The sequence below is a fragment of the Phasianus colchicus genome, chromosome Z (assembly GCF_987193195.1).
Source record: "Phasianus colchicus chromosome Z, bPhaCol1.hap1.1, whole genome shotgun sequence".
NCBI classification, from domain to species: Eukaryota; Metazoa; Chordata; class Aves; order Galliformes; family Phasianidae; genus Phasianus; species Phasianus colchicus.
The window spans coordinates 12,245,401-12,316,016 of record NC_143476.1 but is presented as its reverse complement, the minus strand read 5'-3'; the positions used below and the strand labels follow the sequence as shown (position 1 = coordinate 12,316,016).

Sequence of the window (70,616 nt, the reverse complement as noted above, 5' to 3'; positions counted from 1 at the left end):
GCAACCTCTGGCAGACATGGCAAGGGTGAGTGGGATGTTGTTTCAATTAGTGCTGATGTCAGGAGGACTGTAAGGATGGAAAGGCTGGTGTTTGCCATGGGCAGGGAAACACATCTGGTTTTCATTTTCTCTTTCTCTTTGAGTGCCAGATAAAGAGCAGAGTGTGCCCTCACCTTGGACCCCTCCTGCCCACTTCTGCTGAGATGGAGAAATGTTCCAGCTTGTAGAAGGACATCAGGACAAAGATATGTAATGAAAATAAGTCCAGGCTGGCTGTGCTTGTGGGCATCAGCTGCTGGCATCTGCATATCTGCTGCCATGAGCATGGCACAGCAGGTAAAAGATTGCTTTTCCTTGTGTGACACAGGAGCTCTTGACTTGAAAGCTAGAGGGATGCAATAGAAAGAGCTGCAACCTCTGCCAGACATGGCAAAAGTGAGTGGGATGTTGTTTCCATTGCTGCTGATGTCAGGAAGGACTGTAAGGATGGAAAGGCTGGTGTTTGCCATGGGCTGGGAAACACATCTTGTTTTCATTTTCTCTTTCTCTTTGAGTGCCAGATAAAGAGGAGAGTGTGCCCTCACCTTGGACCCCTCCTGCCCTCTTCTGCTGAGATGGAGAAATGTTCCAGCTTGTAGAAGGACATCAGGACAAAGATAAGTAATGAAAATAAGTGCAGGCTGGCTGTCCTTGTGGGCATCAGCTGCTGGCATCTGCATGTCTGCTGCCATGAGCATGGCACAGCAGGTAAAAGATTGCTTTTCCTTGTGTGACACAGGAGCTCTTGACTTGAAAGCTAGAGGGATGCAATAGAAAGAGTTGCAACCTCTGCCAGACATGGCAAAGGTGAGTGGGATGTTGTTTCAGTTAGTGCTGATGTCAGGAGGACTGTAAGGATGGAAAGGCTGGTGTTTGCCATGGGCAGGGAAACACATCTGGTTTTCATTTTCTCTTTCTCTTTGAGTGCCAGATAAAGAGCAGAGTGTGCCCTTACCTTGGACCCCTCCTGCCCACTTCTGCTGAGATGGAGAAATGTCCAAGCTTCTAGAAGGACATCAGGACAAAGATATGTAATGAAAATAAGTCCAGGCTGTCTGTCCTTGTGGGCATCAGCTGCTGGCATCTGCATTGCTGCTGCCATGAGCATGGCAAAGCAGGTAAAAGATTGCTTTTCCTTGTGTGACACAGGAGCTCTTGACTTGAAAGCTAGAGGGATGCAATAGAAAGAGCTGCAACCTCTGCCAGACAAGGCAAAGGTGAGTGGGATGTTGTTTCCATTGCTGCTGATGTCAGGAAGGACTGTAAGGATGGAAAGGCTGGTGTTTGCCATGGGCAGGGAAACACATCTGGTTTTCATTTTCTCTTTCTCTTTGAGTGCCAGATAAAGAGCAGAGTGTGCCCTCACCTTGGACCCCTCCTGCCCACTTCTGCTGAGATGGAGAAATGTCCAAGCTTCTAGAAGGACATCAGGACAAAAATATGTAATGAAAATAAGTCCAGGCTGGCTGTCCTGGTGGGCATCAGCTGCTGGCATCTGCATTGCTGCTGCCATGAGCATGGCAAAGCAGGTAAAAGATTGCTTTTCCTTGTGTGACACAGGAGCTCTTGACTTGAAAGCTAGAGGGATGCAATAGAAAGAGCTGCAACCTCTGGCAGACATGGCAAGGGTGAGTGGGATGTTGTTTCAATTAGTGCTGATGTCAGGAGGACTGTAAGGATGGAAAGGCTGGTGTTTGCCATGGGCAGGGAAACACATCTGGTTTTCATTTTCTCTTTCTCTTTGAGTGCCAGATAAACATGGGATAGTTTGCCATCAACTTGGAACTCTCTTGCCCTCTGCTGCTGAGAGGGAGAAATGTCCAAGCTTCTAGAAGGACATCAGGACAAAGATATGTAATGAAAATAAGTCCAGGCTGGCTGTCCTTGTGGGCATCAGCTGCTGGCATCTGCATTGCTGCTGCCATGAGCATGGCAAAGCAGGTAAAAGATTGCTTTTCCTTGTGTGACACAGGAGCTCTTGACTTGAAAGCTAGAGGGATGCAATAGAAAGAGCTGCAACCTCTGCCAGACATGGCAAAGGTGAGTGGGATGTTGTTTCAATTAGTGCAGATGTCAGGAAGGACTGTAAGGATGGAAAGGCTGGTGTTTGCCATGGGCAGGGAAACACATCTGGTTTTCATTTTCTCTTTCTCTTTGAGTGCCAGTTAAAGAGCAGAGTGTGCCCTCACCTTGGACCCATCCTGCCCTCGGCTGCTCAGAGTGAGAAATGTCCCAGCTTCTAGAAGGACATCAGGACAAAGATATGTAATGAAAATAAGTCCAGGCTGGCTGTCCTTGTGGGCATCAGCTGCTGGCATCTGCATTGCTGCTGCCATGAGCATGGCACAGCAGGTAAAAGATTGCTTTTCCTTGTGTGACACAGCAGCTCTTGATTGAAAGCTAGAGGGATGCAATAGAAAGAGCTGCAACCTCTGCCAGACATGGCAAAGGTGAGTGGGAAGTTGTTTCCATTGATGATGATTGCAGGAAGGACTGTAAGGATGGAAAGGCTGGTGTTTGCCATGGGCTGGGAAACACATCTGGTTTTCATTTTCTCTTTCTCTTTGAGTGCCAGACAAAAAGCAGAGTGTGCCCTCGCCTTGGACACCTCCTGCCCTCTTCTGCTGAGATGGAGAAATGTTCCAGCTTGTAGAAGGACATCAGGACAAGGATATGTGATGAAAATAAGTCCAGGCTGGCTGTCCTTGTGGGCATCAGCTGCTGGCATCTGCATTGCTGCTGCCATGAGCATGGCACAGCAGGTAAAAGATTGCTTTTCCTTGTGTGACACAGGAGCACTTGACTTGACAGCTAGAGGGATGCAATAGAAAGAGCTGCAACCTCTGCCAGACATGGCAAAGGTGAGTGGGATGTTGTTTCAGTTGCTGCTGATGTCAGGAAGGACTGTAAGGATGGAAAGGCTGGTGTTTGCCATGGGCAGGGAAAGACATCTGGTTTTCATTTTCCCTTTGTGTGCCAGAAAAAGAGCAGAGTGTGCCCTCACCTTGGACCCCTCCTGCCCTCTGCTGCTGAGATGGAGAAATGTTCCAGCTTGTAGAAGGACATCAGGACAAGGATATGTAATGAAAATAAGTCCAGGCTGGCTGTCCTTGTGGGCATCAGCTGCTGGCATCTGCATTGCTGCTGCCATGAGCATGGCACAGCAGGTAAAAGATTGCTTTTCCTTGTGTGACACAGGAGCTCTTGACTTGACAGCTAGAGGGATGCAATAGAAAGAGCTGCAACCTCTGCCAGACATGGCAAAGGTGAGTGGGATGTTGTTTCAATTATTGCAGATGTCAGGAAGGACTGTAAGGATGGAAAGGCTGGTGTTTGCCATGGGCTGGGAAACACATCTGGTTTTCATTTTCTCTTTCTCTTTGAGTGCCAGTTAAAGAGCAGAGTGTGCCCTCACCTTGGACCCATCCTGCCCTCTGCTGCTCAGAGTGAGAAATGTCCCAGCTTCTAGAAGGACATCAGGACAAAGATATGTAATGAAAATAAGTCCAGGCTGGCTGTCCTTGTGGGCATCAGCTGCTGGCATCTGCATGTCTGCTGCCATGAGCATGGCACAGCAGGTAAAAGATTGCTTTTCCTTGTGTGACACAGCAGCTCTTGATTGAAAGCTAGAGGGATGCAATAGAAAGAGCTGCAACCTCTGCCAGACATGGCAAAGGTGAGTGGGAAGTTGTTTCCATTGCTGCTGATTGCAGGAAGGACTGTAAGGATGGAAAGGCTGGTGTTTGCCATGGGCTGGGAAACACATCTGGTTTTCATTTTCTCTTTCTCTTTGAGTGCCAGACAAAAAGCAGAGTGTGCCCTCGCCTTGGACCCCTCCTGCCCTCTTCTGCTGAGATGGAGAAATGTTCCAGCTTGTAGAAGGACATCAGGACAAAGATAAGTAATGAAAATAAGTGCAGGCTGGCTGTCCTTGTGGGCATCAGCTGCTGGCATCTGCATGTCTGCTGCCATGAGCATGGCACAGCAGGTAAAAGATTGCTTTTCCTTGTGTGACACAGGAGCTCTTGACTTGAAAGCTAGAGGGATGCAATAGAAAGAGTTGCAACCTCTGCCAGACATGGCAAAGGTGAGTGGGATGTTGTTTCAGTTAGTGCTGATGTCAGGAGGACTGTAAGGATTGAAAGGCTGGTGTTTGCCATGGGCAGGGAAACACATCTGGTTTTCATTTTCTCTTTCTCTTTGAGTGCCAGATAAAGAGCAGAGTGTGCCCTTACCTTGGACCCCTCCTGCCCACTTCTGCTGAGATGGAGAAATGTCCAAGCTTCTAGAAGGACATCAGGACAAAGATATGTAATGAAAATAAGTCCAGGCTGTCTGTCCTTGTGGGCATCAGCTGCTGGCATCTGCATTGCTGCTGCCATGAGCATGGCAAAGCAGGTAAAAGATTGCTTTTCCTTGTGTGACACAGGAGCTCTTGACTTGAAAGCTAGAGGGATGCAATAGAAAGAGCTGCAACCTCTGCCAGACAAGGCAAAGGTGAGTGGGATGTTGTTTCCATTGCTGCTGATGTCAGGAAGGACTGTAAGGATGGAAAGGCTGGTGTTTGCCATGGGCAGGGAAACACATCTGGTTTTCATTTTCTCTTTCTCTTTGAGTGCCAGATAAAGAGCAGAGTGTGCCCTCACCTTGGACCCCTCCTGCCCACTTCTGCTGAGATGGAGAAATGTCCAAGCTTCTAGAAGGACATCAGGACAAAAATATGTAATGAAAATAAGTCCAGGCTGGCTGTCCTGGTGGGCATCAGCTGCTGGCATCTGCATTGCTGCTGCCATGAGCATGGCAAAGCAGGTAAAAGATTGCTTTTCCTTGTGTGACACAGGAGCTCTTGACTTGAAAGCTAGAGGGATGCAATAGAAAGAGCTGCAACCTCAGCCAGACATGGCAAAGGTGAGTGGGATGTTGTTTCCATTGCTGCTGATGTCAGGAAGGACTGTAAGGATGGAAAGGCTGGTGTTTGCCATGGGCAGGGAAAGACATCTGGTTTTCATTTTCCCTTTGTGTGCCAGAAAAAGAGCAGAGTGTGCCCTCACCTTGGACCCCTCCTGCCCTCTTCTGCTGAGATGGAGAAATGTTCCAGCTTGTAGAAGGACATCAGGACAAGGATATGTAATGAAAATAAGTCCAGGCTGGCTGTCCTTGTGGGCATCAGCTGCTGGCATCTGCATTGCTGCTGCCATGAGCATGGCACAGCAGGTAAAAGATTGCTTTTCCTTGTGTGACACAGGAGCTCTTGACTTGACAGCTAGAGGGATGCAATAGAAAGAGCTGCAACCTCTGCCAGACATGGCAAAGGTGAGTGGGATGTTGTTTCAATTATTGCAGATGTCAGGAAGGACTGTAAGGATGGAAAGGCTGGTGTTTGCCATGGGCAGGGAAACACATCTGGTTTTCATTTTCTCTTTCTCTTTGAGTGCCAGATAAAGAGCAGAGTGTGCCCTCACCTTGGACCCATCCTGCCCTCGGCTGCTCAGAGTGAGAAATGTTCCATCTTCTGGAAGGACATCAGGACAAAGATATGTAATGAAAATAAGTCCAGGCTGGCAGTCCTTGTGGGCATCAGCTGCTGGCATCTGCATTGCTGCTGCCATGAGCATGGCAAAGCAGGTAAAAGATTGCTTTTCCTTGTGTGACACAGGAGCTCTTGACTTGAAAGCTAGAGGGATGCAATAGAAAGAGCTGCAACCTCTGGCAGACATGGCAAGGGTGAGTGGGATGTTGTTTCAATTAGTGCTGATGTCAGGAAGGACTGTAAGGATGGAAAGGCTGGTGTTTGCCATGGGCTGGGAAACACATCTTGTTTTCATTTTCTCTTTCTCTTTGAGTGCCAGATAAAGAGGAGAGTGTGCCCTCACCTTGGACCCCTCCTGCCCTCTTCTGCTGAGATGGAGAAATGTTCCAGCTTGTAGAAGGACATCAGGACAAAGATAAGTAATGAAAATAAGTGCAGGCTGGCTGTCCTTGTGGGCATCAGCTGCTGGCATCTGCATGTCTGCTGCCATGAGCATGGCACAGCAGGTAAAAGATTGCTTTTCCTTGTGTGACACAGGAGCTCTTGACTTGAAAGCTAGAGGGATGCAATAGAAAGAGTTGCAACCTCTGCCAGACATGGCAAAGGTGAGTGGGATGTTGTTTCAGTTAGTGCTGATGTCAGGAGGACTGTAAGGATGGAAAGGCTGGTGTTTGCCATGGGCAGGGAAACACATCTGGTTTTCATTTTCTCTTTCTCTTTGAGTGCCAGATAAAGAGCAGAGTGTGCCCTTACCTTGGACCCCTCCTGCCCACTTCTGCTGAGATGGAGAAATGTCCAAGCTTCTAGAAGGACATCAGGACAAAGATATGTAATGAAAATAAGTCCAGGCTGTCTGTCCTTGTGGGCATCAGCTGCTGGCATCTGCATTGCTGCTGCCATGAGCATGGCAAAGCAGGTAAAAGATTGCTTTTCCTTGTGTGACACAGGAGCTCTTGACTTGAAAGCTAGAGGGATGCAATAGAAAGAGCTGCAACCTCTGCCAGACAAGGCAAAGGTGAGTGGGATGTTGTTTCCATTGCTGCTGATGTCAGGAAGGACTGTAAGGATGGAAAGGCTGGTGTTTGCCATGGGCAGGGAAACACATCTGGTTTTCATTTTCTCTTTCTCTTTGAGTGCCAGATAAAGAGCAGAGTGTGCCCTCACCTTGGACCCCTCCTGCCCTCTTCTGTTGAGATGGAGAAATGTTCCAGCTTGTAGAAGGACATCAGGACAAATATATGTAATGAAAATAAGTCCAGGCTGGCTGTCCTTGTGGGCATCAGCTGCTGGCATCTGCATTGCTGCTGCCATGAGCATGGCACAGCAGGTAAAAGATTGCTTTTCCTTGTGTGACACAGGAGCTCTTGACTTGAAAGCTAGAGGGATGCAATAGAAAGAGCTGCAACCTCTGGCAGACATGGCAAGGGTGAGTGGGATGTTGTTTCAATTAGTGCTGATGTCAGGAGGACTGTAAGGATGGAAAGGCTGGTGTTTGCCATGGGCAGGGAAACACATCTGGTTTTCATTTTCTCTTTCTCTTTGAGTGCCAGATAAACATGGGATAGTTTGCCATCAACTTGGAACTCTCTTGCCCTCTGCTGCTGAGAGGGAGAAATGTCCAAGCTTCTAGAAGGACATCAGGACAAAGATATGTAATGAAAATAAGTCCAGGCTGGCTGTCCTTGTGGGCATCAGCTGCTGGCATCTGCATTGCTGCTGCCATGAGCATGGCAAAGCAGGTAAAAGATTGCTTTTCCTTGTGTGACACAGGAGCTCTTGACTTGAAAGCTAGAGGGATGCAATAGAAAGAGCTGCAACCTCTGCCAGACATGGCAAAGGTGAGTGGGATGTTGTTTCAATTAGTGCAGATGTCAGGAAGGACTGTAAGGATGGAAAGGCTGGTGTTTGCCATGGGCAGGGAAACACATCTGGTTTTCATTTTCTCTTTCTCTTTGAGTGCCAGTTAAAGAGCAGAGTGTGCCCTCACCTTGGACCCATCCTGCCCTCGGCTGCTCAGAGTGAGAAATGTCCCAGCTTCTAGAAGGACATCAGGACAAAGATATGTAATGAAAATAAGTCCAGGCTGGCTGTCCTTGTGGGCATCAGCTGCTGGCATCTGCATTGCTGCTGCCATGAGCATGGCACAGCAGGTAAAAGATTGCTTTTCCTTGTGTGACACAGCAGCTCTTGATTGAAAGCTAGAGGGATGCAATAGAAAGAGCTGCAACCTCTGCCAGACATGGCAAAGGTGAGTGGGAAGTTGTTTCCATTGATGATGATTGCAGGAAGGACTGTAAGGATGGAAAGGCTGGTGTTTGCCATGGGCTGGGAAACACATCTGGTTTTCATTTTCTCTTTCTCTTTGAGTGCCAGACAAAAAGCAGAGTGTGCCCTCGCCTTGGACACCTCCTGCCCTCTTCTGCTGAGATGGAGAAATGTTCCAGCTTGTAGAAGGACATCAGGACAAGGATATGTGATGAAAATAAGTCCAGGCTGGCTGTCCTTGTGGGCATCAGCTGCTGGCATCTGCATTGCTGCTGCCATGAGCATGGCACAGCAGGTAAAAGATTGCTTTTCCTTGTGTGACACAGGAGCACTTGACTTGACAGCTAGAGGGATGCAATAGAAAGAGCTGCAACCTCTGCCAGACATGGCAAAGGTGAGTGGGATGTTGTTTCAGTTGCTGCTGATGTCAGGAAGGACTGTAAGGATGGAAAGGCTGGTGTTTGCCATGGGCAGGGAAAGACATCTGGTTTTCATTTTCCCTTTGTGTGCCAGAAAAAGAGCAGAGTGTGCCCTCACCTTGGACCCCTCCTGCCCTCTGCTGCTGAGATGGAGAAATGTTCCAGCTTGTAGAAGGACATCAGGACAAGGATATGTAATGAAAATAAGTCCAGGCTGGCTGTCCTTGTGGGCATCAGCTGCTGGCATCTGCATTGCTGCTGCCATGAGCATGGCACAGCAGGTAAAAGATTGCTTTTCCTTGTGTGACACAGGAGCTCTTGACTTGACAGCTAGAGGGATGCAATAGAAAGAGCTGCAACCTCTGCCAGACATGGCAAAGGTGAGTGGGATGTTGTTTCAATTATTGCAGATGTCAGGAAGGACTGTAAGGATGGAAAGGCTGGTGTTTGCCATGGGCTGGGAAACACATCTGGTTTTCATTTTCTCTTTCTCTTTGAGTGCCAGTTAAAGAGCAGAGTGTGCCCTCACCTTGGACCCATCCTGCCCTCTGCTGCTCAGAGTGAGAAATGTCCCAGCTTCTAGAAGGACATCAGGACAAAGATATGTAATGAAAATAAGTCCAGGCTGGCTGTCCTTGTGGGCATCAGCTGCTGGCATCTGCATGTCTGCTGCCATGAGCATGGCACAGCAGGTAAAAGATTGCTTTTCCTTGTGTGACACAGCAGCTCTTGATTGAAAGCTAGAGGGATGCAATAGAAAGAGCTGCAACCTCTGCCAGACATGGCAAAGGTGAGTGGGAAGTTGTTTCCATTGCTGCTGATTGCAGGAAGGACTGTAAGGATGGAAAGGCTGGTGTTTGCCATGGGCTGGGAAACACATCTGGTTTTCATTTTCTCTTTCTCTTTGAGTGCCAGACAAAAAGCAGAGTGTGCCCTCGCCTTGGACCCCTCCTGCCCTCTTCTGCTGAGATGGAGAAATGTTCCAGCTTGCAGAAGGACATCAGGACAAGGATATGTGATGAAAATAAGTCCAGGCTGGCTGTCCTTGTGGGCATCAGCTGCTGGCATCTGCATTGCTGCTGCCATGAGCATGGCACAGCAGGTAAAAGATTGCTTTTCCTTGTGTGACACAGGAGCACTTGACTTGACAGCTAGAGGGATGCAATAGAAAGAGCTGCAACCTCTGCCAGACATGGCAAAGGTGAGTGGGATGTTGTTTCAGTTGCTGCTGATGTCAGGAAGGACTGTAAGGATGGAAAGGCTGGTGTTTGCCATGGGCAGGGAAAGACATCTGGTTTTCATTTTCCCTTTGTGTGCCAGAAAAAGAGCAGAGTGTGCCCTCACCTTGGACCCCTCCTGCCCTCTTCTGCTGAGATGGAGAAATGTTCCAGCTTGTAGAAGGACATCAGGACAAGGATATGTAATGAAAATAAGTCCAGGCTGGCTGTCCTTGTGGGCATCAGCTGCTGGCATCTGCATTGCTGCTGCCATGAGCATGGCACAGCAGGTAAAAGATTGCTTTTCCTTGTGTGACACAGGAGCTCTTGACTTGACAGCTAGAGGGATGCAATAGAAAGAGCTGCAACCTCTGCCAGACATGGCAAAGGTGAGTGGGATGTTGTTTCAATTATTGCAGATGTCAGGAAGGACTGTAAGGATGGAAAGGCTGGTGTTTGCCATGGGCAGGGAAACACATCTGGTTTTCATTTTCTCTTTCTCTTTGAGTGGCAGATAAAGAGCAGAGTGTGCCCTCACCTTGGATCCCTCCTGCCCTCTTCTACTGAGATGGAGAAATGTTCCAGCTTGTAGAAGGACATCAGGACAAGGATATGTAATGAAAATAAGTCCAGGCTGGCTGTCCTTGTGGGCATCAGCTGCTGGCATCTGCATTGCTGCTGCCATGAGCATGGCACAGCAGGTAAAAGATTGCTTTTCCTTGTGTGACACAGGAGCTCTTGACTTGACAGCTAGAGGGATGCAATAGAAAGAGCTGCAACCTCTGCCAGACATGGCAAAGGTGAGTGGGATGTTGTTTCAATTATTGCAGATGTCAGGAAGGACTGTAAGGATGGAAAGGCTGGTGTTTGCCATGGGCTGGGAAACACATCTGGTTTTCATTTTCTCTTTCTCTTTGAGTGCCAGTTAAAGAGCAGAGTGTGCCCTCACCTTGGACCCATCCTGCCCTCTGCTGCTCAGAGTGAGAAATGTCCCAGCTTCTAGAAGGACATCAGGACAAAGATATGTAATGAAAATAAGTCCAGGCTGGCTGTCCTTGTGGGCATCAGCTGCTGGCATCTGCATGTCTGCTGCCATGAGCATGGCACAGCAGGTAAAAGATTGCTTTTCCTTGTGTGACACAGCAGCTCTTGATTGAAAGCTAGAGGGATGCAATAGAAAGAGCTGCAACCTCTGCCAGACATGGCAAAGGTGAGTGGGAAGTTGTTTCCATTGCTGCTGATTGCAGGAAGGACTGTAAGGATGGAAAGGCTGGTGTTTGCCATGGGCTGGGAAACACATCTGGTTTTCATTTTCTCTTTCTCTTTGAGTGCCAGACAAAAAGCAGAGTGTGCCCTCGCCTTGGACCCCTCCTGCCCTCTTCTGCTGAGATGGAGAAATGTTCCAGCTTGCAGAAGGACATCAGGACAAGGATATGTGATGAAAATAAGTCCAGGCTGGCTGTCCTTGTGGGCATCAGCTGCTGGCATCTGCATTGCTGCTGCCATGAGCATGGCACAGCAGGTAAAAGATTGCTTTTCCTTGTGTGACACAGGAGCACTTGACTTGACAGCTAGAGGGATGCAATAGAAAGAGCTGCAACCTCTGCCAGACATGGCAAAGGTGAGTGGGATGTTGTTTCAGTTGCTGCTGATGTCAGGAAGGACTGTAAGGATGGAAAGGCTGGTGTTTGCCATGGGCAGGGAAAGACATCTGGTTTTCATTTTCCCTTTGTGTGCCAGAAAAAGAGCAGAGTGTGCCCTCACCTTGGACCCCTCCTGCCCTCTTCTGCTGAGATGGAGAAATGTTCCAGCTTGTAGAAGGACATCAGGACAAGGATATGTAATGAAAATAAGTCCAGGCTGGCTGTCCTTGTGGGCATCAGCTGCTGGCATCTGCATTGCTGCTGCCATGAGCATGGCACAGCAGGTAAAAGATTGCTTTTCCTTGTGTGACACAGGAGCTCTTGACTTGACAGCTAGAGGGATGCAATAGAAAGAGCTGCAACCTCTGCCAGACATGGCAAAGGTGAGTGGGATGTTGTTTCAATTATTGCAGATGTCAGGAAGGACTGTAAGGATGGAAAGGCTGGTGTTTGCCATGGGCAGGGAAACACATCTGGTTTTCATTTTCTCTTTCTCTTTGAGTGCCAGATAAAGAGCAGAGTGTGCCCTCACCTTGGATCCCTCCTGCCCTCTTCTACTGAGATGGAGAAATGTTCCAGCTTGTAGAAGGACATCAGGACAAAGATATGTAATGAAAATAAGTCCAGGCTGGCTGTCCTTGTGGGCATCAGCTGCTGGCATCTGCATTGCTGCTGCCATGAGCATGGCACAGCAGGTAAAAGATTGCGTTTCCTTGTGTGACACAGGAGCTCTTGACTTGAAAGCTAGAGGGATGCAATAGAAAGAGCTGCAACCTCTGCCAGACATGGCAAAGGTGAGTGGGATGTTGTTTCGATTAGTGCTGATGTCAGGAGGACTTTAAGGATGGTACGTCTGGTGTTTCCCATGGGCAGGGAAACTCATCTTGTTTTTATTTTCTCTTTGTGTGCCAGAAAAAGAGCAGAGTGTGCCCTCACCTTGGACCCCTCCTGCCCTCCTCTGCTGCTGCTGAGAAATGTTAGAGCTTCTAGAAGGACATCAGGACAAAGATATGTAATGAAAATAAGTCCAGGCTGGATGTCCTTGTGGGCATCAGCTGCTGGCATCTGGACTTCTGCTGCCATGAGCATGGCAAAGCAGGTAAAAGATGGCGTTCCCTTGTGTGACACAGGAGCTCTTGACTTGAAAGCAAGAGGGATGCAATAGAAAGAGCTGCAACCTCTGCCAGACATGGCAAAGGTGAGTCGGATGTTGCTTCCATTGCTGATGATTGCAGGAAGGACTGTAAGGATGGAAAGTCTGATGTTTGCCATGGGCAGGGAAACACAGCTGGTTTTCATTTTCTCTTTCTCTTTGAGTGCCAGATAAAGAGCAGAGTGTGCCCTCACCTTGGACCCATCCTGTCCTCTGCTGCTCAGAGGGAGAAATGTTCCAGCTTCTAGAAGGACATCAGGACAAAGATATGTAATGAAAATAAGTCCAGGCTGGCTGTCCTTGTGGGCATCAGCTGCTGGCATCTGCATTGCTGCTGCCATGAGCATGGCAAAGAAGGTAAAAGATTGCTTTTCCTTGTGTGACACAGGAGCTCTTGACTTGAAAGCTAGAGGGATGCAATAGAAAGAGCTGCAACCTCTGCCAGACATGGCAAAGGTGAGTGGGATGTTGTTTCAATTAGTGCTGATGTCAGGAGGACTTTAAGGATGGAAAGGCTGGTGTTTGCCATGGGCAGGGAAACACATCTGGTTTTCATTTTCTCTTTGTGTGCCAGAAAAAGAGCAGAGTGTGCCCTCACCTTGGACCCCTCCTGCCCTCTGCTGCTGAGATGGAAAAATGTTCCAGCTTCTAGAAGGACATCAGGACAAGGATATGTAATGAAAATAAGTCCAGGCTGGCAGTCCTTGTGGGCATCAGCTGCTGGCATCTGCATTGCTGCTGCCATGAGCATGGCACAGGACGTAAAAGATTGCTTTTCCTTGTGTGACACAGGAGCTCTTGACTTGAAAGCTAGAGGGATGCAATAGAAAGAGCTGCAACCTCTGCCAGACATGGCAAAGGTGAGTGGGATGTTGTTTCAGTTGCTGCTGATGTCAGGAAGGACTGTAAGGATGGAAAGGCTGGTGTTTGCCATGGGCAGGGAAACACATCTGGTTTTCATTTTCTCTTTCTCTTTGAGTGCCAGATAAAGAGCAGAGTGTGCCCTCACCTTGGACCCCTCCTGGCCTCTGCTGCTCAGAGGGAGAAATGTCCCAGCTTCTAGAAGGACATCAGGACAAAGATATGTAATGAAAATAAGTCCAGGCTGGCTGTCCTTGTGGGCATCAGCTGCTGGCATCTGCATTGCTGCTGCCATGAGCATGGCACAGCAGGTAAAAGATTGCTTTTCCTTGTGTGACACAGGAGCTCTTGACTTGAAAGCTAGAGGGATGCAATAGAAAGAGCTGCAACCTCTGCCAGACATGGCAAAGGTGAGTGGGATGTTGTTTCCATTGCTGCTGATGTCAGGAAGGACTGTAAGGATGGAAAGGCTGGTGTTTGCCATGGGCTGGGAAACACATCTGGTTTTCATTTTCTCTTTCTCTTTGAGTGCCAGATAAAGAGGAGAGTGTGCCCTCACCTTGGACCCATCCTGCCCTCTTCTGCTGAGATGGAGAAATGTTCCAGCTTGTAGAAGGACATCAGGACAAAGATACGTAATGAAAATAAGTGCAGGCTGGCTGTCCTTGTGGGCATCAGCTGCTGGCATCTGCATGTCTGCTGCCATGAGCATGGCACAGCAGGTAAAATATTGCTTTTCCTTGTGTGACACAGGAGCTCTTGACTTGAAAGCTAGAGGGATGCAAAAGAAAGAGCTGCAACCTCTGACAGACATGGCAAGGGTGAGTGGGATGTTGTTTTAGTTAGTTCTGATGTCAGGAGGACTGTAAGGATGGAAAGGCTGGTGTTTGCCATGGGCAGGGAAACACATCTGGTTTTCATTTTCTCTTTGAGTGCCAGATAAAGAGCAGAGTGTGCCCTCACCTTGGACCCCTCCTGCCCACTTCTGCTGAGATGGAGAAATGTCCAAGCTTCTAGAAGGACATCAGGGCAAAGATATGTAATGAAAATAAGTCCAGGCTGGCTGTGCTTGTGGGCATCAGCTGCTGGCATCTGCATATCTGCTGCCATGAGCATGGCACAGCAGGTAAAAGATTGCTTTTCCTTGTGTGACACAGGAGCTCTTGACTTGAAAGCTAGAGGGATGCAATAGAAAGAGCTGCAACCTCTGCCAGACATGGCAAAGGTGAGTGGGATGTTGTTTCAATTAGTGCTGATGTCAGGAAGGACTGTAAGGATGGAAAGGCTGGTGTTTGCCATGGGCAGGGAAACACATCTGGTTTTCATTTTCTCTTTCTCTTTGAGTGCCAGATAAAGAGCAGAGTGTGCCCTCACCTTGGACCCCTCCTGCCCACTTCTGCTGAGATGGAGAAATGTCCAAGCTTCTAGAAGGACATCAAGACAAAGATATGTAATGAAAATAAGTCCAGGCTGGCTGTCCTTGTGGGCATCTGCTGCTGGCATCTGCATTGCTGCTGCCATGAGCATGGCACAGCAGGTAAAAGATTGCTTTTCCTTGTGTGACACAGGAGCTCTTGACTTGAAAGCTAGAGGGATGCAATAGAAAGAGCTGCAACCTCTGGCAGACATGGCAAGGGTGAGTGGGATGTTGTTTCAGTTAGTGCAGATGTCAGGAGGACTGTAAGGATGGAAAGGCTGGTGTTTGCCATGGGCAGGGAAACACATCTGGTTTTCATTTTCTCTTTCTCTTTGAGTGCCAGATAAAGAGCAGAGTGTGCCCTCACCTTGGACCCCTCCTGCCCACTTCTGCTGAGATGGAGAAATGTCCAAGCTTCTAGAAGGACATCAGGACAAAAATATGTAATGAAAATAAGTCCAGGCTGGCTGTCCTGGTGGGCATCAGCTGCTGGCATCTGCATTGCTGCTGCCATGAGCATGGCAAAGCAGGTAAAAGATTGCTTTTCCTTGTGTGACACAGGAGCTCTTGACTTGAAAGCTAGAGGGATGCAATAGAAAGAGCTGCAACCTCAGCCAGACATGGCAAAGGTGAGTGGGATGTTGTTTCCATTGCTGCTGATGTCACGAAGGACTGTAAGGATGGAAAGGCTGGTGTTTGCCATGGGCAGGGAAAGACATCTGGTTTTCATTTTCCCTTTGTGTGCCAGAAAAAGAGCAGAGTGTGCCCTCACCTTGGACCCCTCCTGCCCTCTTCTGCTGAGATGGAGAAATGTTCCAGCTTGTAGAAGGACATCAGGACAAGGATATGTAATGAAAATAAGTCCAGGCTGGCTGTCCTTGTGGGCATCAGCTGCTGGCATCTGCATTGCTGCTGCCATGAGCATGGCACAGCAGGTAAAAGATTGCTTTTCCTTGTGTGACACAGGAGCTCTTGACTTGACAGCTAGAGGGATGCAATAGAAAGAGCTGCAACCTCTGCCAGACATGGCAAAGGTGAGTGGGATGTTGTTTCAATTATTGCAGATGTCAGGAAGGACTGTAAGGATGGAAAGGCTGGTGTTTGCCATGGGCAGGGAAACACATCTGGTTTTCATTTTCTCTTTCTCTTTGAGTGCCAGATAAAGAGCAGAGTGTGCCCTCACCTTGGACCCCTCCTGCCCACTTCTGCTGAGATGGAGAAATGTCCAAGCTTCTAGAAGGACATCAAGACAAAGATATGTAATGAAAATAAGTCCAGGCTGGCTGTCCTTGTGGGCATCTGCTGCTGGCATCTGCATTGCTGCTGCCATGAGCATGGCACAGCAGGTAAAAGATTGCTTTTCCTTGTGTGACACAGGAGCTCTTGACTTGAAAGCTAGAGGGATGCAATAGAAAGAGCTGCAACCTCTGGCAGACATGGCAAGGGTGAGTGGGATGTTGTTTCAGTTAGTGCTGATGTCAGGAGGACTGTAAGGATGGAAAGGCTGGTGTTTGCCATGGGCAGGGAAACACATCTGGTTTTCATTTTCTCTTTCTCTTTGAGTGCCAGATAAAGAGCAGAGTGTGCCCTCACCTTGGACCCCTCCTGCCCACTTCTGCTGAGATGGAGAAATGTCCAAGCTTCTAGAAGGACATCAGGACAAAAATATGTAATGAAAATAAGTCCAGGCTGGCTGTCCTGGTGGGCATCAGCTGCTGGCATCTGCATTGCTGCTGCCATGAGCATGGCAAAGCAGGTAAAAGATTGCTTTTCCTTGTGTGACACAGGAGCTCTTGACTTGAAAGCTAGAGGGATGCAATAGAAAGAGCTGCAACCTCAGCCAGACATGGCAAAGGTGAGTGGGATGTTGTTTCCATTGCTGCTGATGTCACGAAGGACTGTAAGGATGGAAAGGCTGGTGTTTGCCATGGGCAGGGAAAGACATCTGGTTTTCATTTTCCCTTTGTGTGCCAGAAAAAGAGCAGAGTGTGCCCTCACCTTGGACCCCTCCTGCCCTCTTCTGCTGAGATGGAGAAATGTTCCAGCTTGTAGAAGGACATCAGGACAAGGATATGTAATGAAAATAAGTCCAGGCTGGCTGTCCTTGTGGGCATCAGCTGCTGGCATCTGCATTGCTGCTGCCATGAGCATGGCACAGCAGGTAAAAGATTGCTTTTCCTTGTGTGACACAGGAGCTCTTGACTTGACAGCTAGAGGGATGCAATAGAAAGAGCTGCAACCTCTGCCAGACATGGCAAAGGTGAGTGGGATGTTGTTTCAATTATTGCAGATGTCAGGAAGGACTGTAAGGATGGAAAGGCTGGTGTTTGCCATGGGCAGGGAAACACATCTGGTTTTCATTTTCTCTTTCTCTTTGAGTGCCAGATAAAGAGCAGAGTGTGCCCTCACCTTGGACCCATCCTGCCCTCTGCTGCTGAGATGGAGAAATGTTCCATCTTCTGGAAGGACATCAGGACAAAGATATGTAATGAAAATAAGTCCAGGCTGGCAGTCCTTGTGGGCATCAGCTGCTGGCATCTGCATTGCTGCTGCCATGAGCATGGCAAAGCAGGTAAAAGATTGCTTTTCCTTGTGTGACACAGGAGCTCTTGACTTGAAAGCTAGAGGGATGCAATAGAAAGAGCTGCAACCTCTGGCAGACATGGCAAGGGTGAGTGGGATGTTGTTTCAATTAGTGCTGATGTCAGGAAGGACTGTAAGGATGGAAAGGCTGGTGTTTGCCATGGGCTGGGAAACACATCTTGTTTTCATTTTCTCTTTCTCTTTGAGTGCCAGATAAAGAGGAGAGTGTGCCCTCACCTTGGACCCCTCCTGCCCTCTTCTGCTGAGATGGAGAAATGTTCCAGCTTGTAGAAGGACATCAGGACAAAGATAAGTAATGAAAATAAGTGCAGGCTGGCTGTCCTTGTGGGCATCAGCTGCTGGCATCTGCATGTCTGCTGCCATGAGCATGGCACAGCAGGTAAAAGATTGCTTTTCCTTGTGTGACACAGGAGCTCTTGACTTGAAAGCTAGAGGGATGCAATAGAAAGAGTTGCAACCTCTGCCAGACATGGCAAAGGTGAGTGGGATGTTGTTTCAGTTAGTGCTGATGTCAGGAGGACTGTAAGGATGGAAAGGCTGGTGTTTGCCATGGGCAGGGAAACACATCTGGTTTTCATTTTCTCTTTCTCTTTGAGTGCCAGATAAAGAGCAGAGTGTGCCCTTACCTTGGACCCCTCCTGCCCACTTCTGCTGAGATGGAGAAATGTCCAAGCTTCTAGAAGGACATCAGGACAAAGATATGTAATGAAAATAAGTCCAGGCTGTCTGTCCTTGTGGGCATCAGCTGCTGGCATCTGCATTGCTGCTGCCATGAGCATGGCAAAGCAGGTAAAAGATTGCTTTTCCTTGTGTGACACAGGAGCTCTTGACTTGAAAGCTAGAGGGATGCAATAGAAAGAGCTGCAACCTCTGCCAGACAAGGCAAAGGTGAGTGGGATGTTGTTTCCATTGCTGCTGATGTCAGGAAGGACTGTAAGGATGGAAAGGCTGGTGTTTGCCATGGGCTGGGAAACACATCTGGTTTTCATTTTCTCTTTCTCTTTGAGTGCCAGATAAAGAGCAGAGTGTGCCCTCACCTTGGACCCCTCCTGCCCTCTTCTGTTGAGATGGAGAAATGTTCCAGCTTGTAGAAGGACATCAGGACAAATATATGTAATGAAAATAAGTCCAGGCTGGCTGTCCTTGTGGGCATCAGCTGCTGGCATCTGCATTGCTGCTGCCATGAGCATGGCACAGCAGGTAAAAGATTGCTTTTCCTTGTGTGACACAGGAGCTCTTGACTTGAAAGCTAGAGGGATGCAATAGAAAGAGCTGCAACCTCTGGCAGACATGGCAAGGGTGAGTGGGATGTTGTTTCAATTAGTGCTGATGTCAGGAGGACTGTAAGGATGGAAAGGCTGGTGTTTGCCATGGGCAGGGAAACACATCTGGTTTTCATTTTCTCTTTCTCTTTGAGTGCCAGATAAACATGGGATAGTTTGCCATCAACTTGGAACTCTCTTGCCCTCTGCTGCTCAGAGGGAGAAATGTCCAAGCTTCTAGAAGGACATCAGGACAAAGATATGTAATGAAAATAAGTCCAGGCTGGCTGTCCTTGTGGGCATCAGCTGCTGGCATCTGCATTGCTGCTGCCATGAGCATGGCAAAGCAGGTAAAAGATTGCTTTTCCTTGTGTGACACAGGAGCTCTTGACTTGAAAGCTAGAGGGATGCAATAGAAAGAGCTGCAACCTCTGCCAGACATGGCAAAGGTGAGTGGGATGTTGTTTCAATTAGTGCAGATGTCAGGAAGGACTGTAAGGATGGAAAGGCTGGTGTTTGCCATGGGCAGGGAAACACATCTGGTTTTCATTTTCTCTTTCTCTTTGAGTGCCAGTTAAAGAGCAGAGTGTGCCCTCACCTTGGACCCATCCTGCCCTCGGCTGCTGAGATGGAGAAATGTTCCAGCTTGTAGAAGGACATCAGGACAAGGATATGTGATGAAAATAAGTCCAGGCTGGCTGTCCTTGTGGGCATCAGCTGCTGGCATCTGCATTGCTGCTGCCATGAGCATGGCACAGCAGGTAAAAGATTGCTTTTCCTTGTGTGACACAGGAGCACTTGACTTGACAGCTAGAGGGATGCAATAGAAAGAGCTGCAACCTCTGCCAGACATGGCAAAGGTGAGTGGGATGTTGTTTCAGTTGCTGCTGATGTCAGGAAGGACTGTAAGGATGGAAAGGCTGGTGTTTGCCATGGGCAGGGAAACACATCTGGTTTTCATTTTCCCTTTGTGTGCCAGAAAAAGAGCAGAGTGTGCCCTCACCTTGGACCCCTCCTGCCCTCTTCTGCTGAGATGGAGAAATGTTCCAGCTTGTAGAAGGACATCAGGACAAGGATATGTAATGAAAATAAGTCCAGGCTGGCTGTCCTTGTGGGCATCAGCTGCTGGCATCTGCATTGCTGCTGCCATGAGCATGGCACAGCAGGTAAAAGATTGCTTTTCCTTGTGTGACACAGGAGCTCTTGACTTGACAGCTAGAGGGATGCAATAGAAAGAGCTGCAACCTCTGCCAGACATGGCAAAGGTGAGTGGGATGTTGTTTCAATTATTGCAGATGTCAGGAAGGACTGTAAGGATGGAAAGGCTGGTGTTTGCCATGGGCTGGGAAACACATCTGGTTTTCATTTTCTCTTTCTCTTTGAGTGCCAGTTAAAGAGCAGAGTGTGCCCTCACCTTGGACCCATCCTGCCCTCTGCTGCTCAGAGTGAGAAATGTCCCAGCTTCTAGAAGGACATCAGGACAAAGATATGTAATGAAAATAAGTCCAGGCTGGCTGTCCTTGTGGGCATCAGCTGCTGGCATCTGCATGTCTGCTGCCATGAGCATGGCACAGCAGGTAAAAGATTGCTTTTCCTTGTGTGACACAGCAGCTCTTGATTGAAAGCTAGAGGGATGCAATAGAAAGAGCTGCAACCTCTGCCAGACATGGCAAAGGTGAGTGGGAAGTTGTTTCCATTGCTGCTGATTGCAGGAAGGACTGTAAGGATGGAAAGGCTGGTGTTTGCCATGGGCTGGGAAACACATCTGGTTTTCATTTTCTCTTTCTCTTTGAGTGCCAGACAAAAAGCAGAGTGTGCCCTCGCCTTGGACCCCTCCTGCCCTCTTCTGCTGAGATGGAGAAATGTTCCAGCTTGTAGAAGGACATCAGGACAAGGATATGTGATGAAAATAAGTCCAGGCTGGCTGTCCTTGTGGGCATCAGCTGCTGGCATCTGCATTGCTGCTGCCATGAGCATGGCACAGCAGGTAAAAGATTGCTTTTCCTTGTGTGACACAGGAGCACTTGACTTGACAGCTAGAGGGATGCAATAGAAAGAGCTGCAACCTCTGCCAGACATGGCAAAGGTGAGTGGGATGTTGTTTCAGTTGCTGCTGATGTCAGGAAGGACTGTAAGGATGGAAAGGCTGGTGTTTGCCATGGGCAGGGAAAGACATCTGGTTTTCATTTTCCCTTTGTGTGCCAGAAAAAGAGCAGAGTGTGCCCTCACCTTGGACCCCTCCTGCCCTCTTCTGCTGAGATGGAGAAATGTTCCAGCTTGTAGAAGGACATCAGGACAAGGATATGTAATGAAAATAAGTCCAGGCTGGCTGTCCTTGTGGGCATCAGCTGCTGGCATCTGCATTGCTGCTGCCATGAGCATGGCACAGCAGGTAAAAGATTGCTTTTCCTTGTGTGACACAGGAGCTCTTGACTTGACAGCTAGAGGGATGCAATAGAAAGAGCTGCAACCTCTGCCAGACATGGCAAAGGTGAGTGGGATGTTGTTTCAATTATTGCAGATGTCAGGAAGGACTGTAAGGATGGAAAGGCTGGTGTTTGCCATGGGCAGGGAAACACATCTGGTTTTCATTTTCTCTTTCTCTTTGAGTGCCAGATAAAGAGCAGAGTGTGCCCTCACCTTGGATCCCTCCTGCCCTCTTCTACTGAGATGGAGAAATGTTCCAGCTTGTAGAAGGACATCAGGACAAAGATATGTAATGAAAATAAGTCCAGGCTGGCTGTCCTTGTGGGCATCAGCTGCTGGCATCTGCATTGCTGCTGCCATGAGCATGGCACAGCAGGTAAAAGATTGCGTTTCCTTGTGTGACACAGGAGCTCTTGACTTGAAAGCTAGAGGGATGCAATAGAAAGAGCTGCAACCTCTGCCAGACATGGCAAAGGTGAGTGGGATGTTGTTTCGATTAGTGCTGATGTCAGGAGGACTTTAAGGATGGTACGTCTGGTGTTTCCCATGGGCAGGGAAACTCATCTTGTTTTTATTTTCTCTTTGTGTGCCAGAAAAAGAGCAGAGTGTGCCCTCACCTTGGACCCCTCCTGCCCTCCTCTGCTGCTGCTGAGAAATGTTAGAGCTTCTAGAAGGACATCAGGACAAAGATATGTAATGAAAATAAGTCCAGGCTGGATGTCCTTGTGGGCATCAGCTGCTGGCATCTGGACTTCTGCTGCCATGAGCATGGCAAAGCAGGTAAAAGATGGCGTTCCCTTGTGTGACACAGGAGCTCTTGACTTGAAAGCAAGAGGGATGCAATAGAAAGAGCTGCAACCTCTGCCAGACATGGCAAAGGTGAGTCGGATGTTGCTTCCATTGCTGATGATTGCAGGAAGGACTGTAAGGATGGAAAGTCTGATGTTTGCCATGGGCAGGGAAACACAGCTGGTTTTCATTTTCTCTTTCTCTTTGAGTGCCAGATAAAGAGCAGAGTGTGCCCTCACCTTGGACCCATCCTGTCCTCTGCTGCTCAGAGGGAGAAATGTTCCAGCTTCTAGAAGGACATCAGGACAAAGATATGTAATGAAAATAAGTCCAGGCTGGCTGTCCTTGTGGGCATCAGCTGCTGGCATCTGCATTGCTGCTGCCATGAGCATGGCAAAGAAGGTAAAAGATTGCTTTTCCTTGTGTGACACAGGAGCTCTTGACTTGAAAGCTAGAGGGATGCAATAGAAAGAGCTGCAACCTCTGCCAGACATTGCAAAGGTGAGTGGGATGTTGTTTCAATTAGTGCTGATGTCAGGAGGACTTTAAGGATGGAAAGGCTGGTGTTTGCCATGGGCAGGGAAACACATCTGGTTTTCATTTTCTCTTTGTGTGCCAGAAAAAGAGCAGAGTGTGCCCTCACCTTGGACCCCTCCTGCCCTCTGCTGCTGAGATGGAAAAATGTTCCAGCTTCTAGAAGGACATCAGGACAAGGATATGTAATGAAAATAAGTCCAGGCTGGCAGTCCTTGTGGGCATCAGCTGCTGGCATCTGCATTGCTGCTGCCATGAGCATGGCACAGGACGTAAAAGATTGCTTTTCCTTGTGTGACACAGGAGCTCTTGACTTGAAAGCTAGAGGGATGCAATAGAAAGAGCTGCAACCTCTGCCAGACATGGCAAAGGTGAGTGGGATGTTGTTTCAGTTGCTGCTGATGTCAGGAAGGACTGTAAGGATGGAAAGGCTGGTGTTTGCCATGGGCAGGGAAACACATCTGGTTTTCATTTTCTCTTTCTCTTTGAGTGCCAGATAAAGAGCAGAGTGTGCCCTCACCTTGGACCCCTCCTGGCCTCTGCTGCTCAGAGGGAGAAATGTCCCAGCTTCTAGAAGGACATCAGGACAAAGATATGTAATGAAAATAAGTCCAGGCTGGCTGTCCTTGTGGGCATCAGCTGCTGGCATCTGCATTGCTGCTGCCATGAGCATGGCACAGCAGGTAAAAGATTGCTTTTCCTTGTGTGACACAGGAGCTCTTGACTTGAAAGCTAGAGGGATGCAATAGAAAGAGCTGCAACCTCTGCCAGACATGGCAAAGGTGAGTGGGATGTTGTTTCAATTATTGCTGAAGTCAGGAAGACTGTAAGGATGGAAAGTCTGGTGTTTGCCATAGGCGGTTAAACACATCTGGTTTTCATTTTCTCTTTGTGTGCCAGAAAAAGAGGAGAGTGTGCCTGTAACTTGGACCCCTCCTGCACTCTTCTGCTGAGATGGTGAAATGTTCCAGCTTGTAGAAGGACATCAGGACAAAGATATGTAATGAAAATAAGTCCAGGCTGGCTGTCCTTGTGGGCATCAGCTGCTGGCATCTGCATTGGTGTTGCCATGAGCATGTCACAGCAGGTAAAGGATTGCTTTTCCTTGTATGACAGCTGTTATGCCATTCTGATTCACCCTTTGCATCCACAGCATACAGTTTTTTTCCACACTGGTGTTTCTATCCAGCAGTGTGCATATGTGCAGTGCTACAGATGTTGGTGGTCCTGCCTGTGGCAGGGGGTTGGAGATTCGTGATCCTTGAGGTCCCTTCCAACCCGGGCCATTCTGTGTGTGTGTGTGTGACTGGCTAAACACCAATTGTTGCTAGCTCAGCAGGTATACTGCTAATTATTGAACGCCTGACAGCTGCTTATCAACACTTGGCCACTATTTCTGGACACCTGCTCATCCCTGAAGAGAGAGAAGTTTGGAAGGAGGACAGAGGGGAGTCTCTTGATGCCTGCCTGTTGCATCCCAACCTGCCCACAGAGTGAGTCAGTTTGGCGTTGTGTGGAGGCCCTGGCTTCTTTGGAGTCTGTTTTTCTTTTGCTGAGCTTCTCCTATCCAAACAGAATGGCCTTACAACATGCTTTCTGGTCCTTAATACTAAACCCATGCAATTTGTAACTATTACAGTTCTGTAAGTGAGAATTGATCACATGATTGAACAACTGTATTTCTAAAATATGTTATGAAATAACTTCTTTTTACTAATACTAATACTAATAAAGTCTTTCTACTTTTTCAAACTGTTTCTAAGGGCAAATTACAAAACACATCGTGCTGTACTGCTTCAGAGCAATCCCACATTTGATAGCCAGTGCAGAAACAACATTCCATCCTACAGCATTAGCTAGTTCAGAGGTACCAGACGTGTATCTGGATGTGGCTGTTGTGCATAAGTGGGGCTGAGGGATCAGAAGTGACAGCTCCACTCTTGGAGACCACAGAACTAAAATGGAAAGATAAAATAGTTGCAGGGCAATTGTTCTGTGTGCCTGAAGCAGGGACCGATTTATGGGGGAGAGATTTAACAGTTAAATGAGGATTACAGCTGCAAGTCTGTGAAACAGATATCAGGTGTCAATGAATGTGTTATCAGCTGTGATGAAGAAGAAATGAATCCAAAGGTGTGGGCAGGGGAAGGAAATCGGGGTGGACTCACAATTTTCCCTTACAAAGAACTGCCCAAGGAGGGAGTGGAGCTGTGAAACAGCAACAATATCCCATAGCCTTAGAAGGGAGAGTGGGTCTAAAAGCTGTAACACAGACAGTGGTTAAGGATGGTCTTCTGGAACCTTGTCTGTGGCCTTATAACACCCCAATCCTGTCGGCACGAAAGGCAGACGGCACGTATCGGCTGGTGCAAGATGTAAGGAAATGACTGAACCCATTCTCAAAAGACAGCCTGTGGTTCCTAACCCCTATACCCTAATGAGTCAGATCCCACACGGACAGCAGTGGTTTGGTGTGAGAGACCTCAAAGATGCTTTCCGGACAGCCTTTGGACTCAGAGAGAAATGGCTGCGTTTGTATGAGGACACATTGTAATCCTATCGTGATTCGTGATGATACTGTAGATACTGGAACTCGTGCTAATCCTTGTCTTTGCAGCATTTGAAGCAAGCAACTGGTGCTGCTGTCATGCAGAAAGCTCCCTTCCAACCACTCAGCAAGCATTTGGATGAGACAGCTTCCTGCTGGGAGCCCTCCGACATCACTGCTGCCTCCTCCAGAACCATACCTGCAGATGCTTCAGAGCTCTTCAGCATGGACTTCCTTCCTCCCGTCAGCAGCTGCTCCTGCACTGACCTTCATTCACACTGGGATACCATCTGCTTCCAGCAGGAGCTGACCTGCGAGACAGAGAAAGGAAACGTGGGATGAGCACTAATGCAGAAGCACAAGGCTGTGTCACCACCACGTCTTGCAGCCTTGGGAAGTCAGCTGCAACTGCAGCCTTGGTCAGAATTACAACGGGCACCGTAAATTAAGTGTGACCTCTGAAGTTGTTGCCATGATCAGAAATAGACGCTGAAATCGCTCACATAACTGTCGGTGGTTCCCTCCAAATTCTTTTGCTTTGGGGAACAGATGGACTCGGAATGGAAGGACACGAGAAAAATGACATCTGTTTGAGCTCAGCAGACTTGAGAGGTGGGCCTGGGTGAACCTCATGAGGTTCAGCACAGCCAAGTGCAAGGTTTGGCATTTGGGCCGGAGGAATCCCAGGCATTCTTTTGTCATCGTGGTGGTTTCCAATAGACCCCAACAATGAGACATCAGGTTGCCGTGTGGGCTCCTGGGTGACACTGCCATTTCCCAGCCATTGCAGCCTAGGGGCAAATAAAGTAAAATACTTCAGAAAGATCTCACACTGATTGCATATTTTACTGTTCTTTTACACAAAACAGAAGGAGAGGGCAGCAGATGCATACAGCTGCATCAACACCCAGGCTGCTAAAGGAATGGAAAGACAGAAACATCAAATATCAATGCCTTATTCTAATGCAAGGAGGGAAGCTTTTTTCAATGTTACTTTTTATCATTTAAAATGAGCAGTTGGCACTCTTAAAGGAAAATCCTAGGCCCCAGGTTCTGACAGTGTGGCAATCTGGACTCAGCTGTGACTGATCCAAACAGTCTGTTCCAGATTTTAACATCCCTTCTATGCATTCACAAGTTTTCTCTCTTGACTTCCCCTTACAGCCGTTAGATGCCAGCAAAACATCCCACAAACACTCCTTAACTCTGTGCACACAGGCACCCATCCAACCAGAGCCATCAGTCATTCCCAGCCATGCGCTCTTCCTCCAATCATGGTCAGCATCACACGGCCGTCACGCAGCTCACTTGACTCAGTTTTTCTCTTCTTTCTGGAGGTGTCCTTGCTTCTCAGCCTTACCTTCTCGTGATGTTTATCTCGCTCTGCAGCTCCTGCTCTGAATAGGCTTTCTTGGATTCCCGCATGACAGGCACAAAATGCAGCCACAGCCCCTGCCACCAAGGTCAGCTCTTCAGCACACATTACCTGAGGAGCACTTGGCAACTCCTGCAACCTGAGCAGTGCCAGGAAGACTGTTTCACTTCTGCTTCTCCTGGCTCAGAAATTCATTTTCCTACCTAGAAAATGGAAAAAGAAAAGAAAGAAAAAAAATCCTGACATTAGCAGACACAATTGATACTATGGAATTCTGGAAGGCAAGGGATTTGCCCCCTATGATGAGAAGTTGAGTGCAAAGAACTCAGAAGAGCCATGAGCAGGTTGTGAACTTGTGGGTAAAATTAGGAAGTGCAGCAGTGCAGGGCTTCTGGAGGTGAGGGTCTGCTACAGCCGCCTGGAAAGAGAGCCTGTTGGTGGGAGCTGCTTACTGCAGCCAGCAGAAGCATCGCACTCACTGACTCTCATCCTGATGGGGGATTCCAGTCAGTCTGGGAAATCAGCATGGCTGGCTGCAAGCAATCTGACAGACTCCTGGAGTGCAGTGAGAATCACTCTGTGGTGCAGGCATTGGGCACAGCAAGCAGAAGGGAAGCATGGCTGGACATGGTGCACACCAGGGGTTACGACAGGAGGCGGTCAGGGCTGCAGTGACCATGCCCTCCTTGAGTTGGTGATCTCAAGGAATGCGGGCCTGGCAGGAAGCAAAGGCAGGAGCCTGAACTTCAGGAGAGCCAGCTGCAGGCTGTTCCAGGAATTCTTGGACGAGATCCTCTGGACAACTGTTTGTAGGGGCAAAGGGATGGAAAAGAGCTGGTCACTTTCTCAGAAAAAAACTTGCTCAGGTTGCAGGCTGAGCTGCAGGAGAGGAAGGGGAGGAGGTGCCAGCACGGCTCTGCATGATGCTCTGCCACACTGGGCAGCTTGATCATGGCTCAGCAGTGGGATCAGACGAGGAGAAGGGGAGAAGGAAATCAAGGATGGGAGGGAACCATCAGACACAGTCAATAAGTGTCTGTGAAGTCTTGCAAACCAGAGATTCCCAGGTTGTTTCTGCTTTTGCAGCATTTGTGTGGTGCAGGGTGAGCAAAAGGTTCTGCTGCTTGATTCTTCTGCAGGAGCCGCCTAAAAGGGAAATGGCCACTGAGCTGCAGACCAAGCAGTACTGCCTGACGTTGGCCAGGGGAGCTTCTCCTGCCGCAGTGTGCTGATGACAGGTCTGGAGATGATCTGCAGGGCCAGTTCGTAGATGGGAGCCAGGAAAGGACATGATGGGAGGAGGGAGGTGTTAAGCAACATCCAAGGCATCAAAATGCATCAGAAGGCCCTGAAAAGCATCACAAAGCCACAGCCAGGAAGCTTGGGAGTATCATGAGCAGCATCCAGGATGCGAGAGATTATTTGCTACCATGCCAAATGGTAGCAGAGCTCCCCCTGCAGACATCCCAAAGCCAGACAAAACAGGAACAAACCCGGAGCTGTGCTGCATGCACCCCACAGCCACAGCATTGCAAGCTGGGGTGCCTTGCTGTGTGCTGCATTCATCCCAGTCCGTGTGAATGAAGACTCTGGAGGCAGTCAAGGCGTTGGTTGAGCACGAGTGTGCTTTTATTATTATATAAAGGACAGGAGGGTGTGAGAGGTCCACGGTGAAGATGGGACTCATCCTGTCTTGTCATGGCGAGAGTGGCTCAGAGCTCTCAGTGCTGCTGTCCGGTGCCTGGGACTGGAGGCCTGATTGAAAGTCCCCCTGCAAGAGGCTCTGCTCCTCTTCACTGATGCTGACCTGCTCCTGCATGGAGGTGCTGCTGTCGGGGCACTCACACTGTGCTTCAGATGGGCTGCACTGCAGAGACTCTGGGTTAAAATCCACACTTGTGACTGTGGTGTCTGGGAGGCTCAGGTCAGCAACTTCAGCAGAGCCAGGTGTAATGAGAGCATGGACTTCGATGAGCTCCTTCTCTCCATTAATGTTGTTAGATGGAAGGCTGCTATTAGAACTGCAGCAATCTGTGCTTCCTATGAGCTCTCCACTGATGGAAGCACACAGAGCATCCTCGCTACTTGCCCTGGATCTTATGGCTTGGCAAGGGCTCGATTCACCTAGAAAGGATACACAGGGGTTAGTGTCAAACTTTCACAAGCTGAATTACGACAGTGGTACTTGATCAGGGGTGAAGATTTAGGCACGGGATTGAACGCTAGAAAGAGATACATGTGCAGAGCAAGCTTGAATTGTATGTTCCTGAAAAGCAGGGATTTGGAAGCTGCATTTGCACCCTTACCTGCCAGGACTACCACTGCTGTTTCTGAGGGCTGCCTGGCATTGCGCTGCAGTTGGCGTTTGCTGCCAGAGGATGGCTTCCTGAGGCTGAAGCAGCAACACCAACTGCTAGCTGGTGATTCCTCAGTCTTGCTGGGTGGATTTTGTCTGGAGAGAGAAAACAGCCAATGCTGTGAGTCGTGCGTGGTGCAGGGTGAGGGAAGAGCAGCACTGAGCTCTTGGCAGCAGTTGCTTGTTCCTAGCACTGCCTGGTTTCTGCAGGAAAACACAAAAACCCACCCAAACAATGATGCTAGGTGCTGGAAAAGAAAGTCCTCTTTACCTGTCAGATGGAAAGTCAACGACGGTGTGGAATTTGCCCTGCCCAGCTGCAGGGCTTTCTTCCACTTCAATGTCCCTGCTGCTCTCTGTTACCACAGAAGAGGTGCTGTGGCCTCGCCTCTGTGCCTGTGCCTCCTCCAGGCTGAGCAGCTTTGTGGCAGCAGAAGAGACTCCCACAGACTTGGGCCCTGGGAGAGAATTGTGCCCTGTCAGGGAAAACCACAGGTAAGAGCGAGGATCAGAAAGCAGCAGCACAGCCACCACAGTTCTGGGGGAGGTGCTGTATTTTTCTCAGGCTTGCTTATCCGAGCCACTGGAAGAAGAGGAGCCCAAAATAACCATGTGGGAAGAGGTGTGTTTATGGCAAAGGACATGGTCATCATTAAGAGCAGCTTACTGTATCAAAATAGGCAAGGAAAAACCCAAGGAAATGGGGGCAGGGAACTGAGAAAGCTTCGCTGCCACACTTGCATCAAGCTTTTCCTGCGTGCAAACCATAATAATGACGGTTTCCTCCTTGTGAAGTTTGGGCTTGGACATTCTCAGCATCCAGCAACAGGATGCCATACCCTAATGGAAGTCCAGAGGTCTGCTGTCCCCTTGATGGTAAAAGAGTATCTCAAAGGTCCCGGAGAAGGCCTGCATTTGGTCAAGGTGTCAGGTCAAGATCAAGCTAATGGAGGAAGACACTCACCTGCTGCATCTGCAATGTCTGCTCCGGATTTGGAGCCGAAGAGGACGTCGGTGTGGTTGATGATGAATTCCACCACATCCGACTGCGTCTGCAGCTCCATGCAGGCAGCTCTTCCGCTGGCGCAGGCAGACTCGTTCTGCTGTGATCTGTAGAAAAGGCAGATTTTAGAAGTCATTTCTCCAAGACCGTTTCCCCGAGTCTGAATTGTTGCAGCCAAAAGCTGTCAGCTGAGGCTCTGGAGACTTCCGCAGTGGGCAATCAGTGATGCCACTGCAGAAATTCCCCTGGATGATCAAGGACACGTCAGTCCCATCTCAACAAGACTGCAGAAATTGTCACCTAGACATTGTGCCCGTGGGGATGGAGAACAGCTCAGGCTCCTGCTCTTCTGTCAGCCACAGATTTTACAGAAGAAGAGCACATTTGATGGAGAAAAAGGGAGCACTGTTTTTTTTTTTAATGGAGAACAGATGTAAGTGTTGTGTTGAAACAGAACCAGAAGTTTACCTTAAGAGGTTTGGAGCCCACACAATGGCTAGGTTCTTGGCATGCATGTTTGTTATACTGGAGCTCCCAGCCAGACACGCCAAGTGTCTCATCAGATACTCCAGAGTCCTGGAAAACAAGAGAGGCAAACGTTCAGCACCAACGAGCATGCCGTGCTGGAATTCAGAAAGACAAAGGCTGGAACCGCATCGTTGCCCTCTGCAATGCAGCAGGGCTGAGCTCAGCAGGCTGAGGGCAGCACTGACCTGTAGTGAGGAGCGGGCAGCTGCTGGATGACGGCCTGCATTCTGAGCAGCCGCTCCTCCTCTGTAGCGGCACCAACAGCATCCTGGAGTAGTGCAGAAAGGGAGCGAGACACCAATCAGGCTAGTACAGCACTGCGAGTAAACCTCGTGGGGCTGACAGCAAAAGGGCCTCCGAGCTGGGGCACTGCTGCAGCCATCTGCCAAGAGGCCCAGGAAGAGGGAAATGAAAGACGTGGCCTTGTGCTTACCGAGAACTTGCCGTACAGCTGGTGGGTGAGCAGAGGGTTCGGGAGCTCCCTGAAATACATCTTGCAGAGGGAGCTCACGCTGTGAATGTCACGGACGGTGAGCTCAGGAATCTGCTCCGACTCAAATTCCTGCCTGGAGAGAGGGACGCAAACCCGGTTGAGCGAGAGGAAGGCAAGCCCAAAGCCACACCAGATGCACTCAGGCTGTGTCAGTCGCAGCACTCTTACCGCAGTCTCTGGATGTTGGACGCGACGCCGGACAGGCGGTATATCCCCTGCACCACGCCGTGCTGCTCAATGAACTCAGCGCAGCTCTGGAGGACCTGGGGGACTGAAGAACACGTGCCAGCCGTCAGTGGAGCTCCTGATTCAAGTCCTGCTGCAGGCTGTGCTTCACATCCCATCCACTAAGCCCAGCCAGGCTTGGCTGAAGCAAATACAGATGTGCTTGTCTCTTAGGAGCATCCGCCTCACTTGATCCTTCAGCCATCAACTCCCATTAGACGTGTCTCCACGGCTATCAGCCTGCCCCCTGCTAGATATGAGCTCCCTTTCATCTTCTTTAGATGCCCAGCAGGGGAAGATCTCAGGAATGGGCAGCTCCTTACCATCACGACCGGAGTGGAGAAGATGCTCTCCCAGGTCACAGCCAAACACCCTTTCCTTCTCCACCTCCCGCTCGGTCGGTTTCTTTGGGCGGGCCTTCACCAAGGAACGAAGGAAGGTGAGGATCTTGCTGCGTTTCTTGGGCACTGCACAACAAAAGGAAGAAACCAGGTCATTTCAGGTCTGGCTCCGTTGGACGAGGCCGAGCACAGCACATTCTACAGGGCACGTCAGAACGGGAAGAACATTACCAACCAGTACATACAAAAAGGGATTTTCCCCATCTCTGGAGGAGCCCAAGGCCAGGCTGGATGGGGCCCTGGGCAGCCTGATCTAGTCTCACATTAAATGTGGGGGCTGGGAGACCATCCTGAGGCAGGAGGGTTGGAGCATGATGATCCCTGAGGTTCCTTTCCATCCCAAGCCATTCCATGAGTATTCTATAGTTTCCCCAAGTCCAGTCATAAACCCAGGAGGATTGGGCCAAATCTCTGCCCCATGGTGTGCATGAAGAATCATCAACCCAGAGGACAATGTGGGATGGATAAAGGAGGTACTAAACATGGAACATACCCCCAAAAAGACTTCATTTTGCTTTCCCACACCATCAAATGTAACATCCATACCTGGCTTTGGCACAGAATTGATGAGTGCCTCAGGAATGTTCTTATTAATGAGTTCCACACACTCCCCTGGGAAAAATCCAACCTGTAACAAGAAGAGAGGCCAACTATTGCATGCAGAACTTCTCAGGTCTGAACTGTTAAACCAAAAGCCACGTAACATTTCCCTCGGAACGTGCTTGCCTGACGTTCCATAAGACTATCCAGCAGAAAATGGCCATAGTTCACAGCATAAAGGTAATAATTTTTCAACATTAGCAGCCAAAGGCAAGGTCCCTTGACACCGACACAGGGAAACTGTTTATGTCCACTAGGCATCCTGTGCAGGCAGAGCAGCTCTAAGCTGAGATTCCTGCCTTTACTGAAGTTGCACTCTCCAGTCTGAAGCTTGTGCCTACCTGGAAGCCGAGCTTGCCTCTCCACCAGGGGGTCAGCTCCTTTGGTGGCATGTCGATGACACAGATGATGTCTCCCACCTGCAAGAGATTGCAACGTCAATCCCAGCTTCAGCACGGCTGGGAGGAAAGCACAGCTCAAATGACTGCATTCTTCTGCACTGCCAAACATCGCCGAGCGTGAGAGCACTTGCACCAGCGCAGCTGTGAAGGCATTTGCCATTGTAAAATTGAACAACAAGGAACGCCTTGAACTGCTTACCTCAAAGGAGAGTTCATCCGCTGCCTGGGCAATGTGTCTCTTAATAGCATGGGCAGCAGCAATAGCTGGAATGTTCACAGGTGCCACCTCATGGTCCAGCAGGGGCTTCCCCTTGTTCTCAGTCTGAAACAGAGAGCACAGGCCACGGTGAGGAGCTGGGAACCAACAAGGAGGATTTCAAGGTGAGGAGCACATCTGCAGAGAAAGCTGCAGGAAATGCACTCGGTCCTTATCGTGGGCACTTCAGAAGGAACTGCAAGTCTAATAACGGCTGTTTCTCTCCCAGGTGTGCAGCAGGCAAACGCCAGCAAAGATGCATCTCTCCCCATCCAGACTAATCAGCAATGGCACTGACGCAGACAGGTGGCCTTGTGTATTTTGCCACATCCTTTCCTGCGCTCTTTGTGCAGGAAGGCTGACTGTTTAAGATGCTAGGAGACCGTGAAGAGGGAAACCAAAGCTACGGCTGCAGTTACAAGGTGCAAACAGTGCCATTGCAAGCACCAAGCAGCTCTCTTGAGCAGTCCAACCAACAGCGAGGCCAAACAGAGCAGAGAATGATTGTTGTTTCTGCAGCCATTTCAAGGGAAAAGTCAGTAGAGGACAAACCCCACAGCCGAGATGGCTCTGGTACTTTTAAAAACTTGCCACGCTTGCACTACTGTCTTGCCACAGAGGAGCTCTCTTGGAAAGCAGGAGAGCACATCTGCGGCTCACTCTGCTGGCTGCAGTCAGGGAACAAAGACCAATCAGAGCTTCATACTCTACCTCTGTCCATGCCAGGTCAGGCCCACAGCTGATCTCGCTGCACGCCACAGCCATCAGCGTAGGTGTGACAAGCTGGAACTGAAAAGAAACACACTTTTATTTTCTCTGTTCACATCTCTGCTGTGCTCCCTACAGCTGTCGGGCACACTCACACAGCCCAAGCACGCCTGCTGGTGTCCCTGGTGATGCTGTGCAGCTCTGCACAAGCTGGGGCTGGGACTCTTTGCCTAAGGGATTGCTTTCCATAAAACCAGCTGGTCACAGCACCACAGACAGCATCCTTCTGAGGGCTGAGCTGCAGAGCACGTGGAGAAAACCCACACGTGACCAGCGTCCCATCAAAGCTGGATGAGGCTGTGTTACTAAACACGGGGCGTCACGGGCTGCTAAAGCATGTGGGGGGACAAACCATGGCAGGTACCTGGCAAGAGATCAGAACGAGGGAGAGAAATCTCACGAATCCGCAGCCTTTCCTTGTCACTTTGCTCTGATCTTCCACGAGCAAAAGCTGCAGCAGGGAAGCAGGCAGAGGGTGGAGAGAGGAGAGAGAAAGAGCAGGTCAGTTTGCTTCCACGGTTTAGCAAAGACTACGAGGGAAAAACCAAAATCTGCCCTCCCTCAACTTAAAAACTTAAGTTTTCAACTTAAAACCATTTCCCCTTGTCCTGCAGTTATCTACCCTTTCAAAGAGTTGATTCCCCTCCTCTTTTTAGGCTCCCTTTAGGTACTGAAGGCTGCCATGAGGTCACCCCACTGCCTTCTTTTCTCCAGGCTGAACAAGCCCAGCTCCCTCAGCCTGTCTTTGCAGGGGAGGTGCTCCAGTCCCCTGATCATCTCTGTGGCTCGCCTCTGGACCCTCTCCAACAGCTCCCTGTCTTTCTGGACACTGTACTGCAGCTGGGGCCTCACAAGAGCAGAGCAGGGGGGGACGATCACCTCCCTGTCCCTCATGGCCACCCCTCTGCTGATGGAGATAATGTGATCCTATGAGCTCCGCCAGCCAGCAGTTCTCAGCACTCACTGTCCCCCCGTCTCTCCCACACTGTCTCAGCTTACCTACAAGGTGCTGCACAGGACGGTGTGAAGACAAAGAGACGCAGTCGGTGCACAAGTGCAACAAGCGAGCTGCTCAGTCAGAGCTCCAGCGCTCCAATGAAGGGACGCAGCACGCACTGCTCCTCCCCTCATTCTAGCCCTTATGACATCACTGAGGGCCACCAGGCTGCTCCACCACGACGGACAGGGTGGGGAGGCAAGACCAGTCACAAGGGCAGAAGATTCCAACAGCCCAGCCCAACGTTCTGGAATCAGGGGCTGCTTGGAATTCTACCCCAGCCAAATCCTGGAGAAGCTGGCACGGGGTCGTCATGACCAAAGCGCAGGACCTGGCGCTTGCTCTTGTTGAGCCTCGCACAACTGGCCTCAGTGCATCCCTCTGGAGGGCCTTCCTGCCCTCAGCCAGATGGACGCTTCCTCCCAGCAGCGTACCTTGCAGTGCTGGGCCCATGTCAAATCCACACTAGAGTGGGTTTTGTTACATTCAAGGGCATGTTGCAGCACCCATCTATTTCACCTGGAAGGAAATAAAGCAGGAGATGGGAGAAACACAGAACTACTGCCAGACTGCTTTATCCCTTTCTTAGCCCAACTTCCCTTGCCTCATCCCCTACCCCAACTCCTGGATGATGCCCACGGGCTGATAGTTGGATCTCAAGTCCATAGGACTCCTTTCACAGGGCTCCATCAAAAAGGCTGTCACACTTGTTCCGTACACTCACACTGACCCAGCAGTGGTATCACAGTCACTTAACACACACACAACAACCAAACCCCGAGCATGCACATCCCTTCCTGCGTGACTGCAGCCCACAGCTCCCCTTCACACCTCCGTGGATCTCTGGTGTTTTACACTGATGCAGCCTCGCTGCAGCTCCGTGGCTGTCACACAAGGCCTGCAGGACCTCTTTCTCTGCAAACCCCGTCTGCAGGCATTGGTTCACGAGGTTCACCTCCTGCCCTCCTGAGCAAAAACAAGCACTAAGAACAAGAGCAAAGCACACTGGACTCGACCTGGCTGGATCCCCAACCCTCAGTCCTGTCAGACGGACCCTGGTGTGGAGACTCATCCCCAAAGCCTGGCTGGACATCAGCACAGGCATCATTCTTCAAACGCCCCATCCAAGCAGCAAGGGATCAAAGCGTTGGCACAGCTGAAACAGAAATGCTGTGTGAGTTTCCTGTTAGCACTGAGCAGGAACAAATCTACTGCTGAGCAGCAGGATGTGAGACAAGCAGCAGAAGACACCCAACCTGCAGAACCAGCTCGTTTGGGGTCGGTCCAGATGTTTGTCTGCTCCCTTCCCTGGCCCAGGCCAAGCTTGTGAGCTGCTCCTCCTTGGTGCAGGGGGAAATGGTGCAGATGCCATGTGGTGGCTATGCACAGCATGCCTTTTACTTGCTTTTCCTATCTCCATCTTCCATTAGCAAACAGCATCTCCAGCCTCCAGAGATCACTGAGTCCAACCCCTGCACAACAGTGAAAAAAAAGATATGATAAGGGGTACTTAAAGCACAGCATCTGTAATCAGATCAGACTCCTGCACTGTGAAGAATTCCATGAGTATTCCTGCAGAGTGCATCACTTAGTCTCTCTTTAGCCTTGTGTTCATGGTTTTCCTGTAAGAGCTTGTCTAAACACTGCCTATAATCGTGGTTATGCTAGAAGCATTTGGATTTATTGATCCTCAGTGTGATTTCAGTAACAAATCCAGATGCTTTTTTGTTAAGGGCAGCTTTCAATTTCTCAACTGAAATTTCAATATTGCATTAGGTGTTGACAACCACGGGGCTGCAGTACAGAGAATTACAGGGAGATTAATTTCTCCATCTCCATTCTCCTAGACATTTATGATTACAGTGATGTAGTTATATACAAAGTTGCAAGATACCAAAGCTAGAATAACCTCTTGGTGCAGCAGGATGTCTGGAGCCCAAGTGCAGAGTCTCAGTGTTGCAAAGCCTTGAAGAGGTGCACCGTATGTGCTGGGGCTGATGACACAGACACTGGAGCAAGGCCAGTGTGATGTTAGAAACTTGACCAGCAGCTGATCTGTTGTCAGCCATTTCTGGACACAAACGGGATCTGGTCGACTTAGGACATGACCTTTGGGCTGGAGAGCAACTCCCCGAGGAATCACACAGCCACTGCAGACCGTTGGCAAGAACCCCATACCAAAACAGCTCATCTGCAATCAGTTTTTAATCTGTGCAGCAGAGATTGGAACAGGCGCACGCTCTCTGCAATTGCAGGAATGTTCACAAGTGGAATGTACATCACCTGTGTGCTCCAGCTCTTCTGTGTGCATGCTAGGAGCAGTGATCCCCCTGCACCCAGGGCTGCAATAAAGTCCTGTGGGCTTTCTAACCTGCCCACCAGCAGCCCAGGCTGCCCAGAGCCACATCCAGCCTGGCCGTGGATGCCTGCAGGGATGGGGCATCCACAGCCTCCCTGGGCAACCTGTTCCAGTGCCTCACCACCCTCTGGCTGAAAAACTTCCTCCTCACATCCAACCTAAACCTCAACACCCCTCGTCTCAGTTTAAAGCCATTCCCCACGTGTCCCATCACTGTCCACCCTCCAAAACAAAACACCTCGGCTGTTCAACACTGAAAGAGCAAAATAACCCACAGCTCTTACTTCCACTGTATGCAGTTAATTCCAAACTTAAGGTCACAGGTTAATTACTCATGTGATCCTTCCTGACAGAAGAACTACTCGTAGTGATGTGTAGGAGTAAGGAACTGTTTGAAAAGGTCATGGACATATTAGAACTTGCAGCATTTTTCTTAATAGATGCCTACATTGCAAAGCATTTTGTAAAACACACGTTACAAGTACTGTGCATTGGATTACACTATATCAAACTCTAAGTAACAATACAGGTTGCTTTTACATCTACACTTACATGCTAACTCCTTGATAAAATTCCTGACTGCCTTCAGTTTTATAGCCAAAGCAGTGTTTGAGCTGGTAATGTACTCTTGAACAGCACTGCTGCCTTCAGCATTTGTATGTTTAGATCTGAAAAGAGAACTTGGTCATTATTTCACGATGAGAGAATCTTATATGACAAAACAGAATTACAAAAATCTGACAATACTGTAAAATGCCAGCGTAAGAATGTGGCTTTGATTTTTTTTTTTCTTTTTTTTTTTTTAAATGGTGAGTGTACCATTAATTCAAGACAAGAATTTTGTTTGTAAGTCGATCTCTATAACTGTTCTTGGCATCATTCTGTAGGATGAACTAGATACATGGAATTTGGCACTGGCTCCCCAGGGCAGTGGTTTGGCACTGAGCTGACAAAGGCCAAAGAGCATTTGCACAATGCTCTCAGACACAGGGCTTGACCCATAGGAGGTCCGGTGTGGAACCAGGAGGTGGAATACATGATCCTCGAGGTCCCTTCCAAATACAGATATTCCATGATCCTCTAATACTTATATTCCCAAGTCCTGTACACAGTGCTCAGATGCTTAATTGAAAGGTTCCATGAAACAGTGAGGTATCTATGTCCCTTTACCACTCAGTTATTCAATTTGCCACATGGATCTTTTATCCAGTCACATTAAAAAACCCCTCAAAGTATTTCCTTCAGTCTTCCATTCTGATAGAGCTTTCTGGAGCAAATAAAGAGTTGCAACTCAGAATGTCCACACCTCCCTTCCTGCACCCTGCATACTTTTTTCATTGCACTGTGATTACGTACCATTCTATTGTCACCCTCATTCTGTCATTATCTAGGCAGTTTACTGCCATTAAATTTTCCAGCAACAGATGCCCACAAGTACAGCCAGCCTGGACTTATTTCCAATACTTACCTTTGTCCTGATGTCCTTGTAGGAGGTGGGACATTTCTCCATCTCAGCAGCAGAGGGCAGGAGGGGTCCAAGGTGAGGGCACGCTCTCCTCTATTTTTCTGGCACTCAAAGACAAAGGGAACAAGAAAACCAGATGTGTTTCCCTGCCCATGGCAAACACCAGCCTTTCCATCCTTACAGTCCTTCCTGCCATCAGCAGAGATATTTTGCTTTCTTGTGCCACTTCATCCCTTTAGCATCTGGCATTCTAACAAAAAAGTACTTACAAGGAATTTTAATATTTTCATATTAAATGTTAGAATTAGAACCATTATGTTTACCAAATATTTAAAACGTTCAACCCAGTGAGAAGTGAATTGATGTTGCATTTAGCATTCAGATAAGAACTTGTAAAGGAAGTAAAAAGTGCTCCTTTCATAAACTGTAGTCTCATTGTCAAGCCTTGCACTGTCTCAGCAGATTATTACAGAATGTTCATTCAGGCAGGAATTAAGAGATGTGTCTGAATTGATAACAACAACGAATAATTAAGAAAGCTTGACTGCAGTCTGCTTGAGGATTCCAGTCTGAAGTGTGTTCCACCTGGTGACAACTGGGAATGTCTTTCTCTCACCATTAGAACCATTGCACCTCTGACTAAACACATAGCTAATCACCACTGAAAACCTAGGTGCAATTTCTGCAGTGCACAGACCAACTACGTGTTGATTAACATTCAGAGAGATTGTGCAGGTGTCCTTTTAGGAACTGGCCTACAGTATGCTAAGAGGGATGGATGTGGGGACATTAGGATAACGTGCCCTCTGCCTGTTAAGACAGCCCCAGCAGAGCAGGTCAGCAGGCTGAAGAGCTGCGTGGGTCACCAGGGCTCAGAGACTTCACTCGGCCATCGGAAAGTTGAGGGACTTCAGCCCAAGCTGCCCTTTTCCATGCAGGCAAGGAGGCCAAGAGAAGGTGGATCGGCACGGTTCTGGTGCAGACAGGGGCTGCAGTGTGAGCAGGCCTACACAGACAAGGCTGTGCCCACACAGAGTGACAGCAGCTTTCGCTGTGAGCAGATTCCCAGGGGGCCTGAGCCATGGCAGTTCTTGATGGCAGCATGTTCCAATCAGCCCTGGAAGTCTTCTCTGGACGTCTGTCGCATTCTGGAATCCACACTGAGGACGCAGTCGCTGTGTCAGAGCAGCTGGCAGAGTCACGGGGAACCGTGACGTAGTTGGCCCAGGGAGCAACAACAAGGCCTGCACTGCTCAGCCAGCCCAGGCCAAAGGGGAGCACGAGAGAGAGCAGAGGAGAGAGGGGGGAAAGAGGGCCAGGAAGGAAAGGCCTGTGCCTGAATGGACGTGTAGCAGCAGCTGCTGACAGCAAACTCGGTGATGGCAGGGGCACAGCAGAGCAGTGCAATGCTGGCAGCTTCCTGTGTCTTTCACACAGGCACTGCAGACATGGCCAGCACTGGGAGATCAGCAGAACTGCTGCACACCTCTGCCAGCCCAGGCCAGAGGAGTGCAGAACAGTGAGCTGCTGCTGAGGGGAGAGAGGATGGCCTGAGAGCTGACCTGAGAGGCAGGGCTGGCTGTGTTACAGCAGCCTCTGTGTCCTCCTCCTGTGTCTGTGAGGGCCAGAGGGCCAGAAGAGAACATGCCCAGACAACGAAGCCCTGCTGTCCTCTGCTGCTCAGCTGGAGAGATGTTCCGCCTTCCTGAAGGACGCTGATCCAAAGGGAAGGAATCAAAGGAAGTCCAGGCTGGCTGTCCTTGTGGGCATCAGCTGCTGGCAGCTGCCTCTGTGCTGCCATGGGCAGGGCACAGCACACACAGTGTTTGCAGTTCCCTGTGTGACACTGGCCCTGGTGACCTGACAGCCAGAGGGAGACAAGAGAAAGAGCTGCCTCCCTCTGCCAGATGAGGCAAAGGTGAGAATCCCAGAATCACAGCATGGCCCGGGTTGGAAAGGAGCTCAAGGTTCATGAATCTCCAACCCTTGGCTCTCCAAGGGTGCACAGGGGGCTTTGTTCTCCCTGTGGTGCAGCTTCAGTGCCAACTCACAGCTGAGCTGGTTGGCACACTGTGACAGCCTGCCGCTCTGAAGCTCTTGGGGCAGTGCTCAGTTCTTTCTGAAGTACTCTGGAAAATGCTGCTTCTCCTTCACCAAGTCTGTTTCCAGACAGACGTCTTTTTCTCCTCTGTACACACAAACAGTATCTTGTAACTCCCTGGCACAGTGCTCAGAAGTGATACTTCTGGAAGCACGTCAGAGAAAAGTGGCCTTGTCCCAGTGGACTTTCAGAGCAGATGAGAACAAGTCTTGGTTGACGGCTTTCTTCTGCTTCTGGAACTGCACAGGCAGGTTGTGTGTTGTCATACTTTATGCCAGAGTGCCAAACTGAAGCAGTTTCTGCAACCTCTTTTTTTCATTCTTGTCACTCTTTGCTGAGACCTTAACTAAGTCATTTTTAATGCGCTCTCATCTAAACTACTGTGTCCTCCAGTGTCAGTGTTGTATGAATCAGGACTGTGGGATTTCATCAGTGAAAGGATTCTGCTCTAATGACTGTCATTCTAAAGCTGATATTGTTTCTACCGCATCAGGCTTGCATGAAGCATCTCTGATCAAGACAGAAATCAGAAAAATTGCTGTTCCTATTGCAGTTTCCTTTTAACTAGTGATGAAAGCTGTCAGTTTATTTTTGGCACCAGAAATCCTGGGATGCAACCAGGTTAGATAAGAAGTGAAACTGAGTGCACAGTAAAGGAACATAGATGAGATAGCATCACACAGCTCTGGAAAAGATGTTCCAGCTCTGTGTCTACCTACACCTTCAGGAGATGAAAAGTACTGGCTTACTGAGGTGTCCTGGGTTGCAGGTTCTGTTAATCTCCATTTTTGGAAGAGCTGCTTGCAATAAATACCTTGTAAGGTGAATGAGCTTGATAGAAGTAGGGTGTGAAAGAGATGGATTTGCTGTTTCCCTGAAGGTGCAGGAGTATTGCTGTGCCTACAGTCAGTAAACAAGGCAGAAATCACTGTGTTCCTCAGAATGAAAAGCAAAAGAATAAAAATCTTTTTGGGAGTGACAGCACGCCTGAATGAAGCATAAATCTAAACATTTAAAATAAGGGCTAGTGTCAAAGGGACTTGCAGTATTTCTCGTGAAGAAATATTTGATGCTTCTTCACGAAAGTCATCCTAACAAAAGTGTACTGATGTCTTTGCTGAGGATTTCCTTGGTTCCAGCCTGAAGGTGTGCGCAGGCATGAGCAGGCAGTGCTGAGCTGCAGGTGAGTGCCTGTGTCCCACAGCAGGAAACCCGTGGATGTCTTCAGGGGTTTGAAATGGGCAGAGCAGTAAAACCTGCAGGCTTTCACTGAAATTGTCCCCTGCTTTATTTTGTAATCTTAGTTTCACCAATGCTTTCCAATATAATTTTCGTATGAATGCAGATACATGGGATAGGATTTAAAGTTTTTATGGTGCTGCTGTATAGTTTTCTGTGGTCATCATAAGCCAATAAAAAAAATAAATGGTAATCAGGCAATCTATTAACAACCTGTGGCACGTGTAAAACAATGAAATTCCTTGCAGGAAGACAATATTGCCATATAATAATGTGGCTATCCAAAACTGTTAATTATACTTGATGAGCTGGAGATAAACCTGAAATGCAGGACTTTGATCTTAGCCAAGAATAATAAAACTTATTATCGTTCTTAAATTGGCAGCTGCTATCAAAAGCCTGTGTCTTATTTCCCTTTTAGTAACACTGGCTAAATCAGAGAAAGTGATAAAAGAATATCATGATTGCAGCTTAGGGATTCTTTCCCACTTGACAAGAAGTAATCTATGTCCAAAAATGTCTGTAAATACTTTTTCTATATTCTTTGGCCAGATGTATTGATATTTGAGATGAATGGCAAAAACATTTTGCGTACAAAGATAAACAATGCAAATTTCCTGGGTTGTTTTAGAGAAAAAAGCTCCGGTTATCTGATCGTTTCCATGCAGAAATAAGATTTACAGTAAAATTCTCCTTATTATTATTCATGCATGAATAAGTTCAAAAAAGAGACGTGGGGGATGTTGTTTCAATTCCGTCTGATTGTAGGAAGGACTGTCAGGATGGAAAGGCTAGTGTCTGCCATGGGCAAAGAAAAACTTCTGGTTTTCATGTTCCCTTTGTCTATGAGTACAAGAGGCCATGAGGAGAGTGTGCCCTAAACTTGGACCCTTTTTGACCATTGCAGCAGAGATGGAGAAGTGTTCAACCTTCTAGAAGGACTTCAGGACAAAGATATGTAATGAAAATAAGTCCAGGTTGGCTGTCCTTGTGGGCATCAGCTGCTGACATCTGCATAGTTGTTGCTATGGGAATGGCAGAACAGCTGGAATGTTGCATTTCCTTGTGTGACACAAGCACTGGTGAATTCAAAGCCAGAGGGGTATAATAGAAAGAGCATCACCTCCCTTCCAGATTAGGCAAAGGTGAGTGGGATGTTGTTTCAATTAGTGCTGATGTCAGGAAGACTGTAAGGATGGAAAGGCTGGTGTTTGCCATGGGCAGGGAAACACATCTTGTTTTCATTTTCTCTTTCTCTTTGAGTGCCAGATAAACAGGGGAGAGTGTGCCCTCACATTGGAACTCTCCTGCCCCCTGCTCCTCAGAGGGAGAATGGCCAAGCTTGTAGAAGGACATCAGGACAAAGATATGTAATGAAAATAAGTCCAGGCTGGCTGTACTTGTGGGCATCAGCTGCTGGCATCTGGACGTCTGCAGCCATGAGCATGGCAAAGCAGGTAAAAGATTGCTTTTCCTTGTGTGACACAGGAGCTCTTGACTTGACAGCTAGAGGGATGCAATAGAAAGAGCTGCAACCTCTGCCAGACATGGCAAAGGTGAGTGGGATGTTGTTTCAATTATTACTGAAGTCAGGAAGACTGTAAGGATGGAAAGGCTGGTGTTTGCCATGGGCTGGGAAACACATCTTGTTTTCATCTTCCCTTTGTATTCCAGAAAAAGAGGAGAGTGTGCCCTCACCTTGGACCCATCCTGCCCTCTGCTGCTCAGAGGGTGAAATGTTCCAGCTTCTAGAAGGACATCAGGACAAAGATATGTAATGTAAATAAGTCCAGGCTGGCTGTCCTTGTGGGCATCAGCTGCTGGCATCTGCATTGCTGCTGCCATGAGCATGGCAAAGCAGGTAAAAGGTTGCTTTTCCTTGTGTCACAGGACCTCTTGACTTGAAAGCAAGAGGGATGCAATAGAAAGAGCTGCAACCTCTGCCAGACATGGCAAAGGTGAGTGGGATGTAGTTTCCATTGCTGCTGATGTCAGGAAGGACTGTAAGGATGGAAAGGCTGGTGTTTGCCATGGGCAGGGAAACACATCTGGTTTTCATTTTCTTTTTGTGTGCCAGAAAAAGAGCAGAGTGTGCCCTCACCTTGGACCCCTCCTGCCCTCTTCTGCTGAGAGGGAGAAATGTTCCAGCTTGTAGAAGGACATCAGGACAAGGATATGTAATGAAAATAAGTCCAGGCTGGCTGTCCTTGTGGGCATTAGCTGCTGGCATTTGCATTGCTGCTGCCATGAGCATAGCACAGCAGGTAAAAGATTGCTTTTCCTTGTGTCACAGAAGCTCTTGACTTGAAAGCTAGAGGGATGCAATAGAAAGAGCTGCAACCTCTGCCAGACATGGCAAAGGTGAGTGGGATGTTGTTTCAGTTAGTGCTGATGTCAGGAAGGACTGTAATTATGGAAAGGCTGGTGTTTGTCATGGGCAGGGAAATACATCTTGTTTTCATTTTCTCTTTCTCTTTGAGTGCCAGATAAAGAGGAGAGTGTGCCCTCACCTTGGACCCCTCCTGCCCTCTTCTGCTGAGATGGAGAAATGTTCCAGCTTCTAGAAGGACATCAGGACAAAGATGCGTAATGAACATAAGTCCAGGCTGGCTGTCCTTGTGGGCATCAGCTGCTGGCATCTGGACTTCTGCTGCCATGAGCATGGCACAGCAGGTAAAAGATTGCTTTTCCTTGTGTGACACAGGAGCTCTTGACTTGAAAGCTAGAGGGATGCAATAGAAAGAGCTGCAACCTCTGCCAGACGTGGCAAAGGTGAGTGGGATGTTGTTTCAGTTGCTGCTGATGTCAGGAGGACTGTAAGGATGGAAAGTCTGGTGTTTGCCATGGGCAGGGAAACACATCTGGTTTTCATTTTCTCTTTCTCTTTGAGTGCCATATAAAGAGCAGAGTGTGCCCTCACCTTGGACGCATCCTGCTCTCTGCTGCTCAGAGGGAGAAATGTCCAAGCTTCTAGAAGGAAATCAGGACAAAGATATGTAATGAAAATAAGTCCAGGCTGGCTGTCCTTGTGGGCATCAGCTGCTGGCATCTGCATTGCTGCTGCCATGAGCATGGCACAGCAGGTAAAAGATTGTTTTTCCTTGTGTGACACAGGAGCTCTTGACTTGAAAGCTAGAGGGTTGCAGTAGAAAGAGCTGCAACCTCTGCCAGACGTGGCAAAGGTGAGTGGGATGTTGTTTCAATTATTCCTGAAGTCAGGAAGATTGTAAGGATGGAAAGTCTGGTGTTTGCCATGGGCTGGGAAACACATCTTATTTTCATTTTCTATTTCTCTTTGAGTGCCAGATAAAGAGCAGAGTGTGCCCTCACCTTGGACCCATCCAGCTCTCTGCTGCTCAGAGGGAGAAATGTCCAAGCTTCTAGAAGGACATCAGGACAAAGATATGTAATGAAAATAAGTCCAGGCTGGCTGTCCTTGTGGGCATCAGCTGCTGGCATCTGCATTGCTGCTGCCATGAGCATGGCACAGCAGGTAAAAGATTGCTTTTCCTTGTGTGACACAGGAGCTCTTGACTTGAAAGCTGGAGGGATGCAATAGAAAGAGCTGCAACCTCTGCCAGACATGGCAAAGGTGAGTGGGATGTTGTTTCAGTTGCTGCTGATGTCAGGAGGACTGTAAGGATGGAAAGTCTGGTGTTTGCCATGGGCAGGGAAACACATCTGGTTTTCATTTTCTCTTTCTCTTTGAGGGCCATATAAAGAGCAGAGTGTGCCCTCACCTTGGACGCATCCTGCTCTCTGCTGCTAAGCGGGAGAAATGTTCCAGCTTCTAGAAGGACATCAGGACAAAGATATGTAATGAAAATAAGTCCAGGCTGGCTGTCCTTGTGGGCATCAGCTGCTGGCATCTGCATTGCTGCTGCCATGAGCATGGCACAGCAGGTAAAAGATTGCTTTTCCTTGTGTGACACAGGAGCTCTTGACTTGAAAGCTAGAGGGATGCAATAGAAAGAGCTGCAACCTCTGCCAGACATGGCAAAGGTGAGTGGGATGTTGTTTCAGTTGCTGCTGATGTCAGGAAGGACTGGAAGGATGGAAAGGCTGGTGTTTGCCATGGGCTGGGAAACACATCTGGTTTTCATTTTCTCTTTCTCTTTGAGTGCCAGATAAAGAGGAGAGTGTGCCCTAACCTTGGACCCCTCCTTCCCTCTTCTGCTGAGATGGAGAAATGTTCCAGCTTCTAGAAGGACATCAGGACAAGGATATGTAATGAAAATAAGTCAAGGCTGGCTGTCCTTGTGGGCATCAGCTGCTGGCATCTGCATTGCTGCTGCCATGAGCATGGCACAGCAGGTAAAAGATTGCTTTTCCTTGTGTGACACAGGAGCTCTTGACTTGACAGCTAGAGGGATGCAATAGAAAGAGCTGCAACCTCTGCCAGACATGGCAAAGGTGAGTGGGATGTTGTTTCAATTAGTGCTGACGTCAGGAAGGACTGGAAGGATGGAAAGGCTGATGTTTGCCATGGGCAGGGAAACACAGCTGGTTTTCATTTTCTCTTTCTCTTTGAGTGCCAGATGAAGAGCAGAGTGTGCCCTCACCTTGGACCCCTCCTGCCCTCTTCTGCTGAGATGGAGAAATGTTCCAGCTTCTAGAAGGACAACAGGACAAGGATATGTAATGAAAATAAGTCCAGGCTGGCTGTCCTTGTGGGCATCAGCTGCTGGCATCTGCATTGCTGCTGCCATGAGCATGGCACAGCAGGTAAAAGATTGCTTTTCCTTGTGTGACACAGGAGCTCTTGACTTGACAGCTAGAGGGATGCAATAGAAAGAGCTGCAACCTCTGCCAGACATGGCAAAGGTGAGTGGGATGTTGTTTCAGTTAGTGCTGATGTCAGGAAGGACTGTAAGGATGGAAAGGCTGGTGTTTGTCATGGGCTGGGAAACACATCTTGTTTTCATTTTCTCTTTCTCTTTGAGTGCCATATAAAGAGGAGAGTGTGCCCTCACCTTGGACCCCTCCTGCCCTCTTCTGCTGAGATGGAGAAATGTTCCAGCTTCTAGAAGGACATCAGGACAAAGATATGTAATGAAAATAAGTCCAGGCTGGCTGTCCTTGTGGGCATCAGCTGCTGGCATCTGGACTTCTGCTGCCATGAGCATGGCACAGCAGGTAAAAGATTGCTTTTCCTTGTGTGACACAGGAGCTCTTGACTTGAAAGCTAGAGGGATGCAATAGAAAGAGCTGCAACCTCTGCTAGACATGGCAAAGGTGAGTGGGATGTTGTTTCAGTTGCTGCTGATGTCAGGAAGGACTGTAAGGATGGAAAGGCTGGTGTTTGCCATGGGCTGGGAAACACATCTTGTTTTCATTTTCTCTTTGTCTTTGTGTGCCAGAAAAAGAGCAGAGTGTGCCCTCACCTTGGAACTCTCCTGCCCTCTTCTGCTGAGATGGAGAAATGTTCCAGCTTGTAGAAGGACATCAGGACAAGGATATGTAATGAAAATAAGTCCAGGCTGGCTGTCCTTGTGGGCATCAGCTGCTGGCATCTGCATTGCTGCTGCCATGAGCATGGCACAGCAGGTAAAAGATTGCTTTTCCTTGTGTGACATAGGAGCTCTTGACTTGAAAGCTAGAGGGATGCAATAGAAAGAGCTGCAACCTCTGCCAGACATGGCAAAGGTGAGTGGGATGTTGTTTCAATTAGTGCAGATGTCAGGAAGGACTGTAAGGATGGAAAGGCCGGTGTTTGCCATGGGCAGGGAAACACATCTTGTTTTCATTTTCTCTTTCTCTTTGAGTGCCAGATAAAGAGCAGAGTGTGCCCTAACCTTGGACCCCTCCTTCCCTCTTCTGCTGAGATGGAGAAATGTTCCAGCTTCTAGAAGGACATCAGGACAAGGATATGTAATGAAAATAAGTCAAGGCTGGCTGTCCTTGTGGGCATCAGCTGCTGGCATCTGCATTGCTGCTGCCATGAGCATGGCACAGCAGGTAAAAGATTGCTTTTCCTTGTGTGACACAGGAGCTCTTGACTTGACAGCTAGAGGGATGCAATAGAAAGAGCTGCAACCTCTGCCAGACATGGCAAAGGTGAGTGGGATGTTGTTTCAATTAGTGCTGACGTCAGGAAGGACTGTAAGGATGGAAAGGCTGGTGTTTGCCATGGGCAGGGAAACACAGCTGGTTTTCATTTTCTCTTTCTCTTTGAGTGCCAGAAAAAGAGCAGAGTGTGCCCTCACCTTGGACCCCTCCTGCCCTCTTCTGCTGAGATGGAGAAATGTTCCAGCTTGTAGAAGGACATCAGGACAAGGATATGTAACGAAAATAAGTCCAGGCTGGCTGTCCTTGTGGGCATCAGCTGCTGGCATCTGGACTTCTGCTGCCATGAGCATGGCACAGCAGGTAAAAGATTGCTTTTCCTTGTGTCACACAGGAGCTCTTGACTTGACAGCTAGAGGGATGCAATAGAAAGAGCTGCAACCTCTGCCAGACATGGCAAAGGTGAGTGGGATGTTGTTTCAATTAGTGTTGATGTCAGGAAGGACTTTAAGGATGGAAAGGCTGGTGTTTGCCATGGGCTGGGAAACACATCTTGTTTTTATTTTCTCTTTGTGTGCCAGAAAAAGAGCAGAGTGTGCCCTCAACTTGGACCCCTCCTGCCCTCTTCTGCTGAGATGGAAAAATGTTCCAGCTTCTAGAAGGACATCAGGAAAAGATGCGTAATGAACATAAGTCCAGGCTGGCTTTCCTTGTGGTCATCAGCTGCTGGCATCTGCATTGCTGCTGCCATGAGCATGGCAAAACTAGTAAAAGATTGCTTTTCCTTGTGTCACAGGAGCTCTTGACTTGAAAGCTAGAGGAATGCAATCGAAAGAGCTGCAACCTCTGCCAGACATGGCAAAGGTGAGTGGGATGTTGTTTCAATTAGTGCTGATGTCAGGAAGGACTGTAAGGATGGAAAGGCTGGTGTTTGCCATGGGCAGGGAAATACATCTGGTCTTCATTTTCTCTTTCTCTTTGAGTGCCAGATAAAGAGGAGAGTGTGCCCTAACCTTGGACCCCTCCTGCCCTCTTCTGCTGAGATGGAGAAATGTTCCAGCTTGTAGAAGGACATCAGGACAAGGATATGTAATGAAAATAAGTCCAGGCTGGCTGTCCTTGTGGGCATCAGCTGCTGGCATCTGCATTGCTGCTGCCATGAGCATGGCACAGCAGGTAAAAGATTGCTTTTCCTTGTGTGACACAGGAGCTCTTGACTTGAAAGCTAGAGGGATGCAATCGAAAGAGCTGCAACCTCTGCCAGACATGGCAAAGGTGAGTGGGATGTTGTTTCAATTAGTGCAGATGTCAGGAAGGACTGTAAGGATGGAAAGGCCGGTGTTTGCCATGGGCAGGGAAACACATCTTGTTTTCATTTTCTCTTTCTCTTTGAGTGCCAGATGAAGAGCAGAGTGTGCCCTCACCTTGGACCCCTCCTGCCCTCTTCTGCTGAGATGGAGAAATGTTCCAGCTTCTAGAAGGACATCAGGACAAAGATATGTAATGAAAATAAGTCCAGGCTGGCTGTCCTTGTGGGCATCAGCTGCTGGCATCTGGACTTCTGCTGCCATGAGCATGGCACAGCAGGTAAAAGATTGCTTTTCCTTGTGTGACACAGGAGCTCTTGTCTTGAAAGCTAGAGGGATGCAGTAGAAAGAGCTGCAACCTCTGCCAGACGTGGCAAAGGTGAGTGGGATGTTGTTTCAATTATTCCTGAAGTCAGGAAGATTGTAAGGATGGAAAGTCTGGTGTTTGCCATGGGCAGGGAAACACATCTGGTTTTCATTTTCTCTTTCTCTTTGAGTGCCAGATAAAGAGCAGAGTGTGCCCTCACCTTGGACCCATCCTGCCCTCTGCTGCTCAGAGGGAGAAATGTTCCAGCTTGTAGAAGGACATCAGGACAAGGATATGTAATGAAAATAAGTCCAGGCTGGCTGTCCTTGTGGGCATCAGCTGCTGGCATCTGCATTGCTGCTGCCATGAGCATGGCACAGCAGGTAAAAGATTGCTTTTCCTTGTGTGACACAGGAGCTCTTGACTTGACAGCTAGAGGGATGCAATAGAAAGAGCTGCAACCTCTGCCAGACATGGCAAAGGTGAGTGGGATGTTGTTTCAATTAGTGCTGACGTCAGGAAGGACTGGAAGGATGGAAAGGCTGATGTTTGCCATGGGCAGGGAAACACATCTGGTTTTCATTTTCTCTTTCTCTTTGAGTGCCTGATGAAGAGCAGAGTGTGCCCTCACCTTGGACCCCTCCTGCCCTCTTCTGCTGAGATGGAGAAATGTTCCAGCTTGTAGAAGGACAACAGGACAAGGATATGTAATGAAAATAAGTCCAGGCTGGCTGTCCTTGTGGGCATCAGCTGCTGGCATCTGCATTGCTGCTGCCATGAGCATGGCACAGCAGGTAAAAGATTGCTTTTCCTTGTGTGACACAGGAGCTCTTGACTTGACAGCTAGAGGGATGCAATAGAAAGAGCTGCAACCTCTGCCAGACATGGCAAAGGTGAGTGGGATGTTGTTTCAATTAGTGTTGCTGTCAGGAAGGACTTTAAGGATGGAAAGGCTGGTGTTTGCCATGGGCTGGGAAACACATCTTGTTTTTATTTTCTTTTTGTGTGCCAGAAAAAGAGCAGAGTGTGCCCTCACCTTGGACCCCTCCTGCCCTCTTCTGCTGAGATGGAGAAATGTTCCAGCTTGTAGAAGGACATCAGGACAAGGATATGTAACGAAAATAAGTCCAGGCTGGCTGTCCTTGTGGGCATCAGCTGCTGGCATCTGGACTTCTGCTGCCATGAGCATGGCACAGCAGGTAAAAGATTGCTTTTCCTTGTGTCACACAGGAGCTCTTGACTTGACAGCTAGAGGGATGCAATAGAAAGAGCTGCAACCTCTGCCAGACATGGCAAAGGTGAGTGGGATGTTGTTTCAATTAGTGCTGATGTCAGGAAGGACTGTAAGGATGGAAAGGCTGGTGTTTGCCATGGGCAGGGAAATACATCTGGTTTTCATTTTCTCTTTCTCTTTGAGTGCCAGATAAAGAGCAGAGTGTGCCCTCACCTTGGACCCATCCTGCCCTCTACTGCTCAGAGGGTGAAATGTCCAATCTTCGAAAAGGACATCAGGACAAAGATATGTAATGAAAATAAGTCCAGGCTGGCTGTCCTTGTGGGCATCAGCTGCTGGCATCTGCATTGCTGCTGCCATGAGCATGGCACAGCAGGTAAAAGATTGCTTTTCCTTGTGTGACACAGGAGCTCTTGACTTGAAAGCTAGAGGGATGCAATAGAAAGAGCTGCAACCTCTGCCAGACATGGCAAAGGTGAGTGGGATGTTGTTTCAATTAGTGCAGATGTCAGGAAGGACTGTAAGGATGGAAAGGCCGGTGTTTGCCATGGGCAGGGAAACACATCTTGTTTTCATTTTCTCTTTCTCTTTGAGTGCCAGATAAAGAGCAGAGTGTGCCCTAACCTTGGACCCCTCCTTCCCTCTTCTGCTGAGATGGAGAAATGTTCCAGCTTCTAGAAGGACATCAGGACAAGGATATGTAATGAAAATAAGTCAAGGCTGGCTGTCCTTGTGGGCATCAGCTGCTGGCATCTGCATTGCTGCTGCCATGAGCATGGCACAGCAGGTAAAAGATTGCTTTTCCTTGTGTGACACAGGAGCTCTTGACTTGACAGCTAGAGGGATGCAATAGAAAGAGCTGCAACCTCTGCCAGACATGGCAAAGGTGAGTGGGATGTTGTTTCAATTAGTGTTGCTGTCAGGAAGGACTTTAAGGATGGAAAGGCTGGTGTTTGCCATGGGCTGGGAAACACATCTTGTTTTTATTTTCTTTTTGTGTGCCAGAAAAAGAGCAGAGTGTGCCCTCACCTTGGACCCCTCCTGCCCTCTTCTGCTGAGATGGAGAAATGTTCCAGCTTGTAGAAGGACATCAGGACAAGGATATGTAACGAAAATAAGTCCAGGCTGGCTGTCCTTGTGGGCATCAGCTGCTGGCATCTGGACTTCTGCTGCCATGAGCATGGCACAGCAGGTAAAAGATTGCTTTTCCTTGTGTCACACAGGAGCTCTTGACTTGACAGCTAGAGGGATGCAATAGAAAGAGCTGCAACCTCTGCCAGACATGGCAAAGGTGAGTGGGATGTTGTTTCAATTAGTGCTGATGTCAGGAAGGACTGTAAGGATGGAAAGGCTGGTGTTTGCCATGGGCAGGGAAATACATCTGGTTTTCATTTTCTCTTTCTCTTTGAGTGCCAGATAAAGAGCAGAGTGTGCCCTCACCTTGGACCCATCCTGCCCTCTACTGCTCAGAGGGTGAAATGTCCAATCTTCGAAAAGGACATCAGGACAAAGATATGTAATGAAAATAAGTCCAGGCTGGCTGTCCTTGTGGGCATCAGCTGCTGGCATCTGCATTGCTGCTGCCATGAGCATGGCACAGCAGGTAAAAGATTGCTTTTCCTTGTGTGACACAGGAGCTCTTGACTTGAAAGCTAGAGGGATGCAATAGAAAGAGCTGCAACCTCTGCCAGACATGGCAAAGGTGAGTGGGATGTTGTTTCAATTAGTGCAGATGTCAGGAAGGACTGTAAGGATGGAAAGGCCGGTGTTTGCCATGGGCAGGGAAACACATCTTGTTTTCATTTTCTCTTTCTCTTTGAGTGCCAGATAAAGAGCAGAGTGTGCCCTAACCTTGGACCCCTCCTTCCCTCTTCTGCTGAGATGGAGAAATGTTCCAGCTTCTAGAAGGACATCAGGACAAGGATATGTAATGAAAATAAGTCAAGGCTGGCTGTCCTTGTGGGCATCAGCTGCTGGCATCTGCATTGCTGCTGCCATGAGCATGGCACAGCAGGTAAAAGATTGCTTTTCCTTGTGTGACACAGGAGCTCTTGACTTGACAGCTAGAGGGATGCAATAGAAAGAGCTGCAACCTCTGCCAGACATGGCAAAGGTGAGTGGGATGTTGTTTCAATTAGTGCTGACGTCAGGAAGGACTGTAAGGATGGAAAGGCTGGTGTTTGCCATGGGCTGGGAAACACATCTTGTTTTTATTTTCTCTTTGTGTGCCAGAAAAAGAGCAGAGTGTGCCCTCAACTTGGACCCCTCCTGCCCTCTTCTGCTGAGATGGAAAAATGTTCCAGCTTCTAGAAGGACATCAGGAAAAGATGCGTAATGAACATAAGTCCAGGCTGGCTTTCCTTGTGGTCATCAGCTGCTGGCATCTGCATTGCTGCTGCCATGAGCATGGCAAAACTAGTAAAAGATTGCTTTTCCTTGTGTCACAGGAGCTCTTGACTTGAAAGCTAGAGGAATGCAATCGAAAGAGCTGCAACCTCTGCCAGACATGGCAAAGGTGAGTGGGATGTTGTTTCAATTAGTGCTGATGTCAGGAAGGACTGTAAGGATGGAAAGGCTGGTGTTTGCCATGGGCAGGGAAATACATCTGGTCTTCATTTTCTCTTTCTCTTTGAGTGCCAGATAAAGAGGAGAGTGTGCCCTAACCTTGGACCCCTCCTGCCCTCTTCTGCTGAGATGGAGAAATGTTCCAGCTTGTAGAAGGACATCAGGACAAGGATATGTAATGAAAATAAGTCCAGGCTGGCTGTCCTTGTGGGCATCAGCTGCTGGCATCTGCATTGCTGCTGCCATGAGCATGGCACAGCAGGTAAAAGATTGCTTTTCCTTGTGTGACACAGGAGCTCTTGACTTGAAAGCTAGAGGGATGCAATCGAAAGAGCTGCAACCTCTGCCAGACATGGCAAAGGTGAGTGGGATGTTGTTTCAATTAGTGCAGATGTCAGGAAGGACTGTAAAGATGGAAAGGCCGGTGTTTGCCATGGGCAGGGAAACACATCTTGTTTTCATTTTCTCTTTCTCTTTGAGTGCCAGATGAAGAGCAGAGTGTGCCCTCACCTTGGACCCCTCCTGCCCTCTTCTGCTGAGATGGAGAAATGTTCCAGCTTCTAGAAGGACATCAGGACAAAGATATGTAATGAAAATAAGTCCAGGCTGGCTGTCCTTGTGGGCATCAGCTGCTGGCATCTGGACTTCTGCTGCCATGAGCATGGCACAGCAGGTAAAAGATTGCTTTTCCTTGTGTGACACAGGAGCTCTTGTCTTGAAAGCTAGAGGGATGCAGTAGAAAGAGCTGCAACCTCTGCCAGACGTGGCAAAGGTGAGTGGGATGTTGTTTCAATTATTCCTGAAGTCAGGAAGATTGTAAGGATGGAAAGTCTGGTGTTTGCCATGGGCAGGGAAACACATCTGGTTTTCATTTTCTCTTTCTCTTTGAGTGCCAGATAAAGAGCAGAGTGTGCCCTCACCTTGGACCCATCCTGCCCTCTGCTGCTCAGAGGGAGAAATGTTCCAGCTTGTAGAAGGACATCAGGACAAGGATATGTAATGAAAATAAGTCCAGGCTGGCTGTCCTTGTGGGCATCAGCTGCTGGCATCTGCATTGCTGCTGCCATGAGCATGGCACAGCAGGTAAAAGATTGCTTTTCCTTGTGTGACACAGGAGCTCTTGACTTGACAGCTAGAGGGATGCAATAGAAAGAGCTGCAACCTCTGCCAGACATGGCAAAGGTGAGTGGGATGTTGTTTCAATTAGTGCTGACGTCAGGAAGGACTGGAAGGATGGAAAGGCTGATGTTTGCCATGGGCAGGGAAACACATCTGGTTTTCATTTTCTCTTTCTCTTTGAGTGCCTGATGAAGAGCAGAGTGTGCCCTCACCTTGGACCCCTCCTGCCCTCTTCTGCTGAGATGGAGAAATGTTCCAGCTTGTAGAAGGACAACAGGACAAGGATATGTAATGAAAATAAGTCCAGGCTGGCTGTCCTTGTGGGCATCAGCTGCTGGCATCTGCATTGCTGCTGCCATGAGCATGGCACAGCAGGTAAAAGATTGCTTTTCCTTGTGTGACACAGGAGCTCTTGACTTGACAGCTAGAGGGATGCAATAGAAAGAGCTGCAACCTCTGCCAGACATGGCAAAGGTGAGTGGGATGTTGTTTCAATTAGTGTTGCTGTCAGGAAGGACTTTAAGGATGGAAAGGCTGGTGTTTGCCATGGGCTGGGAAACACATCTTGTTTTTATTTTCTTTTTGTGTGCCAGAAAAAGAGCAGAGTGTGCCCTCACCTTGGACCCCTCCTGCCCTCTTCTGCTGAGATGGAGAAATGTTCCAGCTTGTAGAAGGACATCAGGACAAGGATATGTAACGAAAATAAGTCCAGGCTGGCTGTCCTTGTGGGCATCAGCTGCTGGCATCTGGACTTCTGCTGCCATGAGCATGGCACAGCAGGTAAAAGATTGCTTTTCCTTGTGTCACACAGGAGCTCTTGACTTGACAGCTAGAGGGATGCAATAGAAAGAGCTGCAACCTCTGCCAGACATGGCAAAGGTGAGTGGGATGTTGTTTCAATTAGTGCTGATGTCAGGAAGGACTGTAAGGATGGAAAGGCTGGTGTTTGCCATGGGCAGGGAAATACATCTGGTTTTCATTTTCTCTTTCTCTTTGAGTGCCAGATAAAGAGCAGAGTGTGCCCTCACCTTGGACCCATCCTGCCCTCTACTGCTCAGAGGGTGAAATGTCCAATCTTCGAAAAGGACATCAGGACAAAGATATGTAATGAAAATAAGTCCAGGCTGGCTGTCCTTGTGGGCATCAGCTGCTGGCATCTGCATTGCTGCTGCCATGAGCATGGCACAGCAGGTAAAAGATTGCTTTTCCTTGTGTGACACAGGAGCTCTTGACTTGAAAGCTAGAGGGATGCAATAGAAAGAGCTGCAACCTCTGCCAGACATGGCAAAGGTGAGTGGGATGTTGTTTCAATTAGTGTTGCTGTCAGGAAGGACTTTAAGGATGGAAAGGCTGGTGTTTGCCATGGGCTGGGAAACACATCTTGTTTTTATTTTCTTTTTGTGTGCCAGAAAAAGAGCAGAGTGTGCCCTCACCTTGGACCCATCCTGTCCTCGGCTGCTCAGAGGGAGAAATGTTCCAGCTTGTAGAAGGACATCAGGACAAAGATATGTAATGAAAATAAGTCCAGGCTGGCTGTCCTTGTGGGCATCAGCTGCTGGCATCTGGACTTCTGCTGCCATGAGCATGGCACAGCAGGTAAAAGATTGCGTTTCCTTGTGTGACACAGGAGCTCTTGACTTGAAAGCTAGAGGGATGCAATAGAAAGAGCTGCAACCTCTGCCAGACATGGCAAAGGTGAGTGGGATGTTGTTTCAATTAGTGCTGACGTCAGGAAGGACTGGAAGGATGGAAAGGCTGATGTTTGCCATGGGCAGGGAAACACATCTGGTTTTCATTTTCTCTTTGTGTTCCAGAAAAAGAGGAGAGTGTGCCCTCACCTTGGACCCCTCCTGCCCTCTTCTGCTGAGATGGAGAAATGTTCCAGCTTGTAGAAGGACATCAGAACAAAGATGTATAAGGAAAATAAGTCCAGGCTGGCTGTCCTTGTGGGCATCAGCTGCTGGCATCTGCATTGCTGCTGCCATGAGCATGGCAAAGCAGGTAAAAGATTGCTTTTCCTTGTGTGACACAGGAGCTCTTGACTTGAAAGATAGAGGGATGCAATGGAAAGGGCTGCAACCTCTGCCAGACATGGCAAAGGTGAGTGGGATGTTGTTTTAATTATTGCTGAAGTCAGGAAGACTGTAAGGATGGAAAGTCTGGTGTTTGTCATGGGCTGGGAAACACATCTTGTTTTCATTTTCTCTTTCTCTTTGAGTGCCAGATGAAGAGCAGAGTGTGCCCTCACCTTGGACCCCTCCTGCCCTCTTCTGCTGAGATGGAGAAATGTTCCAGCTTGTAGAAGGACAACAGGACAAGGATATGTAATGAAAATAAGTCCAGGCTGGCTGTCCTTGTGGGCATCAGCTGCTGGCATCTGCATTGCTGCTGCCATGAGCATGGCACAGCAGGTAAAAGATTGCTTTTCCTTGTGTGACACAGGAGCTCTTGACTTGACAGCTAGAGGGATGCAATAGAAAGAGCTGCAACCTCTGCCAGACATGGCAAAGGTGAGTGGGATGTTGTTTCAGTTAGTGCTGATGTCAGGAAGGACTGTAAGGATGGAAAGGCTGGTGTTTGTCATGGGCTGGGAAACACATCTTGTTTTCATTTTCTCTTTCTCTTTGAGTGCCAGATAAAGAGGAGAGTGTGCCCTCACCTTGGACCCCTCCTGCCCTCTTCTGCTGAGATGGAGAAATGTTCCAGCTTCTAGAAGGACATCAGGACAAAGATATGTAATGAAAATAAGTCCAGGCTGGCTGTCCTTGTGGGCATCAGCTGCTGGCATCTGCATTGCTGCTGCCATGAGCATGGCACAGCAGGTAAAAGATTGCTTTTCCTTGTGTGACACAGGAGCTCTTGACTTGAAAGCTAGAGGGATGCAGTAGAAAGAGCTGCAACCTCTGCCAGACGTGGCAAAGGTGAGTGGGATGTTGTTTCAATTATTCCTGAAGTCAGGAAGATTGTAAGGATGGAAAGTCTGGTGTTTGCCATGGGCAGGGAAACACATCTGGTTTTCATTTTCTCTTTCTCTTTGAGTGCCAGATAAAGAGCAGAGTGTGCCCTCGCCTTGGACCCATCCTGCCCTCTGCTTCTCAGAGGGAGAAATGTTCCAGCTTCTAGAAGGACATCAGGACAAAGATGCGTAATGAACATAAGTCCAGGCTGGCTGTCCTTGTGGGCATCAGCTGCTGGCATCTGCATTGCTGCTGCCATGAGCATGGCACAGCAGGTAAAAGATTGCTTTTCCTTGTGTGACACAGGAGCTCTTGACTTGAAAGCAAGAGGGATGCAATAGAAAGAGCTGCAACCTCTGCCAGACATGGCAAAGGTGAGTGGGATGTTGTTTCAGTTACTTCTGATGTCAGGAAGGACTGGAAGGATGGAAAGTCTGGTGTTTGCCATGGGCAGGGAAACACATCTGGTTTTCATTTTCTCTTTCTCTTTGTGTGCCAGATAAAGAGCAGAGTGTGCCCTCGCCTTGGACCCATCCTGCCCTCTGCTTCTCAGAGGGAGAAATGTTCCAGCTTGTAGAAGGACATCCGGACAAGGATATGTAATGAAAATAAGTCCAGGCTGGCTGTCCTTGTGGGCATCAGCTGCTGGCATCTGCATTGCTGCTGCCATGAGCATGGCACAGCAGGTAAAAGATTGCTTTTCCTTGTGTGACACAGGAGCTCTTGACTTGAAAGCTAGAGGGATGCAATAGAAAGAGCTGCAATCTCTGCCAGACATGGCAAAGGTGAGTGGGATGTTGTTTCAGTTAGTGCTGATGTCAGGAAGGACTGTAAGGATGGAAAGGCTGGTGTTTGCCATGGGCTGGGAAACACATCTTGTTTTCATTTTCTCTTTCTCTTTGAGTGCCAGATAAAGAGGAGAGTGTGCCCTCACCTTGGACCCCTCCTTCCCTCTTCTGCTGAGATGGAGAAATGTTCCAGCTTCTAGAAGGACATCAGGACAAAGATATGTAATGAAAATAAGTCCAGGCTGGCTGTCCTTGTGGGCATCAGCTGCTGGCATCTGCATTGCTGCTGCCATGAGCATGGCACAGCAGGTAAAAGATTGCTTTTCCTTGTGTGACACAGGAGCTCTTGTCTTGAAAGCTAGAGGGATGCAGTAGAAAGAGCTGCAACCTCTGCCAGACGTGGCAAAGGTGAGTGGGATGTTGTTTCAGTTATTCCTGAAGTCAGGAAGATTGTAAGGATGGAAAGTCTGGTGTTTGCCATGGGCAGGGAAACACATCTGGTTTTCACTTTCTCTTTCTCTTTGAGTGCCAGATAAAGAGGAGAGTGTGCCCTAACCTTGGACCCCTCCTGCCCTCTTCTGCTGAGATGGAGAAATGTTCCAGCTTGTAGAAGGACATCAGGACAAGGATATGTAATGAAAATAAGTCCAGGCTGGCTGTCCTTGTGGGCATCAGCTGCTGGCATCTGCATTGCTGCTGCCATGAGCATGGCACAGCAGGTAAAAGATTGCTTTTCCTTGTGTGACACAGGAGCTCTTGACTTGAAAGCTAGAGGGATGCAATAGAAAGAGCTGCAACCTCTGCCAGACATGGCAAAGGTGAGTGGGATGTTGTTTCAATTAGTGTTGCTGTAAGGAAGGACTTTAAGGATGGAAAGGCTGGTGTTTGCCATGGGCTGGGAAACACAACTTGTTTTTATTTTCTTTTTGTGTGCCAGAAAAAGAGCAGAGTGTGCCCTCACCTTGGACCCCTCCTGCCCTCTTCTGCTGAGATGGAGAAATGTTCCAGCTTCTAGAAGGACATCAGGAAATCACAGAATCACAGAATCACAGAATCACTAAGGTTGGAAAAGACCTATAAGATCATCCAGTCCAACCATCCACCTGTCACCAATGGTTCTCATTAAACCATATCCCTCAACACAACATCCAAACGTTCTTTGAACACCTCCAGGGTCGGTGACTCCACCACCTCCCTGGGCAGCCCATTCCAGTGCCTGACCACCCTTTCAGAGAAGTAGTATTTCCTAATATCCAGCCTGAATCTTCCCTGGCGAAGCTTGAAACCATTCCCTCTAGTCCTATCACCAGTTACACGAGAGAAGAGGCCGACCCCCAGCTCGTTACAACCTCCCTTCAGGTAGTTATAGAGAGCAATAAGGTCTCCCCTGAGCCTCCTCTTCTCCAGACTGAACAATCCCAGCTCCCTCAGCCGCTCCTCATAAGGCCTGTGCTCCAGACCCCTCACCAGCTTTGTTGCCCTTCTTTGAACACGCTCCAGGGCCTCAATGTCTTTCTTGCAGTGAGGGGCCCAGAACTGGACACAATACTCAAGGTGCGGCCTCACCAGAGCTGAGTACAGGGGAACAATTACTTCCCTACTCCTGCTGGTCACACTGCTTCTGATACAAGCCAGAATGCCATTGGCCTTCTTGGCCACCCGGGCACACTGCTGGCTCATGTTTAGCCGAGCGTCAACCAACACCCCCAGGTCCATTTCCTCTACACAGTCTTCAAGCCATTCCACCCCAAGCCTGTAGCGTTGCTTGGGGTTGCTGTGGCCAAAGTGTAGAACCCGGCATTTGGTCTTATTAAACCTCATCCCATTGGCTTCAGCCCAGCTCTCCAGCCTGTCCAGATCTCTCTGTAGGGCCTCGCTACCCCCAGGCAGATCGACACTTCCAGCCAACTTGGTGTCATCTGCAAACTTACTGAGGGTGCACTCAATGCCCTCATCCAGGTCATCAATAAAAATATTGAAAAGGACAGGCCCCAGCACCGACCCCTGGGGAACACCACTCGTGACCGGTCGCCAGCTGGATTTAGCTCCATTGACCACCACTCTCTGGGCTCGACCCTCCAGCCAGTTCCTTACCCAGCCAAGAGTGTACCTGTCCAAGCCACGGGCTGCCAGCTTCTGCAGGAGAATACTGTGGGAGACAGTGTCAAAGGCCTTGCTGAAGTCTAGGTAGACTACATCAACAGCCTTTCCCTCATCCACCAGGCGGGTCACTAGATCATAGAAGGAGATCAGGTTGGTCAAGCAGGACCTACCCTTCGTGAACCCATGCTGGCTAGACCTGATGCTCCAGTTGTCCCGCACTTGCCGCGTGATCTCCCTCAAGACAATCTGCTCCATAACCTTCCCTGGCACCGAGGTCAGGCTAACAGGCCTGTAGTTCCCCGGGTCCTCCTTACAGCCCTTCTTGTAGATGGGAGTCACATTGGCAAGCCTCCAGTCTTCTGGTACCTCACCAGTCAACAAGGAGCGCTGATAGATGATGGAAAGCGGCTCGGCTATCACCTCCGCCAGTTCCCTCAGCACTCTCGGGTGAATCTCATCCGGCCCCATGGACTTGTGACAGTCCAGTTGGAGTAGAAGGTCTCTGACCGTTTCCTTCTGAATCATGGGTGGTTTAGTCTGGTCTCCAGCCGAGACCACCTGGTCGAAAAGTGGAATATCCTGAGGATAACTGGTCTGACCTTTAAAGACAGACGTAAAGAAGGCATTCAGGACCTCTGCCTTTTCTTTATCCTCAGTAGTCACATTCCCGGCTTCATCCAGTAAAGAATGGAGATTCTCCTTAGTCCTCCTCTTACTGTTGATATATTTGTAAAAGGATTTCTTGTTTCTTTTTATTCCAGTGGCCAGGTCGAGCTCGAGCTGGGCTTTCGCCTTTCTGATTTTCTCCCTGCATATCTTAACAACTTCTCTGTATTCTTTCTGAGTTGCCCGTCCCTTCTTCCACAGGAGGTAGATTCTCTTTTTCTCCCGGAGCTTCAAGAATAGTTGCTTATTCATCCACGCCGGTCTCCTTCCCCGCCGGCTCATTTTGCAGCTCAGGGGGACAGCCCGCTCCTGCGCCTGTAAGACTACCTTCTTGAAGAGCAACCAGTTGTCTTGGACCCCTTTACCCTCTAAGACTGAATCCCAGGGGACTCCCCCTACTAGTCTTCTAAACAGTTCAAAGTCCGCCCTCCGGAAGTCCAAGGTAACAGTTTTGCTGTTCTTCCTCCTGGCTCCACCAAGAATTGAGAACTCTACCATCTCATGGTCACTCTGTCCAAGACAGCCCCCAACCTCCACATCTTCCACCAGACCTTCTCTGTTTGTGAACAGCAGGTCTAGCGGGGCAGCTCCTCTCGTAGGCTCTCTCACCAGCTGCATCAGAAAGTTATCCTCTATACACTCCAGAAACCTCCTAGACTGCTTCTTCTGCGCTGCGTTGAATTCCCAGCATATGTCAGGGAAGTTGAAGTCCCCCATGAGGACAAGGGCTGGCGACCTCGCAGCTTCTGCCAGCTGCTCATAGAACACCTCATCTGTCTCCTCATCCTGGTTCGGCGGTCTATAGCAGACACCCACCAATACATCTGCCTTGTCAGCCCTTCCCCTGATCTTTACCCATAGGGATTCAACCTTATCATCCCCAGCCACAAGCTCAGTAACATCAAAACACTCCCTAACATACAGAGCCACACCACCACCCCTTCTTTCTTGCCTATCCTTCCTGAAGAGCTTGTAGCCATCCATTGCAGCACTCCAGTCATGGGAGCAGTCCCACCATGTTTCCGTAATGGCGACTAGGTCATAGTTTGCCTGCCGCACCATGGCTTCCAACTCTTCTTGTTTGTTGCCCATGCTGCGTGCATTGGTGTAGATGCACTTCAGCCGAGCCCCTCGCCTCATCCCTAATCCCATTGCCGCTCCCCCAGGCTCATCTCTAGCAGGCCTGGTTTTATCCCCTACCCCCTTCATATCTAGTTTAAAGCCCTCTCTACAAGTCCTGCCAGCTCTTGGGCAAGGATCCGTTTCCCCCTTCGAGACAGGTGAGACCCATCAGCAGACCCCAGGCCAGGAGCCGAGTAGACCGCCCCATGATCAAAGAACCCAAAATTCTTACTTTTGCACCATCCTTTCAGCCATGTGTTTATAAGGTGTGTTCTTCTGGTCGTCTCAGCGTCCTTCCCTGCCACTGTAGGAATACAGGCAAATACTACCTGTACGCCTGTTCCTTCAACTAACCTCCCCAGTCTCCTGAAGTCATTTTTCATAGTTCTCAGGCTTCCGTCAGTGACCTCATCACTGCCAGCCTGGACTATCAATAAGGGATAATAATCGGAGTTGCGAATCAAACTAGGAAGTTTCCTGGAAATATCCCTGACTCGGGCCCCAGGGAGGCAGCACACTTCCCTGCGGGTGGGGGCAGGCCGACATATTGGGCCTTCTGTTCCTTCTAGAAGGGAGTCTCCTATGACTATTACCCTCCTTTCTTTTCTGGAGGAGGCAGTTAATTAATTAATTAATTAACATTAATTCAAGACAAGAATTTTGTTTGTAAGTCGATCTCTATAACTGTTCTTGGCATCATTCTGTAGGATGAACTAGATACATGGAATTTGGCACTGGCTCCCCAGGGCAGTGGTTTGGCACTGAGCTGACAAAGGCCAAAGAGCATTTGCACAATGCTCTCAGACACAGGGCTTGACCCATAGGAGGTCCGGTGTGGAACCAGGAGGTGGAATACATGATCCTCGAGGTCCCTTCCAAATAAAGATATTCCATCATCCTCTAATACTTATATTCCCAGGTCCTGTACGCAGTGCTCAGGTGCTGAATTGAAAGGTTCCATGAAACAGTGAGGTATCTATGTCCCTTTACCACTCAGTTATTCAATTTGCCACATGGATCTTTCATCCAGTCACATTAAAAAAACACTCAAAGTATTTCCTTCAGTCTTCCATTCTGATAGAGCTTTCTGGAGCAAATAAAGAGTTGCAACTCAGAATGTCCACACCTCCCTTCCTGCACCCTGCACACTTTTTTCATTGTACTGTGATTACGTACCATTCTATTGTCACCCTCATTCTGTCATTATCTAGGCAGCTTACTGACGTTAAATTTTCCAGCAACAGATGCCCACAAGTACAGCCAGCCTGGACTCATTTCCAATACTTACCTTTGTCCTGATGTCCTTGTAGGAGGTGGGACATTTCTCCATCTCAGCAGCAGAGGGCAGGAGGGGTCCAAGCTGAGGGCACGCTCTCCTCTATTTTTCTGGCACTCAAAGACAAAGGGAACAAGAAAACCAGATGTGTTTCCCTGCCCATGGCAAACACTTACAGTCCTTCCTGCCATCAGCAGAGATATTTTGCTTTCTTGTGCCACTTCATCCCTTTAGCATCTGGCATGCTAACAAAAAAAGTACTTACAAGGAGTTTTAATATTTTCATATTAAATGTCAGAATTAGAACCATTATGTTTACCAAATATTTAAAACGTTCAACCCAGTGAGAAGTGAATTGATGTTGCATTTAGCATTCAGATAAGAACTTGTAAAGGAAGTAAAAAGTGCTGCTTTCATAAACTATAGTCTCCTTGTCAAGCCTTGCACTGTCTCAGCAGCTTATTACAGAATGTTCATTCAAGCAGGAATTAAGAGATGCGTCTGAATTGATAACAACAACGAGTAATTAAGAAAGCTTGACTGCAGTCTGCTTGAGGATTCCAGTCTGAAGTGTGTTCCACCTGATGACAACTGGGAATGTCTTTCTCTCACCATTAGAACCATTGCACCTCTGACTAAACACATAGCTAATCACCACTGAAAACCTAGGTGCAATTTCTGCAGTGCACAGACCAACTACGTGTTGATTAACATTCAGAGAGATTGTGCAGGTGTCCTTTTAGGAACTGGCCTACAGTATGCTAAGAGGGATGGATGTGGGGACATTAGGATAACGTGCCCTCTGCCTTTTAAGACAGCCCCAGCAGAGCAGGTCAGCAGGCTGAAGAGCTGCGTGGGTCACCAGGGCTCAGAGACTTCACTCGGCCATCTGAAAGTTGAGGGACTTCAGCCCAAGCTGCCCTTTTCCATGCAGGCAAGGAGGCCAAGAGAAGGTGGATCGGCACGGTTCTGGTGCAGACAGGGGCTGCAGTGTGAGCAGGCCTACACAGACAAGGCTGTGCCCACACAGAGTGACAGCAGCTTTCGCTGTGAGCAGATTCCCAGGGGGCCTGAGCCATGGCAGTTCTTGATGGCAGCATGTTCCAATCAGCCCTGGAAGTCTTCTCTGGACGTCTGTCGCATTCTGGAATCCACACTGAGGACGCAGCCCAGGCCAGAGGAGTGCAGAACAGTGAGCTGCTGCTGAGGGGAGAGAGGATGGCCTGAGAGCTGACCTGAGAGGCAGGGCTGGCTGTGTTACAGCAGCCTCTGTGTCCTCCTCCTGTGTCTGTGAGGGCCAGAGGGCCAGAAGAGAACATGCCCAGACAACGAAGCCCTGCTGTCCTCTGCTGCTCAGCTGGAGAGATGTTCCGCCTTCCTGAAGGACGCTGATCCAAAGGGAAGGAATCAAAGGAAGTCCAGGCTGGCTGTCCTTGTGGGCATCAGCTGCTGGCAGCTGCCTCTGTGCTGCCATGGGCAGGGCACAGCACACACAGTGTTTGCAGTTCCCTGTGTGACACTGGCCCTGGTGACCTGACAGCCATAGGGAGACAACAGAAAGAGCTGCCTCCCTCTGCCAGATGAGGCAAAGGTGAGAATCCCAGAATCACAGCATGGCCCGGGTTGGAAAGGAGCTCAAGGTTCATGAATCTCCAACCCTTGGCTCTCCAAGGGTGCACAGGGGGCTTTGTTCTCCCTGTGGTGCAGCTTCAGTGCCAACTCACAGCTGAGCTGGTTGGCACACTGTGACAGCCTGCCGCTCTGAAGCTCTTGGGGCAGTGCTCAGTTCTTTCTGAAGTACTCTGCAAAATGCTGCTGTCATGACTGTAATCTAAAGCTGATATTGTTTCTACCGCATCAGGCTTGCATGAAGCATCTCTGATCAACAGAGAAATCAGAAAAATTGCTTTTCCTATTGCAATTTCCTTTTAACTAGTGATGAAAGCTGTCAGTTTATTTTTGGCACCAGAAATCCTGGGATGCAACCAGGTTAGATAAGAAGTGACACTGAGTGCACAGTAAAGGAACATAGATGAGATAGCATCACACAGCTCTGGAAAAGATGTTCCAGCTCTGTGTCTACCTACACCTTCAGGAGATGAAAAGTACTGGCTTACTGAGGTGTCCTGGGTTGCAGGTTCTGTTAATCTCCATTTTTGGAAGAGCTGCTTGCAATAAATACCTTGTAAGGTGAGTGAGCTTGATAGAAGTAGGGTGTGAAAGAGATGGATTTGCTGTTTCCCTGAAGGTGCAGGAGTATTGCTGTGCCTACAGTCAGTAAACAAGGCAGAAATCACTCTGTTCCTCAGAATGAAAAGCAAAAGAATAAAAATCTTTTTGTGAGTGACAGCACGCCTGAATGAAGCACAAATCTAAACATTTAAAATAAGGGCTAGTGTCAAAGGGACTTGCAGTATTTCTCGTGAAGAAATATTTGATGCTTCTTTAGGAAAGTCATCATAACAAAAGTGTACTGATGTCTTTGCTGAGGATTTCCTTGGTTCCAGCCTGAAGGTGTGCGCAGGCATGAGCAGGCAGTGCTGAGCTGCAGGTGAGTGCCTGTGTCCCACAGCAGGAAACCCGTGGATGTCTTCAGGGGTTTGAAATGGGCAGAGCTGAGAAACCTGTAGGCTTTCACTGAAATTGTCCTCTGCTTTAATTTGTAATCTTAGTTTCACCAATGCTTTCCAATATTATTTTCGTATGAATGCAGATACATGGGATAGGATTTAAAGTTTTTATGGTGCTGCTGTATAATTTTCTGTGGTCATCATAAGCCAATAAAAAAAAATAAATGGTAATCAGGCAATCTATTAACAACCTGTGGCACGTGTCAAAACAATGAAATTCCTTGCAGGAAGACAATATTGCTATACAATAATGTGGCTATCCAAAACTGTTAATTATACTTGATGAGCTGGAGATAATCCTGAAATGCAGCACTTTGATCGTAGCCAAGAATAATAAAACTTATTATCGTTCTTAAATTGGCAGCTGCTATCAAAAGCCTGTGTCTTATTTCCCTTTTAGTAACACTGGCTAAATCAGAGAAAGTGATAAAAGAATTTCATGATTGCAGCTTAGGGATTCTTTCCCACTTGACCAGAAGTAATCTATGTCCAAAAATGTCTGTAAATACTTTTTCTATCTTATTTTGCAAGATGTATTGATACTTGAGATGAATGGCAAAAACATTTTGCGTACATAGATAAGCAGTGCAAATTTGCAGGATTGTTTTAGAGAAAAAAGCTCCGGTTATCAGATCGATTCCATGCAGAAATAAGATTTACAGAAAAATTCTCATTATTATTATTCATGCATGAATAAGTTCAAAAAAGAGATGTGGGGGATGTTGCTTCAATTCCAGGTGATTGTAGGAAGGACTGTCAGGATGGAAAGGCTAGTGTCTGCCATGGGCAAAGAAACACTTCTGGTTTTCATGTTCCCTTTGTATTTGAGTGCAAGAGGCCATGAGGAGAGTGTGCCCTAAACTTGGACCTTTTTTGAACATTGCAGCAGAGATGGAGAAGTGTTCAACCTTCTAGAAGGACATCAGGACAAAGATATGTAATGAAAATAAGTCCAGGTTGGCTGTCCTTGTGGGCATCAGCTGCTGGCATCTGCATAGTTGTTGCTATGGGAATGGCAGAACAGCTGGAATGTTGCATTTCCTTGTGTGACACAAGCACTGGTGAATTCAAAGCCAGAGGGGTATAATAGAAAGAGCATCACCTCCCTGCCAGATTAGGCAAAGGTGAGTGGGATGTTGTTTCAATTAGTGCTGATGTCAGGAAGGACTGTAAGGATGGAAAGGCTGGTGTTTGCCATGGGCAGGGAAACACATCTGGTTTTCATCTTCTCTATTTCTTTGTGTGCAAGAAAAAGAGGAGAGTGTGCCTGCAACTTGGAACTCTCCTGCCCTCTTCTGCTGAGAGGGAGAAATGTCCCAGCTTCTGGAAGGACATCAGGACAAAGGTATGTAATGAAAATAAGTCCAGGCTGGCTGTCCTTGTGGGCATCAGCTGCTGGCATCTGCATTGCTGATGCCATGAGCATGGCAAAGCAGGTAAAAGATTGCTTTTCCTTGTGTGACACAGGAGCTCTTGACTTGACAGCTAGAGGGATGCAATAGACAGAGTTGCAACCTCTGCCAGACATGGCAAAGGTGAGTTGGATGTTGTTTCAATTAGTGCTGATGTCAGGAAGGACTGTAAGGATGGAAAGTCTGGTGTTTGCCATGGGCAGGGAAACACATCTGGTTTTCATTTTCTCTTTCTCTTTGAGTGCCAGATAAATAAAGGAGAGTGTGCCCTCACCTTTTAACTCCCCTGCCCTCTTCTGCTGAGATGGTGAAATGTCCCAGCTTGTAGAAGGACATCAGGACAAAGATATGTAATGAAAATAAGTCCAGGCTGGCTGTCCTTGTGGGCATCAGCTGCTGGCATCTGCATTGGTGTTGCCATGAGCATGGCAAAGCAGGTAAAAGGTTGCTTTTCCTTGTGTGACACAGGAGCTCTTGACTTGACAGGTAGAGGGATGCAATAGACAGAGCTGCAACCTCTGCCAGACATGGCAAAGGTGAGTGGGATGTTGTTTCAATTAGTGCTGATGTCAGGAAGGACTGTAAGGATGGAAAGGCTGGTGTTTGCCATGGGCAGGGAAACACATCTGGTTTTCATGTTCTCTTTCTCTTTGAGTGCCAGATAAACAGGGGAGAGGGTGCCCTCACCTTTTAACTCCCCTGCCCACTTCTGATGAGATGGAGAAATGTTCCAGCTTCTGGAAGGACATCAGGACAAAGATATGTAATGAAAATCAGTCCAGGCTGGCTGTCCTTGTGGGCATCAGCTGCTGACATCTGCATTGCTGCTGCCATGAGCATGGTACAGCAGGTAAAAGATTGCTTTTCCTTGTGTAACACAAGAGCTCTTGACTTGAAAGCTAGAGGGATGCAATAGAAAGAGCTGCAACCTCTGCCAGACATGGCAAAGGTTGAGTGGGATTTTGTTTCAGTTGCTGCTGATGGCAGGAAGGACTGTAAGGATGGAAAGGCTGGTGTTTGCCATGGGTAGGGAAACACATCTGGTTTTCATCTTCTCTTCCTTTTTGAGTGCCAAATAAACAGGGGAGAGTGTGCCCTCACCTTGGAACTCTCCTGCCCTCTGCTGCTCAGAGGGAGAAATGTTCCAGCTTCTAGAAGGACATCAGGACAAAGATATGTAATGAAAATAAGTCCAGGCTGGCTGTCCTTGTGGGCATCAGCTGCTGGCATCTGCATTGCTGCTGCCGTGAGCATGCAAAGCAGGTAAAAGATTGCTTTTCCTTGTGTGACACAGGAGCTCTTGACTTGACAGGTAGAGGGATGCAATAGACAGAGCTGCAACCTCTGCCAGACATGGCAAAGGTGAGAGGGATGTTGTTTCAATTAGTGCTGATGTCAGGAGGACTGTAAGGATGGAAAGGCTGGTTTTTCAAATGGGCAGGGAAACACATCTGGTTTTCATCTTCCCTTTCTCTTTGTGTGCCAGAAAAAGAGGAGAGTGTGCCCTAACCTTGGACCCCTCCTGCCGTCTTCTGCTGAGATGGAGAAATGTTCCAGCTTGTAGAAGGACATCAGGACAAAGATATGTAATGAAAATAAGTGCAGGCTGGCTGTCCTTGTGGGCATCAGCTGCTGGCATCTGCACTGCTGCTGCCATGAGCATGGCACAGCAGGTAAAAGATTGCTTTTCCTTGTGTGACACAAGAGCTCTTGACTTGAAAGCTAGAGGGATGCAATAGAAAGAGCTGCAACCTCTGCCAGACATGGCAAAGGTGAGTGGGATGTTGTTTCAGTTGCTGCTGATGTCAGGAGGACTGTAAGGATGGAAAGGCTGGTGTTTGCCATGGGCAGGGAAACACATCTGGTTTTCATTTTCTCTTTCTCTTTGAGTGCCAGATAAACAGGGTAGAGTGTGCCCTCACCTTGGACCCCTCCTGCCCTCTTCTGCTGAGATGGAGAAATGTCCCAGCTTCTAGAAGGATATCAGGACAAAGATATGTAATGAAAATAAGTCCAGGCTGGCAGTCCTTGTGGGCATCAGCTGCTGGCATCTGCATTGCTGCTGCCATGAGCATGGCACAGCAGGTAAAAGATTGCTTTTCCTTGTGGGACAGCTGTTAAGCCATTCTGATTCACCCTTTGCATCCACAGCATACAGTTTTTTCCCACACTGCTGTTTCTATCCAGCAGTGTGCATATGTGCAGTGGTACAGAGGTTGGTGGCCCTGCCTGTGGCAGGGGGTTGGAGATTCCTGATCCTTGAGGTCCCTTCCAACCCGGGCCATTCTGTGTGTGTGTGTGACTGGCTAAACACCAATTGTTGCTAGCTCAGCAGGTATACTGCTAATTATTGAACGTCTGACAGCTGCTTATCAACACTTGGCCACTATTTCTGGACAGCTGCTCATCCCTGAATAGAGAGAAGTTTGGAAGGAGGACAGAGGGGAGTCTCTTGATGCCTGCCTGTTGCATCCCAACCTGCCCACAGAGTCAGTCAGTTCGGCCTTGTGTGGAGGCCCTGGCTTCTTTGGAGTCTGTTTTTCTTTTGCTGAGCTTCTCCTATCCAAACAGAATGGCCTTACAACATGCTTTCTGGTCCTCAATGCTATACCCATGCAATTTGTAACTATTACAGTTCTGTAAGGGAGAATTGATCACACGATTGAACAACTGTATTTCTAAAATATGTTATGAAATAACTTCTTTTTACTAATACTAATAAAGTCTTTCTACTTTTTCAAACTGTTTCTAAGGGCTAATTACTAAACACATGGTGCTGTACTACTTCAGAGCAATCCCACATTTGATAGCCAGTGGAGAAACAATATTCCATCCTACAGCATTAGCTAGTTCAGAGGTACCAGGCGTGTATCTGGATGTGGCTGTTGTGCATAACTGGGGCTGAGGGATCAGAAATGACAGCTCCACTCTTGGAGACCACAGAACTGAAATGGAAAGATAAAATAGTTGCAGGGCAATTGTTCTCTGTGCCTGAAGCAGGGACCGATTTATGGGGGAGAGATTTAATAGTTAAATGAGGATTACAGCTGCAAGTCTGTGAAACAGATATCAGGTGTCAATGAATGTGTTAACAGCTGGTGATGAAAAGAAATGAATCCAAAGCTGTGGGCAGGGGAAGGAAATCGGGGTGGACTCACAATTTTCCCTTACAAAGAACTGCCCAAGGAGGGAGTGGAGCTGTGAAACAGCAACAATATCCCATAGCCTTAGAAGGGAGAGTGGGTCTAAAAGCTGTAACACAGACAGTGGTTAAGGATGGTCTTCTGGAACCTTGTCTGTGGCCTTATAACACCCCAATCCTGTCGGCACGGAAGGCAGACGGCACGTATCGGCTGGTGCAAGATGTAAGGAAATGACTGAACCCGTTCTCAAAAGACAGCCTGTGGTTCCTAACCCCTATACCCTAATGAGTCAGATCCCACACGGACAGCAGTGGTTTGGTGTGAGAGACCTCAAAGATGCTTTCCGGACAGCCTCTGGACTCAGAGAGAAATGGCTGCGTTTGTATGAGGACACATTGTAATCCTATCATGATTCGTGATGATACTGTAGATACTGGAACTCCTGCTAATCCTTGTCTTGGCAGCATTTGAAGCAAGCAACTGGTGCTGCTGTCATGCAGAAAGCTCCCTTCCAACCACTCAGCAAGCATTTGGATGAGACAGCTTCCTGCTGGGAGCCCTCCGACATCACTGCTGCCTCCTCCAGAACCATACCTGCAGATGCTTCAGAGCTCTTCAGCATGGACTTCCTTCCTCCCATCAGCAGCTGCTCCTGCACTGACCTTCATTCACACTGGGATACCATCTGCTTCCAGCAGGAGCTGAC

General features: G+C 48.5%; 1 protein-coding gene across 1 annotated transcript; it reads right to left on the bottom strand.

Moving 5' to 3' along the window:
• Nucleotides 1-29,358: 29,358 nt before the first annotated feature.
• Nucleotides 29,359-32,081, bottom strand: LOC149912548 (rho GTPase-activating protein 32-like). Its single transcript, XM_090132599.1, has 8 exons — nt 32,031-32,081; nt 31,636-31,717; nt 31,012-31,155; nt 30,632-30,734; nt 30,404-30,536; nt 30,156-30,238; nt 29,911-30,018; nt 29,359-29,549 (listed from the first exon to the last, which is right to left on the bottom strand). The coding sequence occupies exons 1-8, from the start codon at nt 32,079-32,081 to the stop codon at nt 29,378-29,380; spliced, it is 876 nt and encodes a 291-aa protein (XP_089988725.1). The 3' UTR covers nt 29,359-29,377.
• Nucleotides 32,082-70,616: the final 38,535 nt, after the last annotated feature.

Bases quoted from the DNA above. Each gene is read 5' to 3' on its own strand.
- LOC149912548 (XM_090132599.1), bottom strand. From the start codon at position 32,081: ATGCCACCAAAGGAGCTGACCCCCTGGTGGAGAGGCAAGCTCGGCTTC. The intron at 30,735-31,011 runs GTAAGGAGCTGC...CGTGTTCTTCAG, and splicing joins TCTCCACTCCGGTCGTGATG to TCCCCCAGGTCCTCCAGAGC. The intron at 30,537-30,631 runs GTAAGAGTGCTG...CCCTCTCTCCAG, and splicing joins TCCAACATCCAGAGACTGCG to GCAGGAATTTGAGTCGGAGC.